The 72,089-nt window shown below is 34.3% G+C and overlaps 5 protein-coding genes, 1 long non-coding RNA gene and 1 pseudogene across 7 annotated transcripts; 1 reads left to right on the forward strand and 6 right to left on the reverse strand.

The window, feature by feature from the left end:
* The first annotated feature begins 13,858 nt into the window (after positions 1–13,858).
* Positions 13,859–14,711, forward strand: LOC105978129 (agamous-like MADS-box protein AGL80). The gene has a single exon (XM_013003545.2). It carries the CDS (start codon positions 13,875–13,877, stop codon positions 14,655–14,657), a length of 783 nt encoding a protein of 260 aa, XP_012858999.2. The 5' UTR covers positions 13,859–13,874; the 3' UTR covers positions 14,658–14,711.
* Positions 14,712–29,320: 14,609 nt separating this feature from the next.
* On the reverse strand, positions 29,321–32,866 carry LOC105957679 (uncharacterized). Its single transcript, XM_088814877.1, has 4 exons — positions 32,678–32,866; positions 31,581–32,290; positions 30,977–31,483; positions 29,321–30,884 (listed from the first exon to the last, which is right to left on the reverse strand). The coding sequence occupies exons 1-4, from the start codon at positions 32,702–32,704 to the stop codon at positions 29,501–29,503; spliced, it is 2,628 nt and encodes an 875-aa protein (XP_088671003.1). The 5' UTR covers positions 32,705–32,866; the 3' UTR covers positions 29,321–29,500.
* A 7,027-nt stretch (positions 32,867–39,893) lies between these two features.
* On the reverse strand, positions 39,894–41,439 carry LOC148772183 (uncharacterized). Its single transcript, XM_088814904.1, has 5 exons — positions 41,323–41,439; positions 41,134–41,232; positions 40,501–41,001; positions 40,188–40,421; positions 39,894–40,034 (listed from the first exon to the last, which is right to left on the reverse strand). The coding sequence occupies exons 1-5, from the start codon at positions 41,422–41,424 to the stop codon at positions 39,957–39,959; spliced, it is 1,014 nt and encodes a 337-aa protein (XP_088671030.1). The 5' UTR covers positions 41,425–41,439; the 3' UTR covers positions 39,894–39,956.
* Positions 41,440–41,883: 444 nt separating this feature from the next.
* On the reverse strand, positions 41,884–42,586 carry LOC148772184 (uncharacterized). Its single transcript, XR_016030061.1, has 3 exons — positions 42,468–42,586; positions 42,203–42,358; positions 41,884–42,128 (listed from the first exon to the last, which is right to left on the reverse strand). It is a non-coding gene; the product is annotated as an uncharacterized LOC148772184 (long non-coding RNA).
* A 441-nt stretch (positions 42,587–43,027) lies between these two features.
* On the reverse strand, positions 43,028–45,340 carry LOC148772185 (uncharacterized). The gene is made up of 4 exons (XM_088814878.1): positions 44,317–45,340; positions 43,930–44,235; positions 43,752–43,851; positions 43,028–43,654 (listed from the first exon to the last, which is right to left on the reverse strand). Exons 1-4 carry the CDS (start codon positions 45,321–45,323, stop codon positions 43,028–43,030), a joined length of 2,040 nt encoding a protein of 679 aa, XP_088671004.1. The 5' UTR covers positions 45,324–45,340.
* A 5,540-nt stretch (positions 45,341–50,880) lies between these two features.
* LOC105969583 (uncharacterized) lies at positions 50,881–54,189 on the reverse strand (annotated as a pseudogene).
* A 7,712-nt stretch (positions 54,190–61,901) lies between these two features.
* On the reverse strand, positions 61,902–65,790 carry LOC105978161 (aspartic proteinase oryzasin-1). Of its 2 annotated transcripts, none has more exons than XM_013003578.2 (14): positions 65,488–65,790; positions 64,505–64,861; positions 64,351–64,411; positions 64,151–64,245; positions 63,932–64,044; positions 63,673–63,841; positions 63,528–63,567; positions 63,379–63,443; positions 63,131–63,244; positions 62,965–63,029; positions 62,723–62,879; positions 62,518–62,637; positions 62,337–62,425; positions 61,902–62,223 (listed from the first exon to the last, which is right to left on the reverse strand). In XM_013003578.2, the coding sequence occupies exons 2-14, from the start codon at positions 64,844–64,846 to the stop codon at positions 62,139–62,141; spliced, it is 1,515 nt and encodes a 504-aa protein (XP_012859032.2). In that variant the 5' UTR covers positions 64,847–64,861; positions 65,488–65,790; the 3' UTR covers positions 61,902–62,138. The 2 variants fall into 2 exon arrangements, with proteins under 2 accessions (XP_012859032.2, XP_088682367.1); XM_088826241.1 differs by having other exon boundaries at positions 65,409–65,653.
* Between the last annotated feature and the right edge of the window lie 6,299 nt (positions 65,791–72,089).

The following is a 72,089-nucleotide window of genomic DNA, read 5'->3' on the forward strand; positions in this document are numbered from 1 at the left end:
GGTTGTATTATTATTTTTATAAAATTATGTGGTAATATTGCAATTAAATAACATGGTTATGGACATAATTGGGATGAAAATAAGTTTGCGCCGTTTTGTTTTCGAGAATAATACTATGTTGGGGTTGTATTTTAATTTTATTAGATTACTGTGCCAAAAATAATGTATATAATTTAGGGCCTTTTCGTTTATAATCAATAATACTACACCGGGACTTTTATAAATTCAAATAAATTGTTGTGCCAAAATTTTAATTAACAATATTGTTATCAGCATAACAAAATTAAATAATAGTGGGCAAGTATAATTTTGTTATTTTATTAAATAGTTGTCTCAAGATTTTAATTAACAATTATTCCTCATTATATAAACAGTAATAACATAATAACAATTATTAGAGTACACAAATTATATTTCAAAACAATAACTGATGGAATTCATTAATGTAACAATTGAAAAAAATTTCTACATATAAATACTCCTATTATTGAGTGATTCAAGATAATAATGTTCTATGGATTATGTAAAATGAAAAGAGAATATTTTATTTTAGATATAATGATTTTTTGTTTACGAACATGAATAACTTAATGTGTCGTGTTCTTTTTTTTTTTTTTTTTGGACAAACGTGGGTGAAGGTTATGGATGAGGTGAAAAGGAAAATACACTATAATAAAAGAAAAGTATATTATTATTATTCAATGTGTTATTTTAAATACAAAATAGAGCAAATGGTGCAATTTGATATCAATCCATTCAAGTAATTACATCAATAAAGGAATGAAGAGTGACATACATAATTAACGGGGAAAAAAAGATTATTCAATATAATTTTATAGATTAATAAAGGGCAAATAAGAAAAATATTTAATTTAAAATTAAAGTTGTTTATTGTTGGAAAGTAAGAAGATTATGATATCATTTACATATATACATATATATATATATATATATATATATATATATATATATATATATATATATATATATATATATATATATATATATACATTAATTACATTATTCGATTACTGTCTAAACACATGTCATCGTGAAGTTCGTCATCGTGAGCCTCACCAAAAATCTTGCAACCCTTGCATGTAGCAACAATTTTAGATTTTCTCACAATGTTCTCGATTCTTATGTATAGAATAATGATATCCATGTATACATTATATACTACATCAAACAAACAAAAAATAAATAACTCCAATTCAAATTAAAAGAAAGGAAAAAAATAAATAAATTAAAGACAATCCAAACAAAAAGGGTTTGGTCGGTAAATAAATCACAACACTATAATGACACAAAATATTTATTCCTTGCAAAATATAAAAAATCAGTTCTTGAAAAATATGTAATAGGTAAACTACAATAACAAACAATAATCCTTTAATTAGTCAAATAAAAAACACTACAATGAAACGACGATAAGAACGTAAAATTTAAATGAAAAGAATATTAACATCAAGAATAACATTAAAAAATCAAAAAAAAAAAATTAAAAGTTAATAACAATCAAAAAATAAGAATGACGGAATTACCAATATTTGGCAAACAACAATACATTGGAAACAATAAGAAGGAAGAATAATGTAAAAAGAATATCAAGAACAACAAAATAGAAATCAAATGCAATAATTTTTTTTTTATCAAGAACAACTAAACGTTGACATGAAAAATTAAGGCAGAATAAAAAATAAAAGCAAAGCTTAGAAAAAAAATTATGTGTGGCGTGTGTTGGCTATGTGAATAAATGAGTGAAAACAATGGATTATTTATAGTGTTTCCGATGTGGTGTTAATAAGAGTTTTTAGATTTTGATAAATTAGAAAATTATATTATTAATATTAATATAATTGTGTAATTAAGGTGAAAGAGATCCGGATTGATTAAATATAAATGGGTAAATTGTCAAGATTTCCATGATTTGTATACTAATTAAACAATAATATTTACGGAAATAATCATTAAAAAAAGGCTGATTATTTGATTGTAATTGAAACGTATAAATGTATTACACACTAATTATTCCATTGAAAAAGCGGATTTGATGGAGGATAAGATATATATTTTAGTAAATTGTGTAATCAATAGTATATTACACGAAAAAAAAAAGGTTGATTAAAGTATATTTGTAATTAAAATGTAATGGAATAACTAATTGGATAAAAAAATGGTAACACACGAGGCAGATTAATGCCACCAACTATTTATATTATTATTATTATTATTATTATTATTATTATTATTATTATTATTATTATTATTATTATTATTATTATTATTATTATTATTATTATTATTATTATTATTATTATTATATAAGTATATTATTATTATTATTATTATTATTATTATTATTATTATTATTATTATTATTATTATTATTATTATTATTATTATTATTATTATTATTATTATTTTGAGCAACATAGTAAATATAGTTAAACACACTAATAAAAAAATGGAATTCTATTAGTATTAATTTAGTTTTTTAAATTTAATCAAAGTATTTATGATATAATATATTATTTCCATATTAAAAGACTAATTAATGATCCTGGCAACATTTTTGGTAAATTTAGCCAAATCATCAATTAATGCTAGTAAATAAAAATGGAAGATATCATAATAATAAATAATGATGTGCCAAAATGAGTAGGATGACATGTGTATCTCCACGTGTCGATGACATGGATGCCAAATGTCGTAATTCTAAGCAATGAGGGTTTCAATTTATATATTATATAGATAGATATTACTTTTTAAAATAAATAAATTATATTTCAAAAATATTCTTTATTCAAAAATAGTTATTTAAGATACAATTACTATTTACCCCTGTGTGTGTTTTTTACTTTAAATAACAAGAAATTTTTTTTTTTTATATATGATAATTCTTCATGTTCAATTCATAGCCCAAAAATCTATTTCTAATTTCACTGACAATTTTTCTTTTATAATTACTCTCTTTTTATTTTTTTGATAAATTCAAATCCTATAGAGTTAAGAAAACAGGGACAAAACATGATTTAAATCCTACATTTATCAAATGGTAAAGGTTAAATAACAAATACTTCTGGTATGTTTTTATCTACAAACCCTATATAATTCTGTCATTATCGCCATCTCTATTTCTTTTCCGGCTTGAAGCGCATAACCTTGATTTAAAAAAAAAAACATTCCATGTATAATCTATTGTATAGATTTACTGTTTATATATGACAAATTTTTGAAATTGAATTGTAGCTCAAATGATTTATTTGATTGGAAGCTTCACTTGCAGCCCACTTTATTAACAAATATTATTTTTTACACATTATAAAAAAAATCATTCCTTTACATTTTCACCAATTTCCTCTTTACTCTCAAAATCATTTTAAATATTTCTAATGTTTTCCCAAAAATTGCAAACAATTATTTTTTGAATTGACAAATTTTAACTATTTTTATTATTTTAATTTTACATTATTATTAAAACAAATAGGGGCGTTTCCATGAACCCCGTAAACTTTTAGTATATCCTATTTATTAGGCATCATTTGTTTTTTTGAGGTAAAAAACCTATTTCATTAATCAAAGAGTGCCAAAAAGGTCGGGAGGACATCTCCCTCATTACAAGAAGAAACAAACATTGAAGCTAGTGTTAGAGTAGGTGACCAATTCTAAGTCTCTGGTTAGAGCTGACTAAGTGATGATTAGAGAATTCGATTATCTAAGTCATGCACGTACCGATTACAACACTTAGAACGATCGCACAGTTATTGAACTACTAAGGAGGTCTCGATGAACCAATGCCTCTAGTTCAATCAGGACATATGAATCGAAGGATCGTACTGTACGTTAACAATATCAAAAGGTCCCCGATTCCCAACAGCTAGGTGGTGAGCTAGAACATTCCCGAACCGCTTAACAAAACTAAACTGACACGAAACAAACGTTTTAGCAATTCTGCAACAATGTAGGCTCCAAAAGATGATTCCGTAAGTTCCCCTCCTTTCAGTGCCGTAATTGCTTGAAAACAATACCCTTCTAGCGTGATTTTCGACCATCTCTTTTCATGCGCATTGGTTAATGCATGAAGGACCGCGTGAGCTTCTCCATCAACCGGTCTCGGTCTTCCCGGATATTTAGTCACTGACCACCAAATGCATTAACCCCTTCCAATTTTGACCAACCATGGAGACTGAGTAGAAGTTTTTACCCATGGGCAACGAGAAATTAAAATTACCTTTACATCACCCTCCGATGGTGGATTCCAAACTATTAGCGTATATATATATTATATATTACGTATATATTATTATTGGGATTATTTTGTAGACCCCCCTCATTTCCAAATTATATAGAACTAACTACCAAGTGGATTACACTCTAGGGAAACCCCCCCCCCCCCCCCCCCCCCATTTCGAAAATATTTTGACATACCCCCCTGGGCCACCCTGAAGTTCATATAATACCCTTCTTAAATTAGTTTTAAACCCTGGCACTCACATTTCGGTCTCTCTTCTTCTCCCAGATTCAAAATCCCGCCTCCACAAACCTCCCACCGGCGAAATTGCTTCCCGAGGTCATAACTCTCTCTCCGGTGGTCGGAATTCGATGGTTTAACTACCGTTGGATTCCTCTCGTCAAGCTCTTTCTTTAAGTGGTGATTTCATTCAGTTTGGAGGGCAGATCTGTTTCTGCAATTTTTTTTCATTCAACGACAGTGGTCTTGCCGGAGGTGTATTTTGTGTTCCACCCTTCGAAATTTGACGGGCTACCCACCGTTGGATTCCTCTCGTCGAGATCTATATTTTGATGGTAATTTCGTTGTTTTTATGTTCTCAGATTTATTTCTATAATTTTTTGCATTTGTGGGCGCGCGGAACCATGGGTGGTTATTAGCGGCGCCTATGGTTTTGGTAGGAGGCAAGGGGGTGAAGAGTCACTGTTTGTTTGATTTAAATTATGTAGCATTTCCTAGCAATAACCTCTCTCTCTTTATCTCTCGATCTCTTAGTGTTTGTTGATTTTTGAGTGTTTTGATGTTTCTTCAAATTTTGTTGATTTGCACTAAAGTAATTTTTTTTTTGTTTTGATTTTGCAATTGCAGCTTAATGAAGGCCATTGATCATTTCCTTGAAGGTGTCAAAATTTTTGTTTGAAGTTGCATCTGCTTTGTTCAACATACTGTATATATTACTGTACATTACTATACATTACTATAGTAACATGTAGTTACATACGCGTATATTTGTGTATTTTTTTCGATTTATATTTTATTGGTTCTGGGGTGATTTATAATAAAAATATTGAAATTTGTAAATTTTTGTTGGGGTTTTATGAATTTCTTTTGTATAAGCCAGTATTCGTGTGTGTATACGATTGATCGACTAAAAATATGGGGAAAAAAAACGAACATAACTACGAATTACTATAGTTACATGTAGTTATTTTCAGTACAGTAAACATATTGTTTTGAAAATTTAAAAAAAAATTTAAAAAAAAAATTAAAAAAATAAATAAATAAATAAATATATATATATATATATATATATATATATATATATATATATATATATATATATATATATATTTAACAAACAGGTTTATTATTGAAAAAAAAAATAGTCAATAATAATAAATAATTCAGCGAAAATGATAAATGCAGGACGAGAAATGCTGAATGCAGTTTGGCCGAAAATTGTATATAAGGGTAGTATAGTACTTTCGATTCTCTAGGGAGGTATGTCAAATGATGATTTGGGCTTGGGTTTATCCCTAGTTTATTTGGTGGCTATGGGTTATGTAAAATAACCCTATAATTATTATTATTATTATTATTATTATTATTATTATTATTATTATTATTATTATTATTATTATTATTATTATTATTATTATTATTATTATTATTATTATTATTATTATTATTATTATTATTATTATTATTATTATTATTATTATTATTATTATTATTATTATTATTATTATTATTATTATTATTATTATTATTATTATTATTATTATTATTATTATTATTATTATTATTATTATTATTATTATTATTATTATTATTATTATTATTATTATTATTATTATTATTATTATTATTATTATTATTATTATTATTATTATTATTATTATTATTATTATTATTATTATTATTATTATTATTATTATTATTATTATTATTATTATTATTATTATTATTATTATTATTTATTATAGTTACCTTGTGTAATAGGTTACCTTGTGTATTACGTTAGGGTTTCCTATATGTAACAATATATATGCTTACTATACGTGAGAGTCATAATTCTCTCTTTCTCGAACTCTATTTCTCCTATATGGTATCAGACACTAGGTTAACCTAGCCGTCACCACCACCTTTCCCTTCTCAGCCGTCGCCCATCTCCTTTTCCATGGCCGGCGACGCTCCTTCTCCCTCCACCGCCCCTTTCAATCCTTTCCACCTTGCTCATGCCATCTCCAATATCAAATCTCTTATCCCCGTTATTTTAGATCTGAAAAATCTCAACTATCAAACGTGGAGCCACTTTTTCACAATTACCGTCGGACGTTTCTGCCTCTCCGATCTTCTCCATGGAAAACCCCGACCGGATTCAATTTCCGCCGACGAATGGCAACACGCCGACTATCTCTTTCAATCTTGGATCTACGGCACCATCTCCGATGATTTGTCCAGCATGGTTCTCTCCAAAACCTCCACCGCCAGTGATCTATGGACCGCCATCTCTTCTCTCTTCACCGATAATAAAGATTATCGGGCCATTCAACTTGAAGAAAAATTCAAGTCCCTCAAAAAAGGCACTCTCTCGATTCACGATTATTGCCAAATAATCAAAACCACGGCGGACAACTTGGCCTATGTCGGAAATCCAATCCTAGCAGAAATTTCCCCAAACATGTCGTCGTCGGTAATGGTTCCACCCACCCACCCCCCCCCCCCCCCACCCACCCACATAGGCCACACAATTCTTCCCACCACTCATTTCCGCCTCACAAATGTCTATGTCACACCCAATATCATCAAACACCTTATCTCTGTTCGAAATTTCACCCGCGATAACTCATGTTCGGTTGAATTTGACCCGTTTGGTTTTTCTGTGAAGGATCTTCGGAGTCGAGTCGAGATTTTCAGGTGCAATAGCTCCGGTGACCTATATCCATTTGGCGTCCCTCCTCCCACCTCACCTCCCGCTGCTTTCTTCACTGTCGCACCTTCGTCTCACACTCTTTGGCATCGCCGTCTAGGCCATCTCGGCAAACACGTCATGTCCCGTTTATTTTCTAAAACTTTTCTTTCCCATAATAAAGACCCTAGGGAGTCTCTTTGTAATGCCTGTCAATTAGGAAAACATTTATGTCTACCATTTTTTTCTCAAAAATCTACTACTGTTGCTCAATTTCAAATTATTCATGCTGATTTATGGACTTCTCTTGTCTCTAGTCTTACGGGTTTCAAATACTATCTTGTGTTAGTTGATGATTTTACCCATTATTTATGGACTTTTCCTCTTCAAAATAAATCTGACGTTTTTACAACCTTTGTTTATTTTCATACTTTTCTCAAAACTCAATTCCAATATCCCCTCAAAGCCTTACAAAGTGATAATGGTCGTGAATTAAAAAATGCGGATTTTCAAAACTACTTCACTAGACACGGCATCCTAAATCGTTTTTCGTGTCCCCACACCTCCCCTCAAAATGGACACGCATAACGAATGATCCGCACTATAACCATCATGATTCGATCCCTCATCTTACAAGCTCATCTTCCTGCTACTTATTGGGTCGAAGCCCTTCATATGGCCACCCACCTACTCAATATCTTGCCTACCAAAACTACACAAAATCGGACCCCTCACGAAGCTCTTTACCTCATCAAACCTACATACTCTCATCTTCGAGTATTCGGCTGTCTCTGTTATCCCAACCTCACCGCCACCACACCACATAAACTCGCCCCCCGTTCTACTCCTTGTGTCTATCTCGGTCACCCTTCCTCTCACAAAGGCTATCGTTGCCTTGATAGATCCACTGGCCGAATCATAATTTCTCGTCATGTTACCTTCGACGAAACTCACTTTCCTTTTGTTGAGTCAACTCCCCCCACAAACACACTTTCTACCTCTGCCTTAGACGAAAACACACCCTCCATGTTCCTCCCTCAGACTTCGTCTAACTGTTGCAACAGTTCATCCAACTGTTCCAACAGTTCGTCCAACAGTCCTATAACAGAGCCCATTCCTGTTTCACCTGCAGCACCACCTCTCGACCACGACCAGCTCACAACCCCTTCTCCTACTCCCACATCTCATTCTCCTACTCCCACATCTCCCCCCCTCCCCCTGCTCACCCTATGGTGACTCGCAGTAAAGCGGGCATCCACAAACCCAAAGTCCCTTTCTCTCTAGTTGCGTCCTCTACCCCTTCCATTCCCACAAACTATCGCAAAGCTCTTCTTAACCAAAATTGGCGAAACGCCATGATTGAGGAATATACTGCTTTAATTAATAACAATACTTGGAATGTTGTGCCCCGGCCCCCCGTTCACTAATGTTATTTCTGGTAATTGGATATACAAACAGAAACTCAAGTCTGATGGCTCCCTTGAGCGATACAAAGCACGGTGGGTTGTTCGCGGTTTTCACCAGCAGATTGGCATCGATTTTGACGAGACTTTTAGCCCAGTTGTCAAACCAGCCACTGCTCGAACAGTTCTCAGTATTGCTCTCTCACGATCATGGCCAATCCATCAGTTTGATGTGAAACATGTCTTCTTACATGGCAATCTCTCTAAAAATGTCTACTGCGAGCAACCTCCGAGATTCGTCGATCCATCTCGCCCCACTCACGTGTGTCGTCTCAACAAAGCACTCTACGGTCTCAAGTAGGCACCACGGGCTTGGTATAAGCATTTTGCCTCTCACATTACTACCATGGGGTTCAGAGAATGCAAGTCTGACACTTCACTCTTTGTGTACCGTCGCAACAGTTCACGCTACTATCGCAACAGTTCACGCGACTGTCGCAACAGTTCATGCGCCTATCTTCTACTGTATGTCAATGACATTGTACTTACGTCATCCACACATGAATTGCTCCGCTTTATCATCGCTGCCCTTAATCAAGAGTTCGCAATGAAGGATCTTGGTGATCTTCACTACTTTCTCGGCATCTCCGTTACTTGCTCGTCGAATGGGCTATTTCTCTCTCAACGCAAGTACGCCGACGAGATACTAGAGTGTGCATACATGGCTTCCTGCAACCCCTGTCTTACGCCGGGTGATACAAAGAGCAAGTTGTCTTCGACCACTGGACCCCCCGTTGCTGACCCTACTCTTTATCGCAGCCTTGCTGATGCACTACAATACCTCACGTTTACTCGTCCCGACATTTGCTATGTTGTGCAACAAATATGTCTATTCATGCATGATCCGAGGGAATCTCATATGGCTGCTCTCAAGCGTATCCTTCGCTACATTCGTGGCACTCTCGACCACGGCCTTCTTGTCTCCCCCAATCCGGACCTCTCTCTTATCGCTTACTCCGACGCTGATTGGGGTGGCTGTCCTGGCACTCGACGTTCGACATCGGGCTATTGCGTTTTCCTCGGCAACAACCTCATCTCTCGATCTAGTGCGGAGGATGAATATCGAGCTGTCGCAAACGCCGTCGCCGAAACGACTTGGTTACGCAACCTACTTTCTGAGTTGCTCTGCCCACTTTCGAAAGCCACCATTGTCTACTGTGACAACGTCAATGCCGTCTACCTATCCAGTAATCCTATTCAACACTCTCGTACGAAACATGTGGAGATCGATATTCACTTTGTCCGAGACAAAGTTGCTTTGGGACACGTTCGAGTTCTTCACGTCCCCTCCGCCTACCAGTTTGCCGATATCTTCACGAAAGGACTCCCTACTCAACTATTTCAACAGTTTGTCTCCAGTCTCCACGTCCTCTCCTTTCCCGTTTCGACTGAGGGGGTGTATTAGCGTATATATATATTATATATTACGTATATATTATTATTATTTATTATAGTTACCTTGTATAATAGGTTATCTTGTGTAATAGGTTAGGGTTTCCTACATGTAACTATATATATGATTAATATACGTGAGAGACATAATTCTCTCTTTCTCCAACTCTATTTCTCCTATACAAACGGCTTTGTGTGAGGGTTGCCAAAGCATGATAGTCGGTTGTGTTTCGCGTTGGAAGTCGAAAAAAAAATTCTTACACCAACTCACGAGGTCTTCTATTTGTATTTTTAGTACACTCATTTCGACATCTTTGGATAAAATCCTGGATTCGCCACTGCCTAAAGCACTTAACGAATTCATGCCTTTTATTATTATTATTATTTTTTTTAATATTATTTATGATCATATTACCCTTATAATATTACTTAAGATCATATTATTAAACAACTTGCTGGTATATATGGTACTGGAATCCAACCAAATAAAATATAAAATATAAAATAAATGACATTGTTTACAAAGACTTTAATGGTCTCTTAAAAAATGAATTACTTTTCATTCAAAAAAGGCAATATCGAACGTTATTACATACTAAAATTCGTTAGTGTTTACGATTGTTATTTGTTACTTAGTAAAGAAGAAGAAATAATTTATTATTTTTCAATTTACTCGTACATTTTATCAAATAAATAGAGTTTTATTAAGTATTAGAGTCTAGGGTTAGTCCTACTCTCATTTTCTATTTAGCTTTTTGTAACATGATTAAAATTGAAGAAAAGAAAAAAAAAATATTAATCATTGTGTGGTGAAGGTTGTTAGAAGAATAGCGGATCGGACAATTATCGGTCAATTATCAGATCATCCAATTTTACCGAATATTGAAAAACCATTACCGGTCTAGCCATTATGGGTCAGATAATAATTGGTAACCGACTTTGAGGTATGGGGTTTTTGTGCATAAGTCTTCAACCAAACATCTTTAATATTCTAGGTTTAGGGGCTATATCTCTTTCACAAATAAGCCCATCCCTTTAATATTTATTATAAATAAAAGAAACATTCATGTATATGCCAATATTACCCCCAATCTTTTATACTCAATTCTTAATTATAACCCCGATTTAATCAATTTTGTCCACAAAAATCCAATTTTGACTTTTTTTTTTAGCATACTTTAGTATGCTCCAATTTCATCCTTAACTTAATTTAATCTCAATTTGACCACAAATTTCACAAATTATTCAATTTTGACCCAAAACTTTTTTTTTTGCCGCTGGATTCCGGCGTTAACTTTTCAAAAAACTTTTTTTTTATTTTTTTTTTCTTTCGAATTTTTTCGCCGGTTTCCGGTGTTGACTTTTTTTTTTCTTTCCTTTTCTTCCGGATTTTTTCGCCGGTCTCCAGCGTTGACTGTTTTTAGTGTTTTTTTAAGTTTTTTTTGTTTTTTTACGTCCGCCGCTAAACGTTAACCGTAATTATGCTGTCACTGACAGTAAATTAATGTAATTATACTGTCAATGACAGTTAATTAACGTAATTGTACTGCCGTTGACAATACATTTATGTAAGTGTGCTGCCGTTGACAATAAATTAATGTAATATTATTATTTTTTATTTTTTGTTGTTTTTTTTTATTTTGTTTGATTTGTTGACAAGTCAACGTAATTATATTATTGTCGTTGACAGTAAAATAATTGTAAACTCAATAATATTACTGTCAACAACATCAATATTATTATTTTTTTGGGTTTTTTGTTTTGTTTGAGTTATTCACGGAGTAACGTAATAATATTACTGTCTATTATTGTAATATTACTGTAAACACAATAATATTATTGTGGTTGAGGGTAATATTACTGTTGTTATAGTAATATTGTTGTCAACCACATCAATATTGTTATTTTGTTTGGATTTTTTGTTTGTTTGAGTTATTCACGGAGTAACGTAATAATATTACTGTCTATTATTGTAATATTATTGTGGTTGGCGGTAATATTACTGTTGTTATAGTAATATTACTGTCACTCACAGTCATATTAATTCTTTTGGTTTTTTATTATGTTTACATTTGTTGAACAATCAACATAGTAATATTACTCTATTACACAATAATAATGAGTTTTGTTGTGTTAATATTATTGTGCTAGAGATTAATATAGCAATATTATTGTGTTAAACTGTAGTTTAGTAAATTTTAATGTGTTTAACAGTAATATAGTTAATATTACTGTCAATCACAGCTAGGGATGGCAATAGGGCGGGTATGGGGCGGGTTTTGCAATCCCCATCCCCGCCCCGCTATGAAAATCCCCATCCCCATCCCCGTAAAAAATCCCCACAGGTATTAAAAGAATCCCCATACCCGCCCCATAAAATCCCCACGGGTATCGGGGCGGGTAAAAATCCCCGTCTATTTTTTTTTTCTTTTTTTTTAATAAATAAATATGCAATTTAATGATTTATTTCAACAAATAAATCAATATTTAATTATAATTCTAATATTTAATTATATAATGGAAACCTAAAAATCCCAATTTTAACTAATATTTAATATATTCCTACTATTTAATTATTTATATTTAATATAATAATTAAAAAATATATATTATATATATAAATAATGTGGGGCGGGTACGGGGACGGGTACGGGGCGGGTATAGGCAAACCCATCCCCGTACCCGTACCCGGTCAAAAAAAAATTTCAATCCCCATACCCGCCCCATTTTTTTTCGGGGCGGGTAATACCCGAAAATTTCGGGGCGGGGCGGGGCGGGGATCCGTCGGGGCGGGTCAAATTGCCATCCCTAATCACAGCAATATTGTTGTTTAAACGAAAAAAAAAAGTTACAGAAAGAAAGAAAAGAAGAAAAAAAATTAAAAATAAAAAATAAAAAATAATATTGGGAAGATAAAAAAAATAAAAAATAATAAGATATTTTTAAATATTTTTTAGAAGATATTTAAAATATTGGGAAAACTTATGGTGCAAAAATCTTAACTTTACTAAAATTAAGAGTCTTTTTTTTTTTAACTTCTACAATAATAAATATATAATGAAAAATATGAAATAAAAATTATAAAATACAAATAGTAAGCAGAAGTTTATAAATTTGTGTTTCGAGTTTTTGAGTTTGACTTCTTTTATATATTATTTAATGTTAAGAAAATAAGAATTACAATTAAGTATTCATAATAAATTTTTATTATTAAAAAAGTCGGTTGACCAATATTACCCGACTAATTGACTTTTGAGTAGACTGAAAAACCACCGACAGTTCCATTATTATATGGGTCGGTTAATTTATCGGTCCCACATATCAGCCAAAAAAAGTGTGTCAAAAGTGAATCGATTGGCTGATAAAACGTCCAACTCGTGTTATATTTCGATATATAATTTTGAAAAATTAAATTAATTTTATCTGATTGATCTCTTGTACTTAAATGAAAGGCAGAAATTTCCACACAAAAAGTGTGCAAATGTAGACACCAAACACATAAAAAAATCTATCAAAATATTTAATTATCAACCAATATATATATATATATATATATATATATATATATATATAATCACTAGTAAAATATGACAGCCTAGACAAAATATAATGAATACACATATCTCCAAGTAAATATTTCATATGATATCAAATTATCAAAACATTAAAAACATTATTACCAAAAACTCCAACACAATTATTTCCAAATCTTCCATATTTAATTCCAAACAATCCCCTTAAACCCCTTATATATAGCAACACCATTTTCATTACCATATCACCATTTTATTTTCCATCTTTAATTTTCATTTTAATCTCTTCATCAACTCATTATAATTATAATTATTATTATTTTCACCAAAGTTCGAAAACCATGACGAGGAAGAAAGTGAAGCTGGCGTTCATCACAAACGACTCGGCCCGAAAGGCGACGTTCAAGAAGAGGAAGAAGGGTCTGATGAAGAAGGTGAGCGAGCTGAGCACGCTGTGCGGGATCGACGCGTGCGCGGTCGTGTACAGCCCGTACGAGGCCCAGCCCGACGCGTGGCCCGACGCGCGTGGGGCGCAGCGCGTGCTGGCACAGTTCAAGCGGATGCCGGAGATGGAGCAGAGCAAGAAGATGGTGAACCAGGAGTCTTTCATCCGCCACCGCATCTCGAAGGCGGCGGACCAGCTGAAGAAGGTGCACAAGGACAACCGCGAGAAGGAGATCACCCACCTCATGTACCAGTGCCTCACCGGAAAAGGGCTCCAGGGTTTGGCTGCGCCGGAGTTGAACGATATGGGGTGGCTGCTGGACCAGAATTTGAAGGATATTTATAAGAGGATTGATGGCCTCAAGAAGTCGGCGGCGGCGGCGGCGGCGGCGGAGGGGAGTGTGCAGGTGGAGCAGAAGCCGGCGGTGTTGGAGCTTGGTGGCTGTGTGGATGGTGCGCTGCAGAGGCAGCAACAGCAGCAGCAGCAGTGGTTTACGGAGTGGATGGGGAATAATACGAGTGATATTCAGCACCAGGTGGCGGCGGCGGGTTCGTATGGGCATGGTGGCGGGGGAGGCGGCGGCGGCGCCGCCGCCGCCGGCGGTGGGGAGGAGATGATTATGCAGTTTAATGATGGGAATAATCATGCGGCCATGTGGTCTAATGTCTTCTTCCCTTGAGACAATTATTTGTTTTTTGTGCCCTTAATTAATTAATTTTCTTCTTGCATTTTATTTTTTTATTTAAAAAAAAAAAAAAAGGAATTTGTCTTTGTTCATGAATTAAGGTGATTTGGTGTTTTATATGTGTAAGTGAAATTTCATAATTTGAACAAGGATTATAAATTCAATTTACTTGTGTTTTATTATGTCTTACTAATAATTAGAGTGTTTATTTTTTTTTCTTCATGATTTTGTGGTTTATTTTAAGAGATTAAATTTTGAGCGGATCAGACGATATTTAATATAAATTGGATTCCACTAATTTTTTGACATGTGGTACTTCAGCCGATATTTAATATAAATCGGATTCCACTAATTTTTTGACATATGGTACTTTTAAGTTTTAACTCTTAATAAATCACGTTGATTATAATTATGATTAGAGGGGTTATGGGTTCTGCTGAGTTTTTTTTTTTTTTTTTTTTTTCTAAATTTGCACCCTTACTTTAATTGTGATTTAAGTATATATAATTCAGTTCCCAAGTCTCTCTCTATATATGATTTTTATATATTTCCTAAAGCATGTTTTGGGCGTTTTTACATTGTAATGTACGTGAAATTAAATTCGATATATAATATCATCGTCTTTTATATTTTCACGCGTAAAACGCACACATTTATGTTAGTGTGTATAGCACCAAATCTTTATTTGATATACATTTCACCAAATATAGTATAAAATTAACGAAATTTACGTTCTTGGATACATATTCTTTTTTCGGATGAAAAAACGTTACATATGGTGAATTGTAAATAGATGGGTAAATTATCAACATCCGCTTGTGGTAACATCGCGAATTGCAAAAATATCTCTAGTTTGCATAATTACATTTACGGGGTAATCCGTCTAACTTTTTTCCTATAAACTTTCAAGGTCAATAAGAAAAGAATCTTTTAGATTCCAAAAATATTCTTCCCAAAATTTCAAAAAAAAAATTGAGGGAAAAGGCATAATTTATCAAGCGAACGTCGCGCGCCAAGTTAGAAGGAATAATGGTTCCTTCGATAAATTGCCATATAATTGGCATGAGCAAGCTCATTAATAGATCTTTTGACAAAATTGAAACAACAATGGATAAGAAAAGGAAGCTAAATGTAAGCATTCTTCAATCAGGGTCCCAAAAGGTAATAAATAGGGACATGCATGCAAGTTATCGTCTTCCAGAATTATCGATGAACTATAATAATTTTAAGGGTAAAATAGCATTAAATCACCTTAATTATATCTGTTTTTTTGCGAATTACCACATCAACACAAAAATAAATTGCACGGGCACGCCCAAACTTGTTATTTCAGGCCACTTAACCACATACGTCTAATTATTATTGGGCGAATATTGGAATCATGGGCTTTTCGTATTTTCATCTGAATATGTCATTTGGGATTGAATGTTTTAAGCACTCATTGAACTAGATTTAAAACTTACCCAAATCATCTAATTCCCGTGAAATTCTACTTCAACCGGAAAATTTTACTTACATTTATTCAACCTCTGCAAAAAAATCCAAGAAACCCACAATAATAGGCCATTTTTTTTTTCTATAACATGTGGGCTAATTTTTTTTTTTTTGAAAAATAGGACACATATTCAGTTTATTTTACTTCTACAATAATGCGTTATTTAAACTCAGGCATTTTAAGAAGCTGCCATGTAGCAAAGGTTACTGTGGGTCAGTTTGTATTTTTTCAAGTAAAATATTGATGCAAAACTTGGGGAACATAATTATTTTAACCATATCGACATTTTTTTTTATTTTAAAACTTGATATATTTTAAATTTCTGAATAAATTTGGGGAACATAACTTTAGAATGTCTATAAAATTTTGAAAACTTCTACAATTTTGAAAAAAATCAAATATAATATACTTTTTCTAATATTTTTTAATTATTTAATAATTTCAGAATTTTGAATATGGATTTAAAGTTTAAAGAATATATTATTCTTATTATTATTATTATTATTATTATTATTATTATTATTATTATTATTATTATTATTATTATTATTATTATTATTATTATTATTATTATTATTATTATTATTATTATTTTCAAAATTATAAAAGTTTGCACAATATTTTGGAATTTTAGAATAATGGTGAAATTATGGAATTCCGAATTAGGGTCTAAAAAAATGTTTTGTAATTACTTATTAAAAAATTATTAAGTAAAAAAATACAAAACTGAATATTTATTTTACTTAATTAGTTTTTTTAGTTATTCAAAACAAATTAATTAAATAAACAAATTAAAAAATACTACAAAAAAGACCCCACATATCACCGTACCAACCCCCCCCCCCCCCCCGCCAAACGCACCCACCCAAACTCTTCTTTGACCGTGTGGGCACCACACATTTTCAAATTTTGCATCAATATTTTACTTGAAAAAATACAAAGTGGCCCAAAATCACATTGATACATGGCAGCTTCTTAAAAAGCGTGAGTTTGAATGACGCATAATTGTAGAAGTAAAATAAGGTGAATATGTATCCTAGTTTTCAAAAAAATTGGCCCACATGTCGTAGAAAAAAAAATAGCCTCCACAAGAATACATGAATCAAAGCAACACACGTACATAAACAATTTATCTATCAAATTTATGACTACACCAACAATCCTCAAAATTTGCCTACCAAAATAAAGATGAAATCATGAGAAACAATTCTTTTTGACAGGCAAGTGGAAATGGTGGTAGGGCTCTTCCAAGAAGCAAAGAGCAAGAAAATTTGAGAGATCGAACTATTGTCTGGATTCAATTGTCATATATTTTGCATTATGTCACCCACTGATCCAATTGCTTAACTTAAAAAGGAAAAAATGAACACATGAAGAAAAGGCTGTCCAAGTTATCGAAATTCATGTCAAATAAGTAGCATTTCAAGAGAAATGGAGGAAAAAATCGAAGAATTAGGGATTGTGATTTTGTAGAAGAACAAATGAATTGAAGGAAAAATGATGAAGTAGAAGAGAAGAAATGAAGGAAAAGAAGGAAAAAAAGATCAAACACATGAAAATTCCAACGATTAATAAGATCGGGTTTGCTGATTTTGATTTGAAAAGACAATTAAGCCTTGAAATAGCCATGTGCAATGTACATGTAAAATCAAGGCCAAAATGGCATAAATATAAGTGAAGTGGCACAAAATTATGAGTTTGGGTGTAATCATACAACTTTTTCTTTGTTGAGGTAGTAATCGAAAAAAAAAAGGGGTAAAGTTTAAATGATTTAATGCTATCTACCCTATTTTTAAATAATATAAAATATAGCCGACAAATGGTGTACGCATGTTTTCTTTAATTTCTCACACATCATTTTTAAATAACATTAATCTCAAATAGCAAATCTAAAACTAATGTTATATTTAAAAGAAGAAAACTCAAATTTTGATCCCTCGACAACAAACCGTGATCGTTTGCCTCGGACATAAAGTTACCCTCTATATCGACTTCTAATCCAAACCAAACTACGTGCTACTACCATCGCCATGTATATTGATATGCCTAATTGGGCCAACCCAGTGGGCCTACAAATTATTTACCTATTGGGCCACGAACTCAATATTGAAGACCACTATCACCGAGGCCCAATCACCTTCAAGTAAGGTTTGGGCCAGACAATCTCAACTGAGTTATAATAATCATTTGAATTCATTCCTTAAGGTAGGTCCTTTTATCTGAGTAATACTACAAAATGTATATTCTCTGGACTATTTCTATGATCAGCACGTCTGACTTGAGCGTCGGAGGGGTTTCCGCCGGATCAACCCCCGGCTTAGTTTAAGTGTTATGTGATCGCAGGTATCTCAAGGTCATCAAGCTCGTGAGCCAGTGATCCACTCTGCTCTTCCAGCTCATCCTACTTCAACACTCTAAGGTGATCTATCTCTAGCATCATCATTTTGGCGCCGTCTGTGGGAAGGCAAACAAGATCACGTAGCGCGCAAGATGACCTTGAGACTTCTGCTCAGGGGAGTGTGACACTGCTAACAACCTCCCACCTCGTGGAGGCTCTGGCTTGCCACTTCCTCCTCCCCATGCTCGGGATCCACCACGAGACCCTCCTCGTGATGTCCCACTAGATCCTCAACAGGATCCACTTCTTTCCGCCCCTCGATCGGTTCAGACAACCGAGGAGGCCCTTCAACGCTAGCAAGGGTTATCGACTCCCTGGGGGCTCACCTCTGCCCCCAAAATATTTCGTTCGCCAAGGGTTATCGACTTGCTGGGGGTTTAACTTTCCCCATAAACATTTCGTTCGCCAAGGGTTATCGACTCCCTAGGGGCTTACCTCTGCCCCCAAAACATTTCGTTTGCCAAGGGTTATCAACTCCGTGGGGGTTTAATTTTTCCCCTAAACATTTCGTTCGCCAAGGGTTATCGACTCCCTGTGGGCTTACCTCTGCCCCTAAAATATTTCGTTCGCCAAAGGTTATCGACTCTCTGGGGCTTATCTCTGCCCCCAAAATATTTCGTTCGCCAAGGTCTACTTGCTCCTCGAACGGTTCAAATAACCAATGAGGACCTTCAGCGTATAATCGCAGAAGCTTCAACAAGATCAACTTCTACATACTCCTCGAATGGTTCAGATAACCGAAGCACACCTTCAGCGTATGATCACGGAAGATTCAACTCGTGCTGCCACTGAATCAGTGGCACCATACATCGCCAAGGTTGGGCATCTCATCCCAAGGGTTCGTGACCGCCTCATCCTAAAGTTGGGGTCTATCCCATCCGAAGGTTGGGCATCTCATCCCAAGGTTTTGTGATCGCCTCATCCTGAGTTGGGGGACTATCCCATCCCCAATTGAGCATCTCATCCCAATGGTTGGACATCACCCTTACCTTTCAACGCCAAGTGGGTTCACATCCCATCTCAAGAGCGGGATATGGTCTCCCTACACCAAAAATAGAACATTCCCAAGGGGTTGACATTAACTACCAAAAAAAAAATTAATCGGGCACGACACTTTGCTTCACCAAATCGCGCGAGAATTTCAACGCGCTCTACCAAATCGTGTACACTCTCCAAATAAAAATTATTATTTCTCCACACCACACCAACAGTTAATGGAACACTACAGCACCGACCTACTCTCGACACGATCCAGTATCCTTTTCGACTTGGCTCCCACATCGAATCGAGAGTGGGGGGCTTGCGAGACAACTTTCACGAGGAGATAACTCGCTCGGTCCTATAACCCGTTGCGAGGCAACTCCCACGAGGAGCCAACTCCCTCGGGTCTACGAACCCAGAGCGAGATAACTCCCACGAGGAGACCACTCGCTCCGTCCTACAACCCGTTGCGAGGCAACTCCCACGAGGAGCCAACTCGCTCGGTACTACAACCCGCAGCGAGACAACTCCCACGAGGAGTCAACTCGCTCGGTACTACGGAACCCAGCGAGACAACTCCCACGAAGAGCCAACTCGCTCGGTACTACGAACCCGCAGCGAGACAACTCCCACGAGGAGCCAACTCGCTCGGTACCACAACCCGCAGCGAGACAACTCCCACGATGAGCCAACTCGCTCGGTACTACAAATCCGTTGTAAGGCAACTCCCACGTGCAACCACCTCGCTCGATAATAAGACTCGCTGCGAGACAACTCCCACGAGGAGACAACACACTCAGAGCGACCTCAATCCGCACGCTCCTCAATCGTGCGTCATCCAATGCTCCTACAACTTCGCTGCAATACAACTCTCTCGAAGAGACAACTCGCTCGCAATTCACTACATAATCGCAAGCTCAAGTTAGCACGATTACAACCCTAGAAACACTTAGAGATATTATGAGAATCTATATAGTCTGGCCAGCTTGATAAATCAAATTTATCTATTTGTTTTCGACGGGTCCTTCATTAAAACGTGGCCACGGTCCAAACATACTTCCGACCCACGAGGTATAATAAGGGGCACGATCCCTATCAACAAATCTTGAGAGCCTGATCCACTCATCAAGTACATCACGCACAAGGTTATATGTAAACACATACAAGCAACGCGTCAAACCATTGACAACGTCAATAAATAACAACTCCCACGAGGAGATAACTCGATCCGCACTACTACATCGTCGCGGGACAACACCGACGACTCAAGTAACTTATATCACGACAACTTGGTTGCGCTACGCGCCAACGCGTCTTCGCGCCCCTCCGACACACGCTCCAACATGTTTTCACACACCATCAGACCATACGCCAACGAGCGACTACTACAATTTCTACTCTCGACACGATCTGGAATCCATTCCGACATGGCCCCCACATCGACTCGAGAGTGGGGGGGTTAATGATATGCCTAATTGGGCCAACCCAGTGGGCCTACAAATTATTTACCTACTGGGCCACGAGCCCAATATTGAAGACCACTATCACCGAGGCCCAATCACCTTCAAGTAAGGTTTGGGCCCGACAATCTCAACTGAGCTATAAATAATCATTTGAACTCATTCCTTAAGGTAGGTCCTTTTATCTGAGTAATACTACAAAATGTATATTCTCTGGACTATTTCTATGATCAGCACGTCTGACTTGAGCGTCGGAGGGGTTTCCGCCGGATCAACCCCCGGCTTAGTTTATGTGTTAAGTGATCGCAGGTATCTCAAGGTCATCAAGCTCGTGAGCTAGTGATCCACTCTGCTCTTCTAGCTCATCCTGCTTCAACACTCTAAGGTGATCTATCTCTAGCATCATCATATATGAATTAATTCAACAATCAATCTTTTCTGAAAGGGCCTATGGATTCTCAAACACGGGACAAGGAGTACCCGATAAGCACTAAACACTCACGAAGCCAAGTCTGAAAGCAATGCCTTTTGTGACTTGGGTTGGCTATGGAGTGCTGCAAATGGGTGGAACCAGTGTTCCAAATAACGGTCGTGGCGGTCGATATATCGGCCGCCATATCGGTATCGGTTATAAACCTTTACGATTTTGTTGAGGCGGTTTGGAATATCTGTTTTTTACGGCGAGGCGGTTTGCGGCGGTTTTTTGGCGGGTCAAACCGGTATATCGGTCAACAAATCGGGTTTTTTTTTTTTTTTTTTTTTTTAATTTAATTAAAATGAAAATATGTTTTGATTTTTTTTTTCTCCAATTCTTTCAACTTCCAAAACCAAACCAAGTACTACCCTGCAATTTATGTTTTGTTGTGTTTATATTAATTGTTGTTGCGAAAGACTTGCGTAGTATTTGTATTTCGTAAGAATCTTTTATTATATTATGATCTTATTATTTTTAAATTTTTGTTATTTATTGAGTAATTAGAATTATATAATAACATATGAATGATAGGATAGAATTATGTTTAAATATTCTTTTATATATATTTTGAGTATTTACAAATAATATTTAGAAATATATTACACTAAATTTAAAAACCGATATATTTCCGATTTATCTCCGATAAATCACCGCCGTGCCGATTTATCGTGTGGCGGTCCCTAACCACCACGTACCCGATAACCGCATTTTAGAACCTTGGGTGGAACATGCCTTTTGGCAATAACCAATTTTCTCAAAGTATTGATCTTATTTTGTTTACTTCGGTTTACCCACGAAATAAAAATATTTTTCTCCTTGTGTTAATAACTTCTATTTATCGGTGTCAACGTGATATTAAATTAAGGAGGTCTTAAAGGTTTTAATACCGATAATTTTTTTCTAAACGTGTTAGTACAATTTAATTTCACATCAAAACAGTTATATTTTTTCATTTTACTAAAAATCATTTAGGCAATTTAAGTAGAGAGCTTAGACTGAATATTTTCAATCTGCTATGTCTATTTTCAGTCCAAGTTCTTCAGCTAAACTGTCCACTTCCAGTCTACGATGTCTATATTTAGTCTAAGTTTTCTAACTTAAGAGTCAATTTTCGGTGTTAGTTGTCCAGATGCCCAAAGGACTTTTAACAATTTAGAATATAATAGACTTGATTGTTAACTATATAAAATATTGTTGATGGAATTTCGATTTTCCCTTTGTTCGTACTTAACTCTAGTTAAGCTGATTTCAATTTGTAAGTGTTGAATGACCATCTCAACCAAAAGCTTAAGCTGTTAGTGAAATGTATCATTTAATATTAATATCTCTAATACGCCGTTAGAATATAATAGACTTGATTGTTAACTATATAAAATATTGTTGATGGAATTTCGAATTACATTTAAAGTCTTGCACTTGAAATATTTTTAAATGGGTGGCTGTGGGATTCGAACTCTCAAGTGCAGGCGAATTACATTTAAAGTCTTGCACTTGAAATATTTTTAAATGGGTGGCTGTGGGATTCGAACTCAGGACCTTTCATTTGGCCTGCCTCTGATACCACGTTGAATGACCATCTCAACCAAAAGCTTAAGCTGTTAGTGAAATGTATTATTTAATATTAATATCGCCAATAGTAAGTTGTACCCGGTAGGGAATTCAATGCAAAATCTTTATTTGTTTTAGTTTTAATTTTATTATTATTTTTTTTATTATTATTATTATTTTTTTTTTTTTTTTTTTTGTATACTATTAATAAATTTCTATGATCCTTTAGCAAATTGGCACCAAGCTAAAAGGCAGAGAGTAAAGGAAGGAACAAATAAATATCTGGCGACTGGCAGTACAATTTGTTAAAAGCAAGAAAATAATTAACAATCCCTCCATAGAATTTTAGGATTCTAGAAAAATAAAAAGTGACTGCAATATATATTATTCTCTCCAATCCAAAGTATCCAATATTATTATCCATGATGTAATAAGTAAATGCCACTTGAAAAAAGAAAAGTACAACATACATCAACCAAAGCAACGTGCCGTACAATCATTTGCAGCTCCATCATCACACCAAATATACAGCCACACACACACACACATATATATATATATATACATATATATATATATACATATATATATATATACATATATATATATATATATACATATATATATATATATATACATATATATATATATATATATATATATATATATGCATGCCCAATCATAAAGAATCTTGTTTTCTTTATCCGAATAATTCCAGGGGCGATCATTGGGATTTTTTTTAATGGAAAAACGTGAATTTTGAATTTAAGATTAACTAAAATGATCTAAAAATAAATGAGAATGCATGGGAAGTCGAACACTAGTAATCGGGTCATTAAAATGCTATACTCGATGAAATACATCTGGTGATTTTTAACTATTGATATGGTGATTATGTGCAGATCAACAGTTAATAATCACCGGATATAGTTCACCTAGTGTAGCTAGCATCAAATAAACCCTAGTAATTAACCGATCATTTTAAATATGAACTTATCTATATTATAAATTTGAAATTCAAAAAATTGAAATCCATTATATGTATCGTTTTTCATCTTGCCTCGTTGTGTTAAATTAAATTAAATAGTTGTTGAAATTAATTATCCATAGTTGTTGAAATTAATTATCCATGCATACTTATTTAATTGTACAGCCGAAGTACAGTAACAAGATAATATCCAAAAATAAAAAAATTAAATGAAAATGATCATGGGTAATAAATTAAATCTTCTTTCTTATTCATGGTGTAATTATTGCAAATCACAACCTACAAAACCCACAGTACTAACAACAAGAGAGATTAAAGAAAGAAGAAGAAAAAAAATTACATTTCGGAATTATTAACGAAATAATGTGGAATAACATATGTTTTTCGATCAGATGGAAAAATAAATAAAAATGAAAGCACGAGGAGCAAAATAATGAACTAGTGTCGTCTAGTAATTGGCGACGCCGAGTTTTTCCCATCTATCGGTAGTTAAAGAAATGAAAGCGGAGGCTTTCTTGTCGATTCCTGGCTCAGCCACCCACCGGCCTCTGTCCTCATCGCTCGGGTACACTTTGTAAGCATTCACGTATTCGTCCCTCACTTCTTCTCCGCGTTTCGCCCTCGACGAGTTTTTGCCACCTTTGAATAGACCGAATAAAGAAAAAGATGATGAAGATTTCTTCTGCCTGTTATTGCCTCCCATTCTCTTATCTTTTTTTGTTTTAGTTTCTTCTTGTTTTGTAACAAGAGAGAGAGAGAGAGAGAGAGAGAGAGAGAGAGAGAGAGAGAGAGAGAGAGAGAGAGAGAGAGAGAGAGAGAGAGAGAGAGAGAGAGAGAGAGAGAGAGAGAGAGAGAGAGAGAGAGAGAGAGAGAGAGAGAGAGAGAGAGAGAGAGAGAGAGAGAGAGAGAGAGAGAGAGAGAGAGAGAGAGAGAGATTGTGATGTAGTGAATGTGTTTGATGGTTTTGCAATGGGGTGTAGAATGTATATATAGTGGGTATGGGAAGTGATCCAAGGGTGGGGAATCTAGAGGGTTCAAGAACCGTGGATTTGATTGATGGATGTTATTAGATGAAAGTGGTGTTTGCAAAAGTTATATTAAAAAAAAAGTTGGTGATTATGAGTTAAGTTAATATTAAGCTTTTATTTTTTAAAGTTAGAGGTATTTATAGATTTTATTAAAAATGAACTTTTAGAAACTTATTTTAAGAGAAGTTGTTACAAGGGGTGTTTTTATTTCACCTTAAAAAAACAACTTATTTCAAGAAAAATAGAAGCAAAATTTGATACTGCAAATACTTCTTCAAAACTGCTTATGAGCTAAAAAAATAAAAACTTAGAATTACTTTTCAAAAACTTTTGCAAGCAGTATTGAAGGGAAGTTACATAGGCAAAAGTGGTTTAGGCAGTAATAAATGAAAAATTCTATGCTACATCCATATATCTACACATAATCACAAACACTCATGTGTATGTGTGTTTAGTGACGTCTAATAAACTTTGGCAAAAAAATTCCGACCAAAGTGGAGCAAACATTCTTAATGGGAGGATGTTTATTTTCTTCTTAATACGACAATAAATCATTGACCACCCTACTTTTCGAATTTTCTCCCTCAAAATATCACACATAAATTTATTCCTTTTGATGGGATTTGTTATGTAAGTTGGGGAAAAAATCCCCTATTAATTCAAGAAATTATAACGTATCAAAAGATCTATAATAGTATTATTATTTTATTCAATTAAACTATTAAACATTAGTGTGATTCAACTGCTCAAAAATCAAAATGTAATTTGTAGAACTGAAATGATTTGTGCAGGCTTAAATTAAACATTCAGGCACATTTTTTACCATTTCTCAAAAACCAAAAGGTAAAAAACTCAAAAAACTCTCTCAACCCTCTCGATTTTCATTCGCAAAGCCCGTGCAAATCGTCAACAGATCAGAGGTAATTTTTACGTTTTTACGATCCTCTTGTTATGTAGATTACGAATCCGAAAAAAAAAACGAAAAAAACCGAGCTTAGCAACACTCGTGTGAATTTACACGAGCGAAACCACTTCGCTCGTGTAAATTCACTCGAGTGTGAATTAAATTTTTTTTTTTTTTTTTTTTTTTTTTTTTTTTTTTTTTTATTTCGTAAAAAATAGGAGTTTGATTTTTTCTCGTGTGAATTTACACGAGCGAAATGGTTCCGCGCGTGTAAATTCACACGAGTAATTAAAATTTTTTTTTTTTTTTTTTTATATATATATATATTATTTTTTTTTAATAAATTAATTAGTTTAATTATTTGTTGAGCTCGTGCAAAAACATGCGAGCACTTCAAAAGTGCTCGCATGTTTTTGCACGAGCACAACAAATTTTTCTTTTTTTTTTTTTTTTTTTTTTTTTTTTAATAAATTAATTAGTTTAATTAGAAGGTGTGCTCGTGCAAAAACATGCGAGCACTTCAAAAGTGCTCGCATGTTTTTGCACGAGCACAACAAATGTTTTTTTTTTTTTTTTTTTTTTTTTAATTTCATTATTTAAATGTTTTTTTTTTATTAAATGAAATATTAATAAAGTGTTTATTTAAAATGTAGATGGCAGGAGGCCGGGGGAAAAGTCTTATGAGTCAAGTTGCCGGTAAAGGCAAGAGCTTAATGAAAGCCTTGAGCGGAAAGGGTGACAATCCGGAAGATCCGGATCGCATTGGAGACCGAGATGTCCTTGCTTCCGCCCGTAGAAGAAAGCAGTTAGCTCGAGAAGCAGCGTTACAGCGGGAAGATGAGAGATTGAGACGAGAAGCTGTTGCAGCTGGAGCCGGACCTTGTCGACCTACACACGATCTCCAGCTAGCTCGTAGTACATTGCCACATCCCGACGATGATGATGACCACAACAACAATCCAGATAATATGGATACTGACGAGGAGGTGGAGGAAGATGATGTACATCAGGATCGTAAAGCTGGTCGTGCCTTACCCTTTCCGCAGCTGCCTGGTCCGGCGTACTTGGAGGGTCCGTGCGATGGAGGGCCGCAAAATTTAGAGTTTATGCGATGGTTCAAGTCGCATATAGCGATGTACATTTGGGAAGGATATGTAAGTTTTTCTGTCAACACGTGCTTTACATAATTCTTATATTATTCATTATTTTTAGCTAACAATACATGCAATATTTTTCAGGAGCGCCGTGAAACTACACGGTGCGAGTCGAGGACCAAAGCACTCGAGGACTACCGCGGCCCGCAGGATAACACGATGATTGCGAGGCTGGAGGCAACAGATCTTTACCACTTACGAGACTGTTTTCTGAAGAAGATGAACAAGAACCTCATGCTAGCTTTCGTGGAGAGGTGGCAGCCGGAGACGAACAGTTTCCACATGCCATGGGGCGAGATGACGATCACGCTCCACGATGTCGCTTTCATCATGGGGTTGCGGCTGGACGGACCAGCAGTTTCTGAAATTCGCCCGGTAGAAGAGTGCTCACAGAGTCTTGCATCTGTATTGGGTCTCGGTCTGATGGACACCAATGACATGTTTCGAAACAAGGGAGTTGGTTGGGTTAAGGTGAGAGATCAGTTGACCCTTCCCTCCGCCACAGACGAGAAGAAGATGAAGGGCTACTTGATGTTTCTGCTTGGGTCTGTTTTGTTTGTAGACAAAACAGGGAGTAACATGAAGCCGTGGTGGATCCATTTTACCAACGATCTCGATAATGTCGGCAAGTATTCGTGGGCTTCGGCATGCTTAGCAAACATGTACCACCAATTGGGTATTGCCACCCGCGCTGGGATGAACAGTCTCTGTGGATGTGTTATTCTCCTTCTGGTACGTGTACCTTTATTAGTAATTATTTATTTATTTAAACTTCTATTTTATTTATTTATTCATTGGTGTTTGTTTTCAGTGCTGGATCTTTGAGCATTTCCCCTGCTTTCGACCACCTCTTTCCCGTTCATATGCCGAGTTTGAGCCTCGATGCAGAAGGTGGGCCCATGGTGGAGGCAATAAAACCACGCTGCAGGAATACCGGAAAATACTCGACGCCATGACCGAAAGAGATGTGAGTAATAATTTTTCTAATTATGTCTATAGTAGAGTTACGGATTTTTCTAATTAGTTTAAAATATGCTTAGGTTTGTTGGACCCCGTATGGTACCGGTGCACATTACTTACACCCTCGGAGCATGTATTACGGCACGATACAGTTCATGGATATAGTGGAGCCGTACATGCCCGACCGAGCGTTGCGGCAGTTTGGAAGAGTCCAGACTATTCCTTTCCCGATAATTGAATCGAACTTGCCACATAACCGCGGCTTGTTTGGCGCGGGATACAAAGTCACTTTCCACGCTCCTGGCGGCATGTGGCAGAACGAGTACGCCAACTTCATTGACCTGTCGCAATACCCTGAAGCCTGGCCGCCGGAAACAGTTGCCGAGGAGTACATGAAGTGGTACATCGAGCGGACGCACCGGTTCATTAGCAACCCTGATAGAGTTCCGCCTGCAGAACGGGTTGTTGCTGCGGTGCCGCCAGACCAGCCGTTCGCCAACGATATAGCTCGGCTCCTAGTTCCGATCGTGTTCGGTTTGACTGGTGACGACGCAGCAGAGGCATTCCTGAGCATTCAGCCGCAGTTGAGGGACTTGTTGACGCCACATGCCCACTATTTGCGTCTCTTACCTAGGAGAGGTCGCGGGGGAGGTCCGAGGACTCGGGGTCGGGGGTCGAGGGGTGGACAGTAGGACATGTTATCTATTTGTGTATTAGTTTCGGATTTTTTGCACCTGACAATTGGTATTCGTGTGTTGTGATTTGTTGTTTGTTTTCGAATTTAGTTTTTTGTACGGATGTTTCATTTTGGATTTGCGGATATTTCTTATTTGCCCGTATTTAGTTATTTAGTTATTTGTACGGATTATAATTATGTTGTATCGAACGAAGTTATTTAGTTATTTGTACGGATTCTAATTACGTTGTATCGAACGAAATTATATTTTAATTTGTAGTATTAACGGGATTTAAAAAATAAAAAAATAAAAAAAAAAAAAAAATTTTTTTGCTCTGCTCGTGCGTTTTCACACGAACAGAGGTGTTCTGCTCGTGTGAAAACACACGTGCAGAACGCCTCTGTGCGTGTGAAAACGCACGAGCGTATTAAAATTTTTTTTTTTTTTTTTTGGTTTTTTTTAAAAAAAAAAATTAAAAAAAAAAAAAAAAAAAAATATTACGTGGAAATACGCTCGTGCGTTTTCACACGCACAGAGGCGTTCTGCACGTGTGTTTTCACACGAGCAGAACACCTCTGTTCGTGTGAAAACGCACGAGCAGAGCAAAAAAATTTTTTTTTTTTTTTAATTTTTTTATTTTTTATTTTTAAATCCCGTTAATAATACAAATTAAATATAATTTCGTTCGATACAACATAATTATAATCCGAACAAATAACTAAATAAGTAAGTCCGATAACAACGCAAACAAAATTACAATAATACAGTACTACCTATGCCTAGAAGTCAACGTCGTCCAAAAAGCAAGTCGATCCGCGTAAAAATCTCGTAGAGGTAGTAAATTGGGAGCTGCAAAATACCTCCATTGAGGATGGAGACGAGGAAGAGGGCATGAAACCGGTACTCGTATGATCATAAAATGATCGTTATGTAGCGACATAGGAATAATACGTGATAACGCGGGGTTCCCAACTAGTGGTAGGTGAGTGATGCTACCCCGTTCAGTGAATATTAATACCATTGCGTTGTATCTTGTAGCGATCGCCAACCCCATATCTGTTGACATCCATTTCGTCCGTGGCGCCGGTCCCCTCTCATGACTGCATGTCAAGATATAATCAGCGACTGTATTTCGACCCCCCTCATCCCCACCAAAAATATTAGCATATAGATTGTAACGCTCCATAAACTCTTCAACCAAGTCAGTTCTGACTTGTGGCCATCTCTCTTGACTGCCGTAAACAACTTCGGCTATGCATCGGTAGCCACAATTTCCATCGGCCCTCACATTAACGTATGAGGCTATGGACTGTGCGAGAAACGGAGGAAGGAAGGAAAAGAAATTGACCCGGTCGCCGGCAGTAACAACTGATTCTTCCGTCGATTTAGTACATCCGCGAGGACGACCTTTAACCTTTGACTCTGGCGTATCAGCTTTAAATTTTGAGTCTGGCGTCCTTTCGGTCGGGGTTTTGCGACCCTTAGAGCCGGAAGAAGATTTAACCTCGGATTTCCGATTCATCGTGTGCTCATATCCGGACAAGTTCCTCTTCATCGAGTTATTCTTAGGTCGTCCCTTGGCCTTCACAAATGACGGCTCTTGTAAATACGTTGAAGAAGGATTATTTAGGTCCCGTAAATAGTCGGCCGCATTTTTTTGGGACATGTAATCTTTGTTTGATAACTTCTCGAACTCATCGAGAAGAACTTTCTTAATTGCAACTGTGCGATCAAACGGTTCCTCCTCGTCCTCCCATGGATCCGACTTTGGCTCGACAACCAACGTTCTCCAGAATGGATGTAACTGTTGCGGATAAAAAGTATCTCCCTCAGCAATTTTAACTGCAATCATACACGCACACGGGAGTCCGTGGGTTCGGCTTAGGTAACAGTTGCAACTATCCGGATTATTTTCCAATTTTTCGTACTCTTTATCCAACAGGTCCAGTGCTTTGTGTGATACGTTACATACCAAAGCACCGAAGCACGACAGTGAAGTACTGTACATCCTGACTGTTCTACTACTTTCGTTTTCCACCTTCAATTCATTAATTTGAAGGTCAACTTGCGCATCTAGTGCATTTTGAACTGTATCCATAGCTCCAGTCGATGTTTGGATCCAACGCTTCGATGCACGATGTGCACTCTCTACTCTGTTTCGAGAAAACACTCAAATAATGAATAAATGTAACATGTGTATAAAAGATTATACGTAACGAGTTTATAGTAAAATCAATTTATATACCTGTTAGTCGTCGTGTTACCGAAATGAACGATGTTGTTGGTCCAACACTTAACAAATCTCTCCTTATAAATCAACCACGTTTCATTGATGTAAGTTATCAGCTTCGGATATTGCCCGTACAAACTAACTATCTCTCTATAGTTGCATTCGTATTCTTCCTCGGTCTCAGATTCGACTAATTTTGCCCACACCGTCCTCCGGAACAGTATACCCAACTTGGTGTTACCCAAGAATTTTGACGCGTTTGCCTCAACGTTTCTGTTTATGTGATATAAACATAACATGTGATGCGACTGTGGAAACACGTTTGGCAATGCTTTCAGTAGGCCCAGCTCACGATCTGTCAGTATCACTTCTGGTTCTATCCCGATTGGTAATATGTCTCGCAAACATCGCAATGTCCATGCATAAGTGTCCCCATCTTCACGTGACATAAAAGCAACGGCAATAGTGAAGTTCCTTCCCACGGGAGTAACCCCAATGATCTCCAAAAGAGGCATTTCATATCTACATGAAGGTAATTATAATTTAGTCAACTCTTACATATATATATATATAATAAATGTAATACACATTTAAATAATTATTACCTGTTAGTCTTAACGTGCAATCCATCAGGATGACGTATGGAAATAACTGCAAAAGCTTTATTGAATCAGGGTGCGCAAACATAACGTCTTGCACTGTATCACCAGCTGGATTTGTTCGATGCCATTTGCTGTATCCACTCTCACTTAGTTCGTGCCACAGATGTTGTATAACTGTTTTTCCTTTCATTTCCTCTCGTCTAATTTTCTGTGATTCATTGTACACTTCTCTCAAGGACGCAGCCGTATCCGGATTCATCTGCCTCAGATGATGCAAAATTTCCTTCGGCTTCACATGGCTCTTTTTCAGTATCTTTGTCACTTCTCGTTGCTCTTCAGTCAGGCGACTTAGCGAACGTAGTCCTTGTGGATATTTATGAGGATTATGATTGTGCTTGCCATTTTTTATGGTAAGGCGCCATAATCCATCCCGACCCTCTTTACCCCATAGCGCAAAAGGGCATTTACACTTTATTGAACCGGACTTCCGGCTTGTTTCGACCTCTGCATTTTTTCCTCGACTCTTATAGGCTCTTTTGCAAGTCAAATACTGTCGGCCCTCGTGGTAAGACTGTCGCCTAATCTCATGTCCATGACTGATGGCCATATTCATCGCCCACTCGACTAGTGCATCTTTACTATCAAATGCAGTCGAAATTGTGAAAAATTCACTGAAATCATGTAGCTCGAATGTTTCAATATCTTCATCCACATCTATGTATACTTCCTGTTTTTATATTAATGTAATTAGCAAATTATAAAACTAAAGGATAAAACTTAAAAAAAAAAAAAAAAAAAAAAAAAAAAAAAAAAAAAATTTGTGGTGCTCGTGTGATTTCACACGAACAGAGAGGTTCTGCTCGTGTGATTTCACACGAGCAAACCTCCCCTGCTCGTGTGAAATCACACGAGCTAATTAAAAAAAAAAAAAAAATTTGTTCTTGAGCTCGTGTGAATTTACGCGAGCACTTGCCAAGTGCTCGCGTAAATTCACACGAGCTCAAGAATAAAAAAATTGTTCTTGAGCTCGTGTGAATTTACGCGAGCACTTGGCAAGTGCTCACGTAAATTCACACGAGTAGATGAATTTTCGGGAAAAAAACGAAAAACTTACATTCGGGTCTAAGTTGTTTGGATCCATCGCAAAAATTGTTGAATATCTGAAATTTTTCACTTTGAATGTTGAGTTTTCTTTTTTTATAGGATTTGGTAGGAATAGTACAAAAGGTAAATAGTTGTGGTAAAAAGGTAAAAAACCATGGTAAAAAAGTGCCTGAATGTTTAATTTGGCCTGCGTATATCACCACCCTAGAACTGAATATGTTCTTGAATTTCACGCAATGTTTGACCACTTTTTGGAGCAAAAACAAATGGAAGAAGAGTTTGAGAAATAAAGGATTTTTTTATTTTTCTTTTATGTATCCTGAGAAGAGATAATTAACACTCTATGTAACAATTGAATCATGTCAAAATGTTATTTTTTCTATTATATTCAAAACATTTTTTTACTGCAGCAATCAAATTATGTCATCGGTCATCAATAGAGAATTGTTTTTCAATAAATAATGAAATCCAACTTTATAAGCGTACAAAATATATTTTTATTAATTTATTCTCTCTTTGTTTAATTAATTTACTGAAGTCCAACTAGTTAGGTACTTGAAATTGCAATTTTAAGTCGTCAAGCAAAGTTAATCTAGACCATAATGTACATAACATTCAACGTTGAGCTTTTATTAAATTAATGATTGTAATATCACGCTAGAACCCTCATTGGCCAATTTACTGTTGAATGACCATCTCAACCAAAAGTTTAAGGTATTAGTGAAATATATCATTCAGTATTAATATCTTCAATATATATTTACCAGCCCGTTCTACAAAAATAATCTATAGTTCGAGCACAAACCACTCCCAAAAATCTATGAAAATTATTAGTATGCTCAGTAGGAGACCTACTTATAAGTTGCGATATATTGTTACATTTAATGGACGTGAACGGGAAATGAAAATTCGTTTTTAAATATTCAGTAAATATTCTAGATTAATCATAGTAATTTGAATAACTAGCTCAATTTTAAAACAACCCAAGTACAGGCACACACAGAATGGCGTTACCTTTTCTCAAATTTATCGACGTATGTTTGAAAGTTTATTCCATATATATAAAAATACTCGGTGTACTTCACTTGATCGACATTACGCATGCCGTGAGGCCTTCATTTGCTTATTAATAATAATCTATATTAGAATTATTAGAGTAAAATTCGGTGGAGGTAGCAAATAAAATATCATAACAAAGAAGAATTAAGAAATGTGCCATATAGAGAAAAGATTGAACAAAAGGGTCAAAAGAAACCTTTATGAAAGATTTGTTTGAGCTTACAAAATAATTGCATGCAAGCTGTCTAGCTTTTGGGATTCTTAAATTCTTGAAAAAACAAATTTAATTAAAGAAATTAAAACAGCCAAAGAGATTTAATTTGTTATAGTCCGTCCAACTTGTACTTACAACTACGGAACACATTTTCTTTTTTTCCAATTTACTTTTAGAATATTGCTATGAATGTTTAGCAATAATTTAGGTAGTGTATTTTGGCTGTCATCATATTTATTAAGGCAAATCAGGTAAATATGACACAGTAAGAATGCACGTGTAAGAAAATATATAGTTGATGGAATGGCTGTAATTATCCAAATATAAAAGGTTTTTTAGTAATTTGACGTTTCTTTGGAAGTGGCCGTAGTTTGCCTCGTTTATTAACTATTTATATTTTTCATTGATTATTACGATTAAAAGACTAAAAAGATGTGTTGGAGTATATGATTTGCCATAAGAGATTTTGTTCAAATTTTCGTCAATGGAAAGAGATTTGGTAAAATTTTCTTCAATATAAAGGAAATTTAAATTTTACAAATCTAATTTATTCATTTAGCGTTTGAATTTCTTTTTAAATCCAAGCCCATTCCCACATTCGTCGCGTGAAATTGAAATGTATGCACGTAACAAATTGGATGTAAAGGAACATAGACAAATTTGGTTCACGTATCCAGACGACGTTGAGCTTTTATGTTATTCACCCCAAAAATTATAGATTCAGTAAGCTAGCATTAATACACTCGAATTAATAGCATCTTTTATGTTATTTATCCTCGTTTGGTTCTTAATAAGATTAGTCATGATAAAATTAATTAATCATATGAAAATTCAATTGAATTGTACTGTTTTTATCAATTAAGTATATTTTAGAGCCATTTTTTTCACAATTAGAAGTTGACCCAAAACATTATTGGATTAACCAGACATTCTAAGTCCGATTGTTTATTTAATCTGGACAAATCTTATCAACCAAACGAGGCTTTAATTTTGAGCGACGAGAAGCCTCCCGATTCTTCTTTGTGGATTTACAAAATGTAACAAAAGCACTTTTTTGGGACCATTACACTAATTAAATAGCACCATTAGTGAAAGTAAGGGCACCAATCGAAGCTTAAAGCTAAGTAATTAATCATTTTATTAATTAATTAATCTCCATTAGGAATCTTTGATATGTATGGTATTAGCATGTTTGGCATGATTTGCGTGCAGTTTTTTTCACTTGATTTTCTAGATTGGCTTCACACCAACTTTCATTAATTTAAATTTTAAACAATTAGTATTAATTAATTATATGATGTTCTTTATCAAACTTTACCCAATATTCTTTGCACACATATTTGTTTATATTTCATTGGTCGATATGTTAGTTACAATCGCATTCGTAAAAGTATATTATATACTAAACGTGAAAATTTTATTTACATGCCCATACGGAAGTAAAAGAAATAATAATATTTATTTATGGGCTTTTTAGCACCTCGACTAGGGGTGAAAATCGGAATACAATTTATAAATTGCGTCGATTCCAATCCAAAAATATCCTGATTTGGAACCTTATTTTTCATTCCAATTTCTGATTTTTCCAATTTTTTTTTTTTTTTTGATCGAATTGGAATTGTATTTTAAATTACAGGAAATTCTGATTTCCGATCCAATTTTAATTTGGAATATTGTGATTGTTTTTTGAAATATATAATACACTTTTATATATTTTCGTAATTTCATAATATTTGGAATATTGTGATTGTTTTTTGAAATATATAATACAGTTTTATATATTTTCGTAATTTCATAATATAATGTATGTTATAATTCCTATGAAAAATATGAATACGAAAGGGTTAAGTAAACTAAGACCCTAGAAAAGATAATTCATATCAGAGAGCGAAGCTCTCTGTTGCAATTTTTTTTTTCTTACATGTGGTTTTATTTATTGCATTTTGTTGAATTCTTTTCTGAATTTTCTTGCATTTTATTGGAAAATTTCGAAAAAGAGTGAAAATAGTGCGAAAAATTCATTATATCCAAATTTGGAAACAAGAGATTATAAATCAAAGCAATTTTAGAAATTTCCGGAATTTTGTTGATCCCAAGGCACTTCGAAATTGGAATTTATTTTCGAATTCTAATTTTTTTGGAACCAAAATTGAAACCCATTTTTTTTCGAAAAAAACCATTTCCGATTCGTTTCATCCAATTTCCACCCCTAGCCTCGATTAATAGGAATGTGGCATCATCACAAGCTAAATATCTGACATAAATTAATAAGAGGATGCTCAAAATATTCTAAAACGACATCATTAACAAAATAAAATTCCTCTTTCTGTTTTGTTTAATTGTAACTTCTGCCTTTCTTCTACCATACGAAAGAGGTTTTGAATTTGACCGTCCAATGACCTAAAAGGTTAAACATTAGTGGATGATGATTAATAAATTAGAATAAATCTACCCAAATCTGAAAATCAGAGTTAAATTATAATTGGTTCAATACCATTTTGCACTCTTGAAATATAGTTTTTTAATATTTCGCACCCTAAAAAATATTAATAACATTTAGTGCTTGTGAAATACAATAAATTATGCACAATATACTTAGTGGTATTTTTTTAAGATGCCAAATATTAAATTACTTTCTTATTCTCATGAATGTTTTTAAAACTACAAAGTGCAAAATAAAAATACATCCCATCAATATATTTAACTTGATTTTTCACAAAAAAAAATATTTTACAAACGATAAAAAGAACTTTAGCTATTTTCTTATCAAGTTAATTGAAAATTATATTTTCTTTCGAAGATTTCTACCAAATATTTTCACCGATTAAAGTAAACAACCATCAAGCGAATAATTTAGCGATAAATATAAAAAGAACAAAAAAAAAAATTGTAAGAAATTATAGCTTTTTTCAGTAATTCATTGGGATATTTTTAATTACTACGCCCGATTTTTATGCTGGAGGTAGAAGAAAATAAAATTTTAATTTGTTATTTTACATTCTGGAAAATAAAAAAAATCAATAAAAATTGAAATTATCCTCATCAAGTTTTAAATATTAAATTCATGGTGCATTGTGAATGATTTATTGTGTTATGACGTGTAAAATTTTAAATTTTTTATTTGAAGGGTACAAAATGCCAAAATGCTGCATTTCAAGGGTACAATATGAGATAAAATGTACAAAAGACCGAGAGTAGTACATTGGGCGTAAATTGTAGAAAGGCAGTTTTGAGGGTAGCGCTAAAAAAACATTTATATACTAAAATATTTATAAATAAATTTATAATATACTTACTTTGGGCCTCTAATAATAAATTAATCATATTAACTAATATATATCAACAAAATTACAAACATTCCAAATTAATGAAGTTCTCAAACAATTGATTTTTTTTAATTATTGAAAATAATTGCTGAGTCAAATAAGAATTGAAAAAATTACTTATCTAAAATTCAAGACATTTTCTTTTTCTTTTTTTAGTAGAAATTGAATAACTTTTTATAGGTCATATGGGTTAGGGGTGGAAATTGGAATGAAATTTGAATTCCGCCAATTCCGATCCGAAAATATCCGAATTTGGAATTGTATTTTTCATTCTGATTTCTGAAGTTCGGATTTCCGATTATTCCGAATTTATTTAGAACGAAATTGGAATGATATATAAATTACCGGAAATTCCGATTTCCAATCAAATTTTAGTTCCGAATATTTCTATGGTTTTTCGAAATATATAATATAATTTTATGATATATTTTGTAATTCCATAATATAATTTATGATATATTTTATATGAAAAGTATAAATACCGAAGGGTCAAGTAAATTAGAACCTTAGAAAAGATTAATTTGTATCAAAAAATTTATGTTGTATTTTTCCTTATAAGAAAATCTATGTTTTAATATGTTGTTCCTACATGTGTTTTTATTCATTGCTTTTTGTCGAACTCTCTTTTGGATTTTCTTGCATTTCCCTACATTTTTTTTAAATATAAAAAATATTGTGAAATTTTTCATTATATCCCAATTTGGAACAAGAGATTATAAACTAATGTAATTTCCGAAATTTTTTAAATTCCGCCGATTCCGAAATTGGAATGAATTTTTGCATTCCGATTTTTTTGGAACTGAAATTGAAACCAATTTTTATTTACAAACTTTTTTGAAAATTTTCCGAAAAACTCATTTCCGATCCATTCCATCCAATTTTCACCCCTAGTCATATAAAATACAATATGCCGCTGTCCAAGGCTATTTTAATTATTTATTATTCAACAAAGTGGTAAAATACTGTGATAGCATATGTTAGTGACCTTGGCATATGTTAGCGACCTTACTTAGACACGGCTACATGCCGGGTTTTATCTGGACCTGGCCAAAGTCAACCCGTTGAATGACCAGACCCGCCCCATTGACAGTTGGCCCGGGACCGGACCCGCAAAATTATGGGTTTGTTTCGGGTCTACCATATCCAGACTCAAGAGGGTTAACCCGTTGAACCCAACCTGGGGACTCGTTGGGTGGACCTGATTATTTAAAAGAAAATTGAATTTCAAAAATAAAACGGCAACTTTAAGCTGCACCGAAACTAACTCGGAGACGGCCCCGTTGAATTCAAAATCTTTTTTTTTTTTTAATTCCAACGACTAGTTTGGTTAGGTGGATTCAGAGCCAACCATGCCGATTTCAAAATATCTTTTTTTATTAATTCTTTTTTCAACGGTCAAGATGACCCTATTCGTGATCAAGGCCAGGATCTGTCGACCGCTAGGAATCGACCCAGCCGACCGAAAATAATAATTATTATTATTTTATTTTATAGAGTTTTTCTTACCCATAAATACCCCCACCCCCTCTTTATTTTTGACCAACTCACTCACAATTCTCTCTACTCTCTCAATTCTCAATGCTCTCAAATCTCAATTTTTTTACAATTCTCGGTTAATTTTGCAAGAAATTTTTGATTTTCTTTTCGGTTTCCAATTTTCGATTTCCTTTTCGTTACTTTCAACAATTATTTTCATTATAATTCTTTTTGGTTTTTCGTTATTCTCACAAATTATTTAATGCATATATTCTAAAAAACATATCTTCAAGTGGTAATCGTTCAAAGGAAAGCCGAAGCCCCTAGAGAATTGGAATGGGATGATTCCAATACGTGGCAAAGTACATTTCCTGATGTCGGCACTCACACCGTCAATTACCACCATCTATTTCTTAGTGATGATGATGAGCCGATCCAAGTACCACCACTACAACAAAAATCTGCTTTCCAGACACAAAAAAATGCCTTAATATATGGTATTTTGGGACACTTGGACTTATTGGGGCAAATAAACTATATGTCACGTAGTTGTGCATTGCAATAGGTCACGAGACACTTATTATCCGTCTCATTATAAATACCTTTTTAAGGCAATTGAATGTGTCCCAATAAAGGGTTATTAAGGCACTAATATGTACCCTATATTAATTTTATTTTTTTCTGGAAATCTTTTCACGACACTTACATGTGTCCATAAAATCAATTATTAAGATGCTTACACACGTCCCAATATATAGTTATAAAGGCATTAACAATTGTCTTATTAAACTCTTTTTGATACATAAATTTATGTATTGGAAAACTTTTATCGGCACTTACAAATGTCCTAATACATATTTTACGACACAAACGATTTTATTGAATGGACATAAATAAATATCCTAAAATTGTTCCGGAAAATAATAAATATAATAATAATTAAAAAAAATTCCCTACAGATATATATATACCAATTATGCATTGAAACTACTTTAAAAAAAATAACATACACCAAATCAAACATAACATCCTCAATTATCAACTGAAAAAAACTATCAACTGGATTTGGTTCACAATATCAATGAATACTAGTATAATCAATCCTCAAAACAAGTCAACAATATCATAGCATCATCCTGAAATATGTTCAATACTTGAACAAGTTCACTAGCAAAAAAATGCTGACTTTAACTAATCATTCTAATAATCTTTGACTACATACTTGAAAAATCTAATTTAGCTCCATCATACCCCACATTGCATAAAAAATGAAATTCATCATCCAAAGTAACCTGCGCGTATAAGAACACATATTTAATTAATAACATAAAACAAGTTATCAAATTTGTATTATGCTATAGCTCATAAAAAAAATTAATCATACTTTTCATGTTAATAAAAAACGAGCTATACTAAGAATGTGCATCATTAAGACTCAAACTTACCAATGACAATGGCCAAGCTATAGGTACTCCAAGAGCACTTCCAATTGTATTAATATGCTTGTATGGAAAAATCAATCTTGCCTCTTTTTTTACCATGTGCTGAACGACAACCAAACAAAAATCAGTGCCCAAATTTGTCCCATTTACACTAACATTATCCATCTCGTCCACTACATCAGTTGCAACTATTTCATCAATACTCCCAAGACTTTTCAAGACAACATACGAGCCAACCTGTGCATGACACTTTTAGTACCACCAGTATGTCAAGTATAATTTAATTACTGTAAGTTTCATGCTCTTATTTTATTACCTTGATTTGCATTGCACGTGAAGTTGACTCTATTGAACGTTGATTATTTTGAAATGTTGGACTTTGAGCATCAACTTGTTCACCTGTAAATACTAGTGGGTGATATGCAGAACCATCTTGTCCATTGGAACTTGTGAGCGGCACATTTTCAAAAGCAGCTTGATTTGGAGATGTAAGTGGCGTACTTTGACCATCAGGCTGCCCCGTCGATTGTGTTCCATGAACATGTGCTGAGAGATTATCTATTTTTGCGTTCAAGGTCTCGTATTTTTCCACTGCTTCCATAAATTTTGTTTTGTATTCCATAGCTTGTCTGAGAAGTGCCGCACGACTACGTTTTTCTCCATAAACATCAACCGGTGTCACTCCCAAACCGTACATGCGCAACTGCCTATTCTTATCTTTGCCCATTACTTTTGCAAAAGAATCGTCGGGATTATACGTACCTTGGTTGCCATTTGGGTTTTGAGAATCCTGTGGAACTAATTCTTTCATTTTAATCTGAAATAAATTGAATTGTGTTAGAAAAATATCAGTACATCAAATATGTACATTATAAATGAAAATACATGAAGAGTGCAACTCTTAGATGAACTATCTCTATAATAAAAGTTACAAAATATCTACACTTACGATAGCTTCTTTTATCTTGTCACTCTTAGAAGAACCATCTCTATAATAACATTCTTCAAACAACTCAGCTCTTGTGGGATGTCTTCTATATCGTTCTCTCTACACAAATTATTTTATTTTATTACATTAAAATAAAGATATTAGTTACAACGAAGAAAATACATATTAATTAAACTTAGAAAATATTACCAATTTTTCTTTTACAACTGCAAAACTCTTCTTGCCCATGTGGTGAAGCAAATCTAATTGACCACGAGTATCTTTGTTCTTCTCTCTTTGTTTCTGAACCATGTACAATATTTTATTAGTATTAAGCCGAAAGCAAAAACAATGAAGGAATAAAAATTATAATATAAAAATAATTCACGTACAAGAAACAATTACTTATACAGTTATCAATAAAAACTACTTATATGCGACTTCATAACTACATACTAATTAAAAGTAAGTAAAAGTTTTCTATGTATATTAGTGGTATGGACTTCATACCTTTGACTTTTCAGACATCCAGTATTGAACTAAAGACTTAAACTGATCTTCATTTACTCGCTCGGGAATTTCAATCTTTTGCTGCTCTATAGGAATATACTCAAATTCTTCACAAAACTTTTTCAGTTCCTCCATTTTTTGTTTATGGATTTTAAAATATAAGTTTCATACCCAAGAGGCAATTGAAATCTTGCCTACAAAAATACATAAAAGAATTGAGAAGATATACAGTGATACTATTTGAAAATTATAATTTATTACCTTTACAATCCTTAACATTTCTTGTTTATACGAGTACGGCATTAATCTCCAGTCTTCATAGTTAAGTGGGCAATACCTTCCATTCCTCGCAATAGTACCCAGAAAATGTGACAACGTGCTTGTCTTATCTTGATCATTTGGTTGCCCAAGGTCATTAAATGAAACGACCACAAGTTCATTTGGTTGTTGTCTCCAAACCTTAGGCATACAAGTAGCCCCTCTTACCTTCTTCTTCTTATTGACGACTACAATAATTAATATTATAGGATCACTAAGTATAAAAAAAAAATGAAATTGTTGTCGGTAAAACTTTTCTTACCAATCTCATCTGTATTATCAGTACAATCACCTTCATTAATCCGCACAATTTCATCTTCCAACAGGTCATCAGTTGCATCACAAGTAGTTCTATTACAACTTGTGTTATGCTGTAAAATATTTTCTTCAATCTGAATTGAACTCGTGCCACGGTGATCTACAATTTAATAAGGAATTTAACGCATAAATGATATGATGCACCAGTAAACTATAAAATAAAAAAATAAAAAAAAATGCAATAGACGAAGTCAAGTTCAGAGCCATACTATTGTGTCGGGAGTTTAAGTTATAATGAAAATTAGGTTGCTCAATCGTTTCATTACACTGCAAAAGAGCTATTTCAGTCCGAACTGATTTAGCGTGAATTGAACTCAAACCACGCTGACCTGCAAACACATAAATTATATAATTGATTAGACAAAGTTATAATTAAAAATAAAGAATGAAGACCAGTCAATTTGAGCCATACAATTGTCTTGAGAGCTTAAGTTCGAAAGTTGTTCAGGCAGCTCAAACACTTCACAACTTACACGCTTGCTATGAGGTCTAGTGTTTGGAGCCATTATCTGCACAAGCAATTAATATAAACGTTAATGTAACAAAATATTTTATGATGATTATTAAATAAAGAAAATGTTATCTAGCAAGACCACTTACCATGACATGTTAATAAAATTGTGAAACTAATTGATTTTGAGCAATAACAAAATATAATTGACTAAAATACAATAAATACACAAATAAAGCACATTAACAATTTAAATGCAAAACGTATATCGAAACTAAAATATAATTCTTGCACGTATGCAGAAAAATAGATAAATTCTTAAACCACAATTCCTTCTACATCTTCCCTGATCCAAATGTGTTCATTTCCATCATGTGATTGTGCATTGTCAATGGGATCATTATTTACATGAATTGCATCTTCATCTGAATTGAAGACCGGATCCATATCAAATGAATCCCTAGGTTTTGTCTTTACAACAACACACCACCCCTTCTCAACCGGATCTTCTATATAGAAAACTTGTTGTGCTTGGCTTGCTAATATATATGGCTCACTATGTTGCCCTGCTCGAGAAAAATTAACTGATGTAAAACCATATTCATCTTTCTTTTGAGCGCTCCGTGTTGAGACCCAATCACAGTAAAACACTACAACTTTTCTTGAGTCAGAATAATCAAGTTCAATTATATCTTTTAGAATCCCGTAATAAGTCACATCTCCAATAATCGGATTATTGTCGCTTCTGCTAGCAAAACTACTAGTTTTAGCAGTAACAACCACCCCACTATTTTGTGTTTTTCTTCTAATTTCGAGACTTTTCACATGGAACCGGAAACCATTAACAATAAATCCTCGATATCTTTTTCCACTTGGATTGGCACCTCGAGACAAGGCCCTAAGTTCTGTTGAAACTTCGTTTCCAGCAAGATATAATCGTTCAACCTGTTTGATATAATTTAATATTTAAATTAGTAAAAAACTAATTTGAAAATAAATTAAATATAACATGCATAAAAAAATGTCAAATAAATTAACTTACATGATTGTAGAACCAATTGGCAAAAGTTTCAATGTGAATCCTTTCAATATCTTTTTTCCGAGTTCGAGGATTTGAAATTTTTACTATACCTTTATGTTCTCTGTAAAAAATATGAGCAATATGAATACATAATAAAAGAAAAAAGGGTATAAGAAAAACTTAAGTGAAAAAAACTTACTCAATGTATGATTCAATTTCATTGAAATTGAATAGAATGTATTGATGTGCCTTGGTAACTATTTCCTCACCAAGAACTACACAATTTCTTGCGCCAATATAACGTCCAGGATTAGAGAAGATGGAGAACTCTACTGTGCTCTCACCACAAATATCATCATTTCTTTTTATATTATTAAATTTAGTCTCTACATCCTCTAGGTATCTTGAACAAAAGGTTAAACATTCTTCCATCAAATATGCTTCAACAATTGACCCCTCGGGACGACTTCGATTGCGCACGTAAGATTTCAATGTTGATAAATACCTGGTATTTGAACAAATGAGTTTACTCACATTTTATTTTTATAAAGTTAAGAAAATTAAAATAAAATATAAATTAAATTACCTTTCAATAGGATACATCCAACGATATTGCACTGGTCCGCCAAGTCGAGCCTCGTATGTCAAACGAATGGTTAAATGAATCATCACATCGAAAAAAGATGGAGGAAATATTTTCTCCATTTCACAAAAAGTCTTAGAAATTTCTTCCTCCAAACAAACTAAATCTCGAGGAATAAGAACTTTAGAGCAAAGTTCTCTGAAAAAGGTGCACAAATTAATCACATGTGTTCGTACATGCTTTGGTAATACTTTACGCAAACCAATTGGAAGCAATTGTTGTATCAAGATGTGGTTATCATGACTTTTTAGACCTGAAAGTTTTTGTGGCTTCAGTTGCACACACCTTGAAATATTGGAAGCATATCCATCCGGAACTTTAGCATTCTGTAAGATGTCAAAAAAAATATCTTTTTCTTTTTTGCTCATTGAAAAACATGCAGCAGGCAAGTATTTTTTTCCGGAATCAAGAATAGTAGGGTGAAGTGCATGTCTTATACCCATATCTTCTAAATCAAGACGAGAGTTTTCATGATCTTTTGTCTTTCCTTCCAAATTCAATAAAGTCCCGATGACACTATCACAAACATTTTTTTCAATGTGCATTACATCCAAGTTGTGACGTAATGTGATATCTTTCCAATATGGCAACTCAAAGAATATACTTCTTTTTTTCCAGTTATAAGGAAGGGCTAGATTATTGGAAACATTTTTGCCAAATTTCACATTTAACTCGCCTAAGTCCTCCAGTACCTTATTTCCGGTTAAAGGAATAGGTGGCTGACCATATTCTTCTGTGCCATCAAAAGAGTTGGCATCTTTCCTGTAAGGGTGATTATCATCAAGAAATCTACGATGACCCATGTAACACTGTTTTCGGCTTTTGTATAAGTATTTAGACCATGTATCTTTATGGCATAATGGGCAAGCTAGTTCACCTTTTTTACTCCAACCAGATAAGTTTGCATATGCAGGAAAATCATTAATATTCCACAACAAAGCTACATGCATATTAAAGTTTTGCTTGCTTGAAGCATCATATGTTTAAACCCCGTCCTCCCATAATACCTTTAATTCTTCTAATAAAGGCTGTAAATACACATCAATGTTGTTTCCAGGCGGTGACGGACCAGGTATGAGTAAAGTTAAAAAGAAAAATGGCTCTTTCATACACATCCATGGAGGTATATTATATGGGGTGACGATAACTGGCCATGTACTGTGAGTAACGCTTAAAGTTCTAAATGGACTAAATCCATCAGCAGCTAAACCAAGTCTTACATTTCTTGGATTTTTTGCAAATTCGCGATATTGACGATCAAAAGACTGCCAAACAGGAGAATCGCTGGGGTGTCTCATGCATCCATCTTTAGTGCTTTCTTCCTTGTGCCATCTCATGAATGTTGATGTCTTAGATGACATGAAAATTCTTTGAAGTCTAGGTTTAAGAGGAAAATACCTCAATACCTTAGCCGGAATTTTTTTATGCTTATCAGAAGAAACGTCATCTCCATCTGCATTAGTTTCACTTTGTTTATATCTTGATATATTGCAGATATGACAGGATGTTGCTTTTCTCATGCTCTTTCCAATACAAGATACAATCATTCGGACAAGCATCAATTTTGGTAGACGTGAGTCCCAATGCCCCAATGATCTTTTGTACTTCATAGTAAGACTTAGACAATGACTCGGTCATAGTAGGAAAAGCCTCTTTTAACAACTCGAGAAGCATTGTAAATGTTTTATTAGACCATTTACCCATGCATTTCAAGTGAAATAGTCGTATTATAAATGCTAATTTCGAAAACTTCTTACATCCTGGGTATAATTCTTATTGAGCATCATCTAATAACTTGTAAAAATTCTTAGCTGATTCATTAGGTTCTTCATCCATACATGTATCTGAATCTTTGACCCCAAAAGCATCATTTATCAAACCATCCATATCATCTAACGTATTGATATGATCTAGATTTTCAAAAGTAGTTTGACTAGATGATGTATCTTCTCCATGTATAACCCAGTGTGTATAACATTTCATAAACCCATCAACAAGAAGATGTTCTTTTGTCGTTTCTCGATCTACCCATTTAGCATTCTTACAATATTTGCATGGACATATGATCTTTCCACCGAGAGATGCATTAGAAAAGGCCATATCAAGGAATTGATTTAACCCATTTTTATATTCAATTATTGATCTTGATTTATGCATCCAACTTTTATCCATTATAAGCCTACTAAAATAAATACTACACATCAACAATTACACATATCGAAGTAGGCAATTTCTAATTTAAAATTTACTTATGAAATAAAAATCAACACTCACCTTCACAGAAATACTTGATGCACTGAAAGGTTCTTAAAGTTATTAACAGTAATTTCCTTGATACAAACAGAAATATATAAGCAAAAAGTTAGAATTTATAAACTGAGAAAATAAAATATAAGAACTGAGAAGGCATATACAAGATTTTCGTTATCAAATATACAATACTACCCAAGTCTTCTAATTTTCTTATTAGTTCTCTTGCTAATAAGAACTAATAAGTCTTCTAATTTTACGGTGACAATTGAGTTGTTTGATTTTACTACACTGATTTTTTTATTATCAAAATCGTGCAGGAAGTTCAATAATTTGCAATATAGATTTCAAAAAATCTGAACCTACTGCATAAATGATCACACCTAATTAACTACAAACATGATTTCACACCATGTCTCCATTGTAGTCTTTACACCCCCAACGTTACTTCAAAAAGTGTATCTTTTACCCCATATATCCACACCCCCACACCCAAAGCACCGACTTTTTGCCCATTGTCTTACAGTGAAGAGCACAATTCTAAGATTCTCACAGCATAACTACTTTCATAGGGTTAATTTCAATTAACCCCAATAACTAGGGTTAATTTCAATCAACCCCAATAACTCAAGGCGACAACACAAAAATCGATAGACATTCAGTAAATGCAAGCCAAACAAATTCTCATCCCAAACAAATTCCCATAAAGAAAAAAAAAATTTGACACGAGAAAATTCTTTTAACAGCAGAATTCATCAAAATTGACCGATAAAAAGAATGAAATAAGAGAATTAAAATAAAAAATTGAAGTGAATCAGAATATACCTCGGCCAAGCAGGAAAATCCTTGACCCGTTATCAAACAACTCAATTGCCACCGTAAAGTTACCTAGCTCTGTTAGTCGAACCCACACAACCTGCGCAATAATTTTGTAGAAATTATTGGAGTTTAGGTTTGACAATTTGGTAGAAAAGCGGGAAAACGAAAAAAACCCCGCGTAATTTTCAGAGTTAGGTCAGATAATTTTGATGAAATAGATGTGAAATTGGAAAAGATTTTGAAGAAGAGAAACGAATGAGCGGAAGAGGAGATAAGCAAAAGGAAAGAATTAAAACTTAAAAGAATCCCTAAAAATAAAACTAACGGGGAATATAATATCCCCTTTTATTTTAATATATTTAATTAAAAATATCCTTTTTTATTTAAGTGTCCTAATAAATCTTATTAATGAGACACAATTTAACTAGAGTCCCGATACTCTCTTTTTGGGACATCTCAAAATAAGTATCTCAAATAAAATGCCGTAACATATATGTTTTGTTGTTGTGTACCTCATCATCGCCTACCACCTTCTAGGCAATCTCAATCTTCTAGGCACTCATCTAGACCACCTTCTATGCCATCTTCTATGCCATCTCAAACATCAACCGGTGGAGGATCTCAAATTGACGGTTCAGAAGCAAAGTCCAAAATATTCTATGTCTAGTTCACTAGAATGGTTATGGAGGACAGAACCATACAAACGTTTTGCGGGGCAATTTGTTTTTTTGTTCTTTTAGAAAGTAGTTTTTAAAATGGGGTTGTTTTGGGGGTGTAAACGAATTGAGGTTGAGCGCCACCCCCCACGGCGGCACCACCAGGAGGCACCACCACCGACGGCGGCACCGGCAGGAGACGCCAGCTTCAACGGCGGCACGGTAGGAGACGCCACCACCAGTGGCGTCTTCTCTCTAATTTTTAAATATTAATATTTGAATATTTTAAAATATAATATTTTAATATTTTAATAGTTTAATATTTTAAATATTTTAATATTTTCTGATTTTTTTTTTACAAAATAAAACAATTCTAACTAAATTCATTAGTTTGATGTTAATATTAAATTTATTACATTTTATATATTTTATCCATTAGTGTTAAATTAATCATTGCATATTTTTATCTAATTAACACAATAAAATATTGTACAATCTTAAAAACACGTAGACCAAAACAAAAGGAGTTCTAGAGAATAAAAGAGTTATATAAAATAAATAGGTCCAATAAAAGAGTTATATAAAATTAATAGGTCCAAAATGAGTACAAGGACAAAATGAGTACAAGAAAATAAAATTGGCACTATGAAGTCAGTGCCTATGTGAACCAGTGCCACATGTAGGTGCCCGTCTAGTCCTACGCGGCATACCATCTCGACGAATGTCAGGATCTACTGGTACATCATCAACAAACTGGGTGTCATCCGGTGGGTATGGAACAGGGGAAACATTATACTGTGGTCGGATCCGCTCTTGGGGACTTGAGTATCCCAAATTGAGCTCCAAATGTGGACCCCATGAAGAGAACCGAGTATCAGTAGCAGGAGGATATGGGTTACTAGAGAATCGGACCATGGCATATCTGGACCGTAATCATTCGTAGATGGACCAACTAAATCTGTAAATGTGGGTACCTGAGATGTAGACGGACCGAACATATCCATAAATCCCTGTGTAGTAGATAAATCCTTCATACATCCATGCACAGAAACATCTGCATAAAAGGGTGTATGAGAAGCAAATGGACCGGCAACATCTCCAGATGGATAATAGTCCCCTCTCTCGTCTGTCTCACGTCATGCTCCAATTCAGTAGCTCTTTCAGCAGCGCTGAACCTTCTTCTGGTACGTCTATCTCAATGCGGAGAAGGTATAGGAGGTATGGCAGGTATCGGAGGTAAGGTGGACGAAGCACCATCTCTACGTAGAAGTTGAGTCCCAGCTGCATACATCCGTGTAGCGTTGTCCTCATACGGATTATATATCCGATCGTCATCTCGAGAAACTGCCCTAGCAGCAAGACTCATGGATATAAGCTGATTACCCTGAAATAAAAGGCATTACAAGTTTAAGAACTTAAAAAACTGAAAAAACAAATTGAAAAACATCGAAAGTAATGGTTGTTTTGAGAAAAATACTAACCACAAGATCCAGTAAAATCGGGTCTCCGACCTGAAAACCGATATCATCAAGATTGTCAATCGGTGATATCAAACGACATGTGTGCCTCTCATACCACTCGTAGTATCTTGGATCTGTCTTAGGCACACTAAACTCAATAAATGGATAGTCAACGGGAGAATCAAGTCGGCCATGCCATCTATCAACATAGATACGGTGAAAACGAGCCCAATCTCTACCCCCTGCACCTCGACGATCATAAGAATGCAACTTAATCTCAATATCGTGATCAGTAGGATGTGGTGGTATATGTTGTACCCTCCCAAACTGATGTAGCACCCTATACGGACGATGCATCTCAACTCTCTCGTAAAATATAAGGGGACAACTCGACAACCAAAGTTGTGGATGCACTATCTCACGATACTCAAGTAAAGCATCAAACTCAGGATCTAGTTCACTATAAGGCATCCATGTAAACTAGAAAAAAATATATTTTTTAATATATTGTTAAATAGACCACAAACATTAACGTAATTGCAGTTAGCTTATAAATAACATGATCCCAGAGCATCTGATCGAGCGTCGTACGATAAACACGTATATTGTTTCGCGAGGACCGAGTGTAACTAGTAGGTCTGATCCAACTGTAATATCATACGAAAATTTGCTAAGTCAATATATTAACCTACATATAAATAAATTATTTATTAGTACTAAGATGTTTACCGTGCACCGTAAGGAGGGTGAGGATATGCAAGCAGACGGGGATCATCTTCTACTACTGGTAGTATTGCTGGAGCGAGTAAAGGTATCCTCGACCATGCCCAACACTAATTATTAAACATAAAAAAAATCAAAAACCGTAAGTATAATAAACTATTAATTTAAATTTTAAAAGTATCAAAAATCATATTACCTGTAACAGATTAAGCGCACCACCTAGATTAGTTTTCCTCTTATCCAACTCAATAGTGCCGCCTTGTTCCACAACTTTCCTAAGTAAAGCCCCAGTGCATAGCTCACGATACAAATATCCAAGAACTGCACTACCCCAACTGAAAGTACGCACTGCCTCAAGATCTTCGAAATGACGAAGATACAACAACGAGATTGCACTTGAAGATGTGTCACGACACATAACCCCCCCCTCCGTAGCAATAACAGTAAACACCTGGTATGCTGCTAACACGCTGCTCCGTGTTGTCATCAGTAATCGTGCAATGTCGTAAATGTAGGGTCAGATCAGTTGCAAAGAACTGTCTCCCTTTGAAAGCTCCATCTGAAGGAGTATAACCCAACCACGGCTGACAATAATCATGTCACTGCTCTTTCGACCATGAAATATCTTGTCCAGTAACATGTAGTCCATCAACACGCAAACCCCATAATAGTGCGACATCCTCAAGTGTCACTGTCGCCTCCCCTGCTCGAAAATGAAACGTGTGTGTGTCCGAGCGCCATCTCTCCACTAAAGCTGCAATAAGATGCAAATAGACTACGAGACGACCACATCGATATACTCCATAGAACCTAGTATCAATTAAGTACTCCATCACTCTAGGGTGTGGATCATCATCACCATCATCTCCATATAAACCCCAAATCCAACCATCACAGCGTCTCCCGCGCACGATATCATCGACGTTTGCCGATGTAATCGATCTGGAAACGTGCTATGACTGGCGGTATAGCAATGCAGTGTCCTGCGAACCATAAACATACGTGACATCCATCCTGTATAATAATATACATAGAACACTCAGATAATAAGCACAAGTGTAATAATAAATACACACTAATAAATAGAACACTCAGATAATAAGCAGAAGTGTAATAACAAATACACAATAATACATAGATAGACTCAGATAATAAGTACAAAGTGCAATAAAAAATACAAAGTCAAACACGATAATTAGAAAATGCAAAGTCCATAACAATAACTAGAAAAAACGAAGTCACCATGACAAATAGACACTACTTAGTCCGACGTGAAAACTAGAAAATAACAATATAAATAATTCAAAGTGCAATGAACTACATAAATTATACTATCGGAGCCTTCTTGTTTGTTCCTCTCTTCTAGATTGTTGTCTTGCCCGTGTTTGTGGCACATCCATCTCATTAGGAATTCGACTGCGTCTTCGATCTCCTAGTAGTGTTGGATCATGAATTAGTTCAAAAGCAACATCCTCCCAATAGTGTTCACTCAACAGGGGTTGGAATATCCCAGAATAAGTGTTCACTAATCGATCAACAGTGTAGCAATCGTTCACATATACGGAGGCAGACAACATCCATTCACGGCACACGTGGAGGACATGACTGCAGGGGATTCCTGTTAGCTTCCATTTTCCACAAGTACAAGTTCGGTCCCTTAAACTCACGGTGTGTTTGTTATTTCCACCTCCACTTGGACGAGCTCTAGTCATCACCTCGGCAGAAAGCTGTTGTGGATTAAAATGAGTCGTGAAACATCTAACATAGTTGGCTTCATGTGTCTGGAAAATGCCATAAGCATATGTGGACCACAAATGTCCATTCTGAACCATCACATTGGCCTCGTGGAGACGATTAAAAAAATACCTAACAATGCGGTTGAATGTGAGATCAACAATTGTTGAGATGGGAAGTTTTTGAGTTCCCTTGAGAACACCATTATGAGCTTCTGACATGTTTGTAGTAAGTTGATCACAACGCTTGGCCCCATCATGTGCAAATGCCCATTTTTCTTGATCAATATCCTTCAAATAGTTGTAAGCTTCAACATTCCGAGTTTTGATCACATTAAGAATGTGGTTAAACTTCCAAATTTGAGATTCCGCTCCCGCCTTGTAGCATAGATCCTTCAAATCAACACTCTTAAAACGTTTGTTGAAATTGGAGCACACGTGTCTCAAGCAAAACCTGTGAAAAAAATTCGGGGGAGCAAATTCGGGCAACTTCGCTAAAGCTCGTATTATTCCCGAACTCGATCTGAAATTACACAAACGATTTCTCCATCTGGAATTTGTGAAATTAGATGTATGTGTAGCATTTGAAAAAACCACCTCCAAGCCGCCGTGGTTTCATTGTAACAAGAGCAAATACTAGTGGTTGCACTTGGTTATTGGCGTCCAAACAAACCGCAATTAGTAACTTGTGCTTGTACTTAGTGTAGAGATGAGTTCCATCCACACTAATAACTTTTCGACAGAACTTGAATCCATCCAAGCATGGCTTGAAGGCCCAAAAGAAGTACTTGATCATCTTCCGTGTTGGAATGTCCGTTGGTTTGAAAACCCACTCAATTGTCGTACCCGGGTTCGTTCTATGGAGTGCATTCATAAACTTGGGCAATTTGTTCACTGAGGACTCCCAACTCCCGAACAAGTTATATGTGCAACGCTTCAAACCATACCAAGCTTGCATCTTCGAAAGTTGAAATCCTAATTGAGACCTCACAATATTCTGTGCTTGTGTTATTTTGCAAGCTGGGTCATCTCGAACGGACTGAACCAATAAGGAAGCAATGTAGTTCCTATCCAAATTCTTGTGTTCATTCGACATTTCATCCATTATTCAATTGTGGGGCCCACCATATCTCGTAATAAGGAAGAATCCTTTGCCTGATTTTTCAATTCCCCGCAACAACTATCTACAAGGCCTTTCAGGTGTGCTATGCTTCCACTTGACACTCCATAGCTTCGGCTTACTTTCGACAACTGTGAATTCCCGTTTAGCAAATCGAATCGAATGGTCTCTCACCGCGGCACAAAGGCATTTTTTATCCTCAAACACCATCTCGACCTCAAGAATACCTCGATCGCTATCGTAAAACTTATCATATCGGCCTCTTCCAACATCAACTGAATCTGCCGCCACTTCTGGAAACGACATCGAGAAATATGGGATTGACTCATACAACGTCGGTTGTTCCTCTGCTTCCGCCTCGTTGTGCTGCAACCACGTCTCCCGAACATCATCTTGTACGTCTTCATCTTCATTGTCGTCGTCTCCATTATCGGATGGTTCGGAATTCAATGGACTGTTCGGCCCAAAGGAATCACCTATAGGGTCATCATCTTCGAAAATGTTCCGTCTCGGGGAACTCGACTCACAACAAATCCCCATAAATTACCATAGTTAATTGTATAGGAATCTCTGTGCACCTCTCTCGCTCCACTAGTCTCACAATAGTTAGGGATGCCTTGTATCGCCGCCAGAAAATCCGGAGTCATATGTGGTTGTGAGAAATATAGTTCATTCAAATCAAATGCCTCTACGCTCACTTGTGGTGGGGCACTATCAATGTACTTCGGTTCAATCTCAACAAATACTTCGATAGCCTCATTCCCTTGGTCCGGATCGATATACATTTGTAAATCTTCATCTGTTCTTATCTCGGTAATCATCTCTTTCATTATTTCTCCATTATAAATGTAAGATTTGCAACACACTCTTAGCCCCAACTGATTAACATCGTTATCTAGACGTTGATACAACTTTGACAGAAAATGTGGAAAGGACAAGTCACGTTTAATTCGGAATGCTGTTTTGTGGGCAATACTATATTGCACTACCCAATCATCAGGAATAATGCGACCTCCAAAGTACACGTACACTTTGACATTATTTTTAGCCGCCATCAATCTTCAAAAGATTAAGGAGATAATTAACTCATCAATCAAGATTAATTAATAATGAGGCATATTAGTTAAAAAATAATAATTTAATTAAGCACACCAAAAAATTAATTAGTTAATTTAATTTAATTGCCCCATGTTTTACAACAGCATTTTAGCTATTGTTTTACAAAACAACACCAAAAAAAAAAAAAATTGCCCATGCTTATAAAATATAAATAGTACTAATACCTATTATAAAATAAATAAACTACTAACTAACTACTCACATGCATCCTAAAAACACTAATCACATGTATTTACAATAATTAATTAAAAAAATTGGACATAATAAAAAATTATAATAATAATTTTTTTTAATTATTTATAATAATAATAAAAAATTACATTGGTTGGGTGAAGAGCACCGGCGGCAAGGACCACAGAGCACCGGCGGCGGCAACTTGAGCACCGGCGGCGGGGGAGGCAGCGGCGGGCAGGCGGCGTCGACGGCGGCACCAACGGAGGAGGTCGCCGGAGGTAATTATATATTTTATTTTGAATTTTAAAACTAAATTTTGTTTTTGTTTTTGAAATTTAACAGAGAGAGAGAGAGGAGGAGTAGCTCAGCTGGGGGAAGAAAAGATGTGCGGAGGAGAGAGAGTGAAGACGCCTTTGTCAGTGGCGTCTTCACGAGACGCCGTTGTCAGCGGCGTCTCCTGGTCAAAGCACGGTCCCCAAGGCTTGCTGTCTTGATCTGGACCGTCGGATCAAACTTTCGATTTTTCAATCTAGACCGTTCATAAATTAATATATTAAAATATAAATATTTATAAAATTCAGAGGAGACGCCGTTGGAGCTGGCGTCTCCTGTCGGTGCCGCCGTCGGTGGTGGCGCCTCCGCCGGTGCCGCCGTGGAGGGTGGCACTCAACCCCAATTCGTTTACTCCCCCCAAAACAACCTCATTTTAAAAATTACTTTCTAAAACAACACCAAAAAAAATTACCCCAGCGTTTTGCAATAATTGCAAAGTAACTATTTGTCCTTTCATTTTTTAAATTATTTGTTTATTTTATTTCAAGTGTATTAATTTTTTTTTTAATATCTAGGGTGTCATTACATACTCGTAGAAAAGGGGCGATGGACACTGGATCTTTCATAAGCATATGAGGAACAAACATTCGCTAGAATTTGGCAACAATACAACTGAAACACAAATAAAAACAAATCCTCACAATGAGGTACCAATCGTCAACCTTTTAAATTTACATAAGTAGAAAGAGAATAATGGGCTAGAGTTATTGCAGTAGGATCACTTTCATTTAATTTGGCTGATAACTACTGATTTTTTTATAGAGCGTTTAAAAAAAATGTTAATTTTCTTTAGATTGTATATTTCGTACAAAAATGGTTCGTTTTCTTTCGATACGACATATTTTTTTTCTTAGTATGGACCTATAAATAAATTATAAATTAAATATTAAATTTAAGAGTTTTAGTTTGTAAAACTATTATTATCTAATCAAATTGAAGAGACTCTTATCATCTCAAATGTACTCCAGTTACGCTCACATCTCGAAGAACTGCATGTCTAACTGAGTATCTTTATAGTAATTTTGAAGTTCAAAACATTGTCTACATAAGTACTCCACCAATCAACCGGATGCTTATTTTTCAACAATGCTCTTGCATCTTTCTTAGAAATTATGCACTGTGTAATGATGGTATGTACCGATCATTTACTAAACTATTAATTATAATTGATATTTTAACGTCCCTATCATTAGCATTGGAAGTTTGACAAAAATGAATCATCGGGTTTAAATAGAAATAAAATTAAACAGAACACAAATCTTAAAGGAAAGACATACCCATAAAATCATCAACATAAATAAGCATAGGAATAACTCTCAAATAAATAGAGATTCTAGATGTAAGAAGATAATTGTACTTCACAAGCGGAATGCAGATGAATAAGGGTAGTCTAGACTTCATTACATGAAAAACAACACAAGTTAATACACAACATATTTTGAATGTGAAGTAGAATAACCTATAGACAAACGACAATTTCAATAGATTATATTATCAATATGATCGACTCCATAGTAAACATACGTTATGAAAATTAAAGTGTGTTCCACAACAAACTTATCCGTTAAAGTTGTGTATTCTGACATAGGCTATGCGGGGTAGACGATAACATATCTCAAAATAGTTAATATGGTGATGATTAAATAAATTCCTTAAATATTACTCTCTCTGTTCCATAATATCTGTCACTTTTGAGAATTTTTTTGTTCCATATTACTTGCCACTTTACATTTCCAACACTTCATTAATTACTTAATTTCCAGTATACCCTTATTAACTCTTTCCAACACTCTTTTTTTTTAACTAATTTATCTCTCTTCTTTGTTATGAAACAAGGTCATTTTAGTCTAAAAGCATACATTTTCCTAAAATCAAGACACATTTAATGAAATTCTTAATCATTGTGTAAAGCTAAAAACGACGATTAAAATGGAACGCAGAAAGTGTATAGATATTCCAGAAGTTTATTTGGTAGCTATAATTTTAGATCATGGGTTAAGACTTGATTTGTTACCTGATCGGCTAAAATATATTACGATAATTAATCTACGAACATATCATTATTGGATTGTCTACAACTTCCTGACGTATCCACTCTTGTTAGAAAATCAATTGCGTTATCAAATAAAATTTATGATGAATTTAATAGTATATCTGGAACATCTAACGTTTCAAATAACAATGTTGCTCATGCATCGGACACATCTAATATGTTGGCACAACGTTTATTGCATGAGTGATTCAAGTGCCCAAGTCTTCATCATCAACTTCTAATCTATGATTGTCTTGAGTAGAATCTTTCAATAATTGGTAAGAAACTCTTTCTTTATTAAATTAGAAGACAAGAACAAAACACAAAAAAATGAAGAAAAATAATAAATTTAATTATCATACTATCATTCATGTAGATAGATGAATAAGTCCATTTTTTGTTATACATTCCTTGAACTTATATTATATACTCATCACTTAGATATATAGATTTATTATTCAAAATAATAATTTTCAAATAGAATTAATTTATAATAAATACAATCCCTAATTATAAATTATAATTAGTATAAATATGATATCAAAAAAATAATAACAGGTACAAATAGAAAGTCGAGGTACCCATTTTATGATAACTTTTAATTTTCCCTCTATTTTTTTTTGTCATTATGATAACTCTTTCTTAGGACTAGTATTTCCGGCAATTGTAATGGCTTCTTTATTTCTTCATGTTCAAAAAAATAAGACTGTTTAGATATGGGGGGCCTAAACCTCATCCATTTTTTTTTTAAATTTAGACTTGTAGCATAAGACAAATATTTATTTCGGGAAAGTATTACATATGATTTCCTCCGAACATAAAAATAAAAAAAATAAAAAAAAAAACTCTTATGCCCGCAGAAAATTATCTAAGGATAGTAATTTAGTTTTAACTAGTTTCAAATAGATTAGGATCGTTGGATGCCTAATGTAGAAAGTTGGTGGATCTAATGTATATCAATATGTATATTGGGATGGGATGATCTAATGGATATGTCATTATTTTAGATCCAACCAATTGGATGAATTACTCCTAAAGGTTGCATACGATATTTAGATAAACTTATTTTATCGAATAAAAGGCAATGTTTTAAAGGTTTAGAAATATCACTGCTAATATGAAAATTATATTATCCTTGCGATCTTGAGTACTCTTACTCAACCAATCAGCCACTTCATTTCCTTCTCGGAATGAGTGCACCAATGTTCAGTGATTCGCTATTTGCTTGTGAATATTCCAACGAATATATTTAATATCCCATCCACATTTACGTTTACGACAAACCATATCCACCAATATCTTAGACTCAGAATCAATTTCCACCTGATTCAAACTCAGGTCCAGACAAAGAGAGATGTCATCATTTAAAGGTTTTGTCTCAACTAGAAGATTGGATCCATTACAAAAAAAAAAAGTGAGAATGCACCAATAAAATAGTTTTCTACTCGCCACAAAGTTTCGTCAATCTCTGCTGGTGCAACCGCTTCCAATTCTAAGTTAGGATGAAAGTGGATTCACTTGTCGAACTACGAGGGGTTGTTCGATAAACACAATCAACATAAGGAAATTGTTCAATACTAATTTCCTTCAGCTCTCCCAATCGAGTTTTGAGTTGCTGCAAGATTGTGTGATTAATAACCTCAATTTGATCATTCGTCTGGGGTTCTTACTGAAATGAAGAAATGTTTCATGTCGAAAAATACTGATACCATTTGGTCATTTTGGCACCAGAAAACTGGTTCATTATATGAACAATATGCACAAAATTCCAAAATGGCACATTATATTTTTCTATAAATATTATGTGTCTTCTTATCCTATCCTATCTAAGCTTCAGCTTCCACCGTTTTGGTGAAATAATCATACGACAATTGAGAATTTCCTTTAGCCGGTCCAGGCATGGTCCAATGATGTTCATATTTCATTCCTCGAACGGTAGTAGACTGGTAATTAGTTGAAGCATGGAACGGGGTCAATGTACAACATTCCGTGAACTGGAAACTTCGACATTGTGCTAGTATGTATTTGGAATCCTTCAACATACTAGGTCAAAAGTATCACTGTCTTAGCATTTACGAGACTACAGTTTTCCCTTTGTGATAGTCCCCTCATGGAATTCACGGAGCAAATTATTCGCTTCATATATATGGAACCAGATATTTCATGAGTGGTTCTTGTCTTGAGTTTTCTTGTTGTCGGTCCATGCGCGTGAAGTTCTGATGTAGAGAGATACTTCAAAATTTCTTCTTTCCATACATATACCAAATCATTCATTTTCTTTTGATGCAACTTATTTCTTTTTCTTGGTATACACCAACAAATAAACCATAGAATAAATATATAGCACGTTTACTTTATAAAAATATTATTATCTAAGAAAATTGAAGAGACTCTCATCATCATATCTGAAATACACTTTAATTGCGCTCATAGAATTACTGGTCAAATTAAGTATCTTTACAGCAAACGTTTGAAGTTCAGAAACAGTATCTCCACAAGTATTCCACCAATCAACCGGATTCTTATTTTCCAACAATGCTCTTGCATCTCCCCTAAACATATGTATATGTTTTGTGTGTTATGGAATGCATCAAGTTGTCAATGATTGTACGCACTTCAAATCAATCATTTGTCAATCTATCGGTTTTCAATAAAAAAAAAAAAAAAAAAAAACACATTTAACATCCATGTCATTAGCTTTAAAAGTTGGACAGTAATGAATCATCAAGTTTAAATAGTGGGTTGTTGCATGCAATGGCTTATGAAGTTAGCTATGCCACATCTCATCAATTAACTTTATATAGGCTAAGATCTAAACAGAACTTGAAAAAAAAACATCAAATCTTTATGGATAAATTAATAAAGGAAATAAAAATATTAATTTACCTTTCTTTCACATTGTTGAAGTTACTTTGAACCGTTTCTTTTGCACAATTTATCTCATCATACAAGAACAACATAACATAATGCTCATATGAATCTCTCAACCATAGTACTTTGTATAATGATACTCTAAGACATGTCACAACATTACTCCAAAATTTAACACAATATTTTGGACTCTCTTGCCTTTATCCGTATGAACGAACTTCCTTCATTTCTAATTTGATGAAGAAAATATAGTGATTAGTGAACCCTTATGTTTACCAAGGTAACTCAAAGTCAAATATGTCATGGCAAATCGAGTGATAGGAGGCTGAATCAAATCTCTTCCTTTTGTAAAGTGTTTGAATATAGAATTTAGCATTGTTCTGTTGTACATAAATGTTGTTATACTTCTACCTTTCTTTATTGGTAATCGGTGAGTTTGCAACTTCTTATCCAAATCTAACATCAAATCTATGAATTGGTTACACATGGTAACCAAAAACAATTCTACATTTTCTCCATCAACAGTGATCCAACTCCTTTGTATGAAGCATTAGTGATCATTGGCGCACCATATTCTCTTTCCCAACCTTGTGCACAATTTTATCCAACATCTCAAACACCTTTTCAGTCATTTTAGAAAAGGTGTCATTTGATTCTAGAAAAACAGTTCATTTAGAACTATACATGTAGATCTTCTCTTTATGTCAATCCAAGCATCAGACATGATTGTTCATCAAATCTTATTACACTCGTGCTTATTGAAATCGATTTGATTCTTCATTTCCTTCACTTCTTTAATCAAGATAGTCCATTTAATATCGTGGTAAGAGGGAGCTTTAAAACCTAGACCATGTCAATCTATCTCCTCACATGATAACTAACTCGAGATTTATCACTGGTATAAAACCACATGTTATTCCTTTGCATGCATTTTTTTCTCAAATCCTTCTTGAGTAGTTGATTCATTGTTGTTTGAGATCAACCTACTTTTCCTTTCCGTTTTAAAACTGAATCTAACTTCGTTTGTGTTCGTTTCATCGAAATCAAAGTACCATACTCATACACTTTCTTCTTTCTTATTTCCTCTATCTCAACAAGAATTGCTAGAGCCTTAATCATTCAGGTTTCACATCATCCGGAACATTTATGTTCGCCACAACATTGTCATTTGTACCAGCAAAGATGATTTTTCAAACAAAAGACACCTCCTGTAAATAAGTTAGCACAATATTTGGATTGAGATTTCTACGCATTATTGTCAATATCAATGCCATGTTCCAACCCAAATTTAAGGTCTATTTCCAATAGAATTATTTCTCTTCTTCTTAATCACAATTAAAGAATCACAATTAAAGCACTATAAGCCCCCAACATTTTAATTAAAAATCTGAAAATTAAATAGGAATAATGATGTATTAAGTAAATGTTGAATATTAAACTAACAATCAGACAAATAATGAAAGTAAAGTCATCAAAGAATGACTGAACTTCTGAATAAGAGCTAAATAAAAACCTAGTGAACAATGTATTCACCGGCGTTGCCTCCTCCCTCGTCGCCACCTTGCCATATCGCGAAGTATAGGGAAATTAGATCTTATTCGGGCAATAGGGTTTCTAAAATTTAGTTAAAAAATCAGAGATTTAAGCCCAAACTTGAAGGCTATGTTTGTTACCGTTTTCAAATTCTTTCCACACTTTCCCCAAAATGAAAATTATCTTTCTACACTATTTTCATTAACTTTCCCCAAAACAAATTCAAATATTTCTCTCTCTAGCAAACATGATTTGACCGCTACAGTGAAAATTGTCTTCACTAAAATACAAAATCAAATCACTTTATCTTTTAAATTCTTCTTCCAACACCTTTCAGACATGATTTGACTTGCTACAGTACAAATTGTCTCCTCCCAAAACACAAACAAACTTTATTTAATTTTCAAATTCTTCTCCCAAAACATCTTTCCTCAAAATAAAATGGAAATGAAAGCCCAAAAGCTTACCAAACACAGCCGAATTGTTTGCCCATATTATACTCAGACCGAAATCGTTAAAATGACAACAAAATCACGATTTTACTCCGATTTCACCACAATTTGACTACTTGTAAGGGTGTAAAATCATAAAATCTTACGATTTAACGGTTTAAATCCCGATATTACAAATATTTCAAGCAAAGAAACTGATCAAACAAAAGCCAAACTTTTCTATATTTACATATGGATGCAAAAGAAATACAAATTCAAAGGATGAATCCCACATGCATGTAAACATGGAAATAACATTGTACTTGTTTATGTTCAGTTCATTAGAATCCATACACAAAATTATTACACATATATAAAGTACAAAGGCTACACCATATATCATTACATAAATTACAAAGGAGCCCCTCTTAGCCTTTCTTAAACAAAAACAACTGATGACTAATGGGCTTACTGTTTAATTTGTTTTTACAAACCTTAATTAGCAATATCTTCACGCAGCTTCAGCAAATCCCAGCTGGAGATTGCCGTAGTCGAACACAGTGTGGTACGCCCCCATGAACACGTCTCCAAGAATCCTGATCAAAACAAAACCCCCCATTCGTTAATTTCCGAAACAAAGTTTTTTTCTTACATGAATTTATATATTTAATTAAAGAAATCATAAAAATCGATTCTTTTGTGAACTTACCAAAGTGGTCCGCGAGGAGGCGCGACGTCCAAAGCCATGAATCCGCTGATGCAAATAGCGGTTTCACCTTCGCCCATTTTCAGAATATACTGCCCCACGAAAGAAAAAAGAAAAACAAAATTCAAAAAATCAAGAATCTTTGGAGAATTAGTCACAATAGTGAATCAACGAACAAACAAACCTGTTCGGGAGTTAGAACGTAAGCTTTCCCACCAATGGTGAAGGTGACATCTGTCATGTTCGATATCGTGTTGCAATCGATTAGGGACTCTCCAGCTGGACTCGGAATGCTCTCGCATAGCTGTTTTTTTAATCACAAAATATTAAATAAATAAAATAAATATAGACGACAAAAAAACAAAGTTCTATATAAACAATATGCACACCTGATTGACGTAATCGAGCACTTTTTCCTTTACTTGTTGATTATTAAGCTGATTTCTCATCCAAACGACGGCCATCTCACAAGCCGTACATAACGGATTTTCACTAACCGATGCTCCCTCACTCGTCTCCTTGTCAACGACCATTTCAATATTCGAGCTGCAAATTTCAATAATTTTGTTACAAATTACACAATAAAATAGATTTTTTAAGTTACGAAAATGAAATTAAATTACAATCAGACCTTACAGACTTGGATCCTTTGGTAAAGCATAGACCTAACTGTGAACAAACTTTATCGGGTTTTACCTGCATAAATTCAATTAACAGTTGATTAATTTAATTTTTCGAGATTGTATCTACAAATGAAAAGAAATTCGAAGGTATAATAAATAAAGGAAAAAACGTACCCCGGATACAAGTAATTCCCATATCATATCTCCGTATTGGGAGACAATTTCTTTACATTCGGTGCTCACAACTCCTTCTGCTCCGATTGCGTGGTTTATTTGAGTCACAACAGTCTGAAATTATTGCTCATTCGTTAATTCAGATTTTTTATTTATTTATTTAAATCGATCTATATATTGCAAATTCAATGTGACAAATGAAAAAAACATAATATAAATATAATAAATAAAACAGTAGAAGCACTTACGGTCGGGCCAGTAAGCAACGATGTACCCGAATCCACAATAGCAGAACAACCATCTTCACAAAAACCTGGTACAATAATTCGTTTAGATAAAATTATTAATAATAATTAATTATTTACAAAGTAATTAAGACTAATACGACAGAAATTACCGGTCGACTGGTTTCCGATGAGGAAATCGCCCATATCAAACTGGTAACAAAGAAAGATTACTTACTAGTATGATCAAATAAAAATCAATGTCACAACATACATATATATATATATATATATATATATATATATGTATGTATGTACCTGCCAGTAGCCTTTTTCAGTTACGGGAACGTAAGTATGGTTTCCGATGTAGTGGTCTGGATCAACTCCACCGAAGATTATCTCGCCTCCAACTTCGGCTTCGGTGTCGCGATTGAGCCAGAAAGAAAATACCTTCTCGTCGACAAGACCTTGGTCAACCATATTGTACCTTTCATTTTTTTTTGCAATAGAATAATCAATTTCTTTTCGAACGGTAAAAAAATTTATTACGCAAAAAAAAGTTAGTTCGGAATTATACCAGACTGGCACTGCATCGCCGACGGAAATTTCTTGGAAACCAAGACCGAAAATCCCGTCGAATTTGGCAAGGACAAATGTAAGGCTTCCCTCACGTGTAGCCTCGATAAAAACCTGAAAAATGGATAATATTAATTGAAAAATATATACGAGCGAAAATGGCATGTAACGTAATTTAAAAAATAAAATAGGGAAAAAGAACGGAAAAAGGAAAACGAACTTGATCTTCGACCACAACATCACCAACTAGAACATTGTCTTGGCTAAAATATCCAGAGATTGACCCCGACCCGTATTGAATCGAGCAAGGCTTCCCTGAATTTTTGAAATATATTTACAATTTAGTTATATAAAAGAACTTTTAGCAGCAGATATCGATCGAAACAAATACATTGCTTAAAAAAACTTCGATTTTTATACCAATCTTAGTATACGTGCTGGACTTGGTGGCCTTAAATCTCGAATGGAAATAGCAAGCAATCTGCATAAATAAAACTCGACTTAGTACAACAGTTTACAGAAAAATAAAAATAAAATAAAACAAATGTGACGAATATTAGATAAAATCACTTACGGAGAAGTAACATTTCGCAGACGGAACCCATAGATTGGAGCTGCCGGTGTCGAATATAACGGTAAAATTCTGAGGGGGCGAACCGATACTAATCTCTCCATAGTATTGAGCATCCATGTAATTCTTCAAATACACCGTCGTATCTTCATCGGAATCGCTGAGTTTGAGCTGTCGATTCTCGACGCGTGTTCCGTATCTACCCTCCAATCGAGCTTGTCTGGCAGCACAAATGGAGGGCAGGTCCAACGACCGCCTTTTCAGACTAATTCTCCTTAAACCATCCGAAGAAGGGATTAAGACAGCCCATAAACATAAGACAGCCAGCAGATAGTTACACTTCATTTTTTCAAGATGTGCCTGTCCAAGAACATAGTCAAGAATTAAAGATGCAATCTTTATGGGGGTAAAATGGGTATTTTTAAAGATTCTGAAAATATGTAATCAAAACTCCATACAAGTTAATCCTCTATAAATTCATAGAGTAGTCGGGACAATGAAATTCTATTAATTTAGCGAATCATTAAATTATCGAGTTAATAGTTTAACATGTTTTCACCGAGTCGGGACGAGAGAAACTATTATTTAATCGAGGTTATTAATTTATCAAGTATTAGTTTATCGAGGTTCTGCTGTAGATGATTTTTATACTAGTTATTATGAGTTCAAGAAACACACACTAGACCTAAATAAAATCACACACACACACACACACACACACACACACACACACGTGTTGAAAAACACAGTTCTAAAAATCAACTACATCAACACACACTCAAAACCTTCAAGATCACATCTTTGATACATCAAAAACAGAAGATGAGAACATATGCAAAATGATCAAGAAAAACCCTGATTGAAAACTATTTACACATAATAAAATAAATAAAATCAAGAAACTTACACAAAATTGCTGACTGAATAAATCACTAAAATCAAGAAAGCTGTGAAATAAAAGATTTTAGATTTTGGATATTTCGAACCTGGGTTACTTCAGAAGAGCTTCAAGAGCATAGCAAAGCTACTAAAAAGTCAAGTAATGAAAAGCTTATAGAGATGAGAATTTAGTACAGTCCATAAAAATTAATTAAAAAAAATAAGGAAATATTGTGTAGTAAGGAAGTAGATATTTTCTGAACCAAGTAGATACTCTTTTTTGTCTAGAGTGAAACAGTGGACATTCTTGGATGAACACGTGTCTCCATATGAGTGGTGGGTGGAAACGTCACGTGCATTTGGGCGCGTGGGGTGTTAAAACAGAGGTGGGTAGGTTTGAAATTTTGATCAAAAACTTGATAGACACGTGCTGCAAAGGTATTAGGCAAAAAAGAAGGGGAAATTGCGAAGAAGTTTCCTCTTTTTATCCGAAAATAAATTTGACTGGCGGATGATTAAAGGTCCCAACTTGTTTATTAATTAATATTTAGGGTAAATTACAAACACCCCCTGAGGTATGTCAATTTACGAAAAAACCTCTATTGTTTGGATAATTACATCTACCCCCTCAACTATGATTTTTTCCTTTCACTCCACCCTTATGGTGTCAAATTCAACATAATCATCTAGATTATGTGAAATGTGCTCTAATTTGTCCTCGTTTTGTGTAAAAATACAGTTTCTGATGCACCACAATCTGATATATACAAGTCAAAAAACTCTTATTATGATCATCTTGCTTCAAAAAGTAGAGTTCGAATAAGATAAAACGGGTACAAAAGTGACAATATTCTATATAATCTCGAAGACTCCACTAAATTTGATGAGTTAAGGGGTGGTTGTCATTATCCAAACAAGAGGGGAGTTTTTGTAATTTGACCATACCTTAGGAGTGGTTGTAATTTACCATAATATTTAATAATAATATTATATTAATTGTCGTGGAAGATTATGGTTCAGATTTCCGTTTGTTTATTATTTTATGGGGAGGAAATAATTTCTTAGTTCACCCAACAACTATTGATTTTTTCAGCCCTGCAAGATTCATGGCTTTTATATATTAATTAGCAATTAGATATTTGTTGTTTAATGCGAAAAATCTATATTGAAAATTGATGCATGATCACTTTATCGATTGAGTTAAGGCATCTCCAATCATTTAACTTTTGCGACGCTATCTGCTAAAAATAAATGATTATACCATTTATCAACAAAAAATTGACCGGAAGGCTAAATTTTAGGTGATCGAAAATCAATTGTCCAGCTCCTGTTGACCGCAGTTAAATGAATAAAATAATAATTAAAGCACTAAAAAAAAGGGAACCTCCAAGCATAAAAAATAATTTTGGATTGTGGAAGAAATGAAATTTCCAGCTTCCATATGCCCCATATTTGTTCTCAATAATGCTGCTATTTAATTTAGAAAGTAATTATTTTAAATATTATTTATTGATATTAACAATTTGGCATTATAACTTTCTGATTTCTATTATTCATTAATTATTTGGCAGATTGTATAATTTATAAATATCTATTATAATAGAAAAATTGAGAAGTAATTAAATATAATAAATGGTATAAATATAGATGGTATGATTGGAGTACAAAGTTAAATTTCACTTGCTAAAACAAGGTTCCCCACCTATACTAGATATAGCATTTGTGTTTTTACCTTACAACTTTGCAGATGCTCTTAGAGAGTTCATCGACGCGATTGCGATACACAAACTTCAACGTTAACCTGATAAAGAATGCATGTTTGTCTGACCTACAGAACATACTTAAATTCTTAAAAAATTATGTGGATAAAGCATAAAACAATTAAGTAGACAAGAAATTATGTACGACGATATGGTTTAATTATATAGGTTGTCTGAGAATAACTCGCTATATTCACGATGTGGAATTTGTTGTACTTCTTTTATGTAGGATTGAAGGGATTGGATCATTTAGGTTGAAAATCAACTTTGGACCTATTTCTTATAAAAAATGTTTTCACTTTCCACGTAATATATTCGATGAATGACTTGGTTATTAAATTATTGAAATTCATGAATATAATAAACCAATTGTAAGTCTTGCTTCAGTTATGCCTTTATTTTATGGGTGTGGAAGAGTTATTCTCTAAAGATACGCACGAGTTTAATTGGATTTGTTTTCTGTTTGTCCAAATTGTGTCTGTTGATTATACAAACATGTACTTTTTTAGGTTGGTATAAATACGTTATTTTGGTTCGATGTAGAAATGAATGTTCGTATATCATCAAAGTTACGATTCGATGTAGTTCACATAGAAATATATATGCTTTTCTCGACAAAGTTCTCTGTGTAATCAATTCACTCTCCAAAGTAAGCGTTCACTACCAACAAAGATTAGAGCTATTGTTTGCAAAAGAAGGTCTAATAAGAAAAATAATAACGTATTTAAGGGTAATTAATTTTGTTTTTCTTTTCTCCAAATTGTGCTTATTATATACAAACATGTATCTTTTTTGGTTGGTACAAATATGTTATTTTGGTTCAATGCAGAAACGAAAGTTCGTATATCATCAAAGTTACGAGTGTTATATTGTGTCTCTAATCGGTACGGTGTAATATACATTGCAATATGCTTTCCTCGACAAAGTCATATATACAACCAATTCACTATCCAAAGAAAGCAAAGAGGGATGTTCAATACCAACTCAAGAGGATTAGAGCTATTCTTGATAAAAGGGAAAAAAATAATGTATTTGAAGGTAATTAATTATTGTACTTATGAAAGTCTTGGCAATAATTGGTTACATTTTCATCTCACTGTTATTCCTCCCTCGAAACGAATTCGTGTTTGTTAAGGTTTAAAAAAAAATTTCTAAAACAACTTCTAAAGTTTTTCTCTCCTTCAGACATTATGTGACTGCTACAGTAAAAAGATTTGAACTACAGTAAAAATTGTCTTCACTAAAAAGCAAATAAACATTACTTTATTTTTCAAATTATTCTTCTACAATACATTTTCTAACACATTTAAACATGATTTGACCGCTACAGTGTATTTGTCTCATTTCAACTTATAAACAAACATTATTTTAATTTTCCAATTATTTACTCAAAACATATCTACCCAAAATAAAATGAAAATACCTCCTGGAACGTATCCAAACATTTGCCCTTGTTTTTTACTTAACTAAGAAATACGGACTTTGCTGCGACGGAAATATATTTTTTAACCAGCCAATGTGTCACTGTGTTTTCCTAATTAGCAAGCAAAGTTTCAAGTTTCAACTTTGATCTTTCATTGTGAATGGAGCAAATTCAACCTTCCATGGAGCTAGCAAGAGTCCAAAAAAAAGAATCTCTAAAAATTTATATCTTTTGAAGTGGATGTCTAAGCTTTAATAGGGGTTGTGCGTAAGTGTTCAAATCTAATATCAATTTGAATTACTGTCAACATTGTTATTGTGGTACTAGCCAGTGAAGAAGTCAGCGTAGGGCCAAACAGAGCCCCCTCGAATTTTAATTTTTTTGACTACTATATACGTATATATAATTTTTGCATTTGTATTTTGCTCCTATAATTTTCAAGAATTTACTTTTATATAAAAAGTAAAATTAAGTATTTGTAACTGAAGAAAACATAGAAAAATAATAAATGAGTACTCAAGTCCATCCTCAATTGAAAAAATGTTCACTAGATTATATTTATAGATTTATTTAGTCAATCCAAAGTCCGAATTAATGCAAAACAAGTTCTATTAGATTATCTTTGCATATCTTCTGGTTTTGCCAAAACAAAAACAAAACAAAAAGCCCCCGAACTCATGAAATTTAATTACTTTATTGTATATTTGGTCCCCTAGTTATTAAATCCTGACTTCGCCATTGGTAGTAGCAGACACCAACATTGCTATCGTCGTAATTCAACTACTGCCAAGTGACTGGGGGTGCGGAAGCTGATGTGGTAACTGCAAATATTTTCAATAGAAGGATTTGATATTTTCTTTGACCAAAAAATGATTATTGCCATACTGAGAATTTTTAGTAGTTCTTTTGTGTTTTCCTAATTTATATGAAAACGTTCCAAATTTCAGTCTTCACATCTGATTAACCACAGTTTTTGAAATAACGAATCGGTTATTTATGGAGGCCGGAAAACGGGGCGAAGATGCTATGCTGAAAAAAATTAATGTGTTATGGTTAGTTATATACTTTGCTAAGGAGATGTTCGACAAAATGTTTCACTGAATTTATTACAGTATTCCGCTTGATTCTGTTTACCATAAAACTCATATTGATTTGAGATGTTTTTCGTTTTCCTTTCTCCCTTCTAGTTTGATTACGCAAGAAACAGAGTTATAGTTTATCACTTGTACCAAGTTCTAGTGAAAACGTACAGTTGCTCGACAGCTCAACTGTTTGTTGAGTTGATAATAAGTTCAGTTATAAGCTTGACTCTTTTTATAGGGCTTCCATATTTTTGACATTTATTCTTAGGGCAAATTACGGCCACCCCCTGATGTATGGTCAAATTACGAAAAAACTCCTCTTGTTTAGGTAATTACAGCCACCCCCCTCCTTTTAAATATTTTTACGTAAAATTTATGTAATTCGGTTATTTACCGAACCAAATCGTATATTTTGTTCGGTAAACGGTATGAAATGTTGGCGTACCGAAATTTTGGTCCGGTTTTACCAAATTAACAACCCTAAATTTACCTCTGGAGGGGTCTTTTCGTAAGATAAATACATAGTTGAGGGGGGTGGCTGTAATTACCCAAACAGGAGGGGGGTTTTCGTAATTTGACCATAGCTCAGGAGGTGGCCGTAATTTGCCATTTATTCTTATCGAGTCTTTGTTACTATTTGATGTGGAAAAGAGTCATATCCTTCCGTGTTTTGTTATCCCTTCACTTCTTACCATTGTCCACTAATAGAAAAATATATTTTTACTACGATCATTAACCGTAGCAAAAGGTATCAAATTCGTACTAAAAAGGCTTTTGCTACGCATTTGCTACGAATTTGCCCCGTAGTATATACGGGCGTGACAAAAGCTTTGCTACGGTAAATGGTCGTATCAAATATTTTTTTGCTACGGTAAATCCTAATATTTACTACGACTTCAAAATTGTTCCATAGTAAAAAGTACATTTTATTACGGTTTTTTACCGTAGCAAAAAATTTCGTAGTAACAAGCAAATTTTTTACTACTGGTCATAATTTCATCGTTCCTTTTTGGGCTTTTTTGTGGGAATTCCGTCCCTTTATATGTATCGAATCTTAGAAATAAGTGAGAAGAGTTGCGATATTCTTGAAAGTTCAGTCCGATAGAAATAAGATATGCCATAAAGTTCAAAGAGATTTCAGATACTCTTAGAAAAAGTACTTATATTGTTGTTTGATTTACTTTTTTTTCTACACATTTTGCGTAATTCGCATTTGCACAACTTGTCGAGCCGTGTCTCTACGAGCACAACCACAGCTTTGTTAGTTCATCTATTCAGTCCAGAATGCGAACCCGAAAACGTTGCTTCTTTCGACCACAAAAAGTAACCACTTCTTCGGTATGTTCTTCGCCACTCGAGATTTTATTCGTGATTATTAATCGGGGTTCATAAACACAATATTTTCATCTATGAGATTAATCAGCTCACATTGATAGTTGTTACTTTCTTGGCTCAATATATATATATATATATATATATATATATATATATATATATATATATATATATATATATATATATATATATATATATATATAATTAAAATTTTAGTCCTTTACAAGTTACTTATTGAAATTTTGTGCTGGGTGTTTTCAGTAGGTCAACAATCGCAGTCAGCCCTTTGAAAAATAAACTTTGTGATATGCACATTTATTATTACTTTTTATTTAATTTAATTTAATTTATTTTTTTTGTGGTGAAAAGATCCAAAATGTGGCTATCATTTTCAGTAACTCATTTGGTAGTGGCATTATTGATTTTTATAGGATTCTCAATAATACCTGCCGGCTTTCTTTATGCAATAATGTTCGTCTTGATATAGTGGAATTCGTTGCAGGTGCACTAAATATTCAAAAGTATAATTTGATTGTGTCAAGATTTTTATTTCTTTTATTTGGAAACAAAAATATTGAAAAATAAACTAAATCAATATAATGTTTATCGTATTTGTAGGACCGGTAATTGAGCCGGACCTAAACGAAGCCCGATAGCTCGCTCTGATCGGATTGCTGCTGGATTAGGTAAGGAGGCTCAAGATCATAGGGATAAGAAATTATACTTTATGTTAAAGAGCTTCCTTGTAATATTAGGCACATGCTTTTTCTCAATAGAATAGGTTTTTGTAATTTTCGTGAACTCTGTAAATAAGGGGTACTATTTTCCTTGTTCTGGGTCGACAATGTTTTTAACGAGGCCCCTCTGTGCGTCCATGCAATAAAAGTTTGTTTCTTTTGGCAAAAAAATAAAATAAAATAAAAAATAATTATATTTGTAATTTTTAGTGAGCCGGACCAAGTTTGAGTAATTTTATCAAAACTCGATTTATTTATGAGCCGAGTTTGAGCCTATTACGGTTCAATCCGAATAAGGCCCGCCCGAATAAATTAATAGTTAACTACATAATATATTTATATTTAATTATTATATGGCTCAACATTCAAGTT

The sequence above is a fragment of the Erythranthe guttata genome, chromosome 2, assembly GCF_056151865.1.
Source record: "Erythranthe guttata isolate IM_541 chromosome 2, IM_541, whole genome shotgun sequence".
Lineage (NCBI taxonomy): Eukaryota > Viridiplantae > Streptophyta > Magnoliopsida > Lamiales > Phrymaceae > Erythranthe > Erythranthe guttata.

Bases quoted from the DNA above. Each gene is read 5' to 3' on its own strand.
- LOC105978129 (XM_013003545.2), top strand. From the start codon at position 13,875: ATGACGAGGAAGAAAGTGAAGCTGGCGTTCATCACAAACGACTCGGCC.
- LOC148772185 (XM_088814878.1), bottom strand. From the start codon at position 45,323: ATGCATGTAGCTTTGTTGTGGAATATTAATGATTTTCCTGCATATGCA. The intron at 43,852-43,929 runs GTAAGTTTTTTT...TATTTTTTACAG, and splicing joins GAAATTGAATCATACATTGA to AGAACATAAAGGTATAGTAA. The intron at 43,655-43,751 runs GTAAGTTAATTT...TATATCAAACAG, and splicing joins CCAATTGGTTCTACAATCAT to GTTGAACGATTATATCTTGC.
- LOC105978161 (XM_013003578.2), bottom strand. From the start codon at position 64,846: ATGAAGTGTAACTATCTGCTGGCTGTCTTATGTTTATGGGCTGTCTTA. The intron at 63,444-63,527 runs GTAATTTCTGTC...TTATTGTACCAG, and splicing joins CATCGGAAACCAGTCGACCG to GTTTTTGTGAAGATGGTTGT. The intron at 63,030-63,130 runs GTACGTTTTTTC...GAATTTATGCAG, and splicing joins GGGAATTACTTGTATCCGGG to GTAAAACCCGATAAAGTTTG.
- LOC148772183 (XM_088814904.1), bottom strand. From the start codon at position 41,424: ATGGTTCAGAAACAAAGAGAGAAGAACAAAGATACTCGTGGTCAATTA. The intron at 41,233-41,322 runs GTAATATTTTCT...TAATTTGTGTAG, and splicing joins CAGTTGTAAAAGAAAAATTG to AGAGAACGATATAGAAGACA. The intron at 40,422-40,500 runs GTAATAAAATAA...TGTCATGCACAG, and splicing joins CACGTGCAATGCAAATCAAG to GTTGGCTCGTATGTTGTCTT.
- LOC105957679 (XM_088814877.1), bottom strand. From the start codon at position 32,704: ATGGATCCAAACAACTTAGACCCGAAT. The intron at 31,484-31,580 runs GTTAAGACTAAC...ACCTTCATGTAG, and splicing joins GTCATCCTGATGGATTGCAC to ATATGAAATGCCTCTTTTGG. The intron at 30,885-30,976 runs GTATATAAATTG...TTCTCGAAACAG, and splicing joins GGTAACACGACGACTAACAG to AGTAGAGAGTGCACATCGTG.